We start from the raw sequence: 71477 nt of genomic DNA, 5'->3' as shown, positions 1-71477 counted from the left end.
CATGCTTTGGTTTAGGTTTGAAGGCAGTGCTGCTCAGTGACAGTTGTAAAGGTGGTGCGCACAACACATTGAAAGTGTGTGTTGTATGCGTTTGTCTCGGTACTGCGGCATTTCATGGTGTAGGCTATAATTTCCATCTTTCTTAATGTGGTTGAATTTGGTCCACTGCCAGAACAGAAGCATGTACTTTTTTGTGCTTGTTTATACCCTTTTTCCTTAGATCAAACTTACTGATGTTGCACCTGCAGGATAAACGTGATCACAGACCTGTTGCAAGCTCACTTTATGTATTTCTGAAGTGGAGTGGCAAGAAATGGTAACCTAGATATTTTGAGTCTGTGTGCCCAATGTCAGCTTTCTTTAACCTCATCTGGTCCCCACAGTTCAAACTCTGTTCCTATAAAAGTGCAACCTCAGATTCTCTGTCTTCCCCATGGCTTTCTTTGTCTCAGGCTGAGCCTTTCTTTTCTCTGTGAACTATCTGTAAGTTCTTACTGTACCAAATTTGTCCTGTTTTCTGTTTTTTTTCCAACGCCGTGAGAAGTTGTTCAGTGGAATTAGCTTCCTGGCTTCAGCGACCACTTGAAGGCATCAACATCCCCAAGGTGCTGAATGAAGTTCATCAGGTTTCATGTCCTTCCATTGCTTTGGGGCTGTAAAGCACAGCTTGCAAAATATTGGAGTGTTTCCACAAAATAGCAAGTCAGTTTGCAAGTTGCATGTAGACAGATGTCTCATTTCGTCCTCAAGAATTCCACACTTTAAATACCTCTAAGTTTGGATGACCTGTACCATTTTCTACTTTGACTTTTAACAAAAAGGCTAATGAAGTGCTTTAGTGAATAAGCAAGGATATAGCAGGTAACGGCAGACAGCAAGGTGTGCATTGTGAGAGTGGGATTGGTTTGGGTATGGAATATATGAATATATTTTTCATATGAATATATGAAAAAAAGAACCCACCAAACAACCTGAAAATTTGTGGTACTTGCATCTCCAAAAATGATCTGAGGATGAGAGAAAATGCCTTGTTTTGAAAAACATTAAGTTTGTCCTGGTTACGGAAAGGTATTTAAAGCAGTGGAGTTGTGACTTGATTTTTTTGCAGTGAAAAATGTAGAATAGAAACCAAAGTGTGGAAGTTGAGCTCTGACAAGCCAGAAATAGACATGTTTCTGACTGCTCAGGTGACTACTGATGTGCGCTAAATTCCAGGTTTTCCCCACCTAGTCTGAGATGGAATATTTTTATGGATGTAAACTTTAATCAGATAAGAGTTGTTGGGCTCAGTGTGAGTGAAAATGAGGGACATTTTATTGTCCTCTGGTACGCAGAATGGTCAGACTGCTTAGTGGGTCAGCCCCACTGCCTCTTCTTGACATACAGCAGAACTCCCTGTCTCAGCAATTTCTGTTGTGGAACATGCATGGCCTTCATGAGATAGCAGCAGAGTGGGCTGTCATTTGCTCCATGATGTACTCCTGCAGAGAGGGCTTCAGAAAGCAAGTGAAAAGGATTGGATGTGGCCAGATGGTGGACAAACAGACACTTGTCTGTGTCTGACTTGTGAGCTGGAGGATAGCTGCCCCTGAGTTAATTGATAGTGAGGTGGTTTTGGTCTCTAAAAATGTTACACTGACTAATAGCACCTCTCTCATTTAAAGCCACATGCTTGTAAGGGATTAGAAATATTAATTTATGTCTCTGTTTCAGAAATAATCTTTGCTACAGACAGCTTTTTGTTGTTTTACTGTGAGGTTTACAGTCACAAAAGCATTAGCCTTTCATCTTGAAGCTGAAGGAATTGGTAGAAGTTCATGGGTATGTATCTAAGTCCAGCTGAAGGACTAACATCCCAAAATATGTGCCTTTTGAGTTAAGGTGTGAACTGTCATCTTAAAGCAACATGTCTGTCAGACTTTATTAGTGCCTTAGACTTAGGCCCTGAATATAAAACTAAAGAAAATTACAATAAGCAAGATTTCTTAAAAATACATATTTATAAAACATGAAAACTCAAAGTTATTTGTCTTTAAGCCCATTTAATATCTGTAGGTAGGTGATTAATAAAGTTATTTATCACTTTTCTGTTTTGCCTTATGTGCACTGTGATGTTTTTCACTCTTCTGTTTTACAGAGGCTTATTATAAAAATTTTTAGTCTTTGTGTCACTTTTAATTTTAGCTGTTTCTAAGAACATTTTTGCTTTAAAGGCCAAAATTTTGCTTTAAAGGCCAAAAGATATCTCGTGCTTTCCATTTCTTTTAGAATTAGGTCATTAATATATTATCCATGCAGTATATGTCGAAGAGAAGTTATGTAATGAGCAATTATTAAACTTGAAAAAATAAATCTGTTACGTAAAAAAGGAACTGTTGCTACATAGAAAGCTGTAGTCTCGATAAATGTGTGAATATAAACAGTTCGGTTAATGGAAGTCATGTTTCAGTGTAGTGTTTGTATAGAACCTACTAATAGTATTGACATGTCTAAATTGTGTATGTGGAGGATTGGCCTTTGGGTTCAAGTCCTTAAGAGACCTAGGATACCACAAACAGTGAAAAATGAGAACAAGCTAATTATCGTGGATAAAATAATGAACTCGGGATCTGTGTTAAGAGAATTTTTTAACAGAGTGCTTCCAGATAGAAGGCCTTGACCAGGTGCAGATAGGTGCATTTGATGATGTGAACCAGTCCTTCATGTCTGTCAGGTCGCCATAGGGCCAACTTTTTTACTTCTGCAGAACTACCATTAAGGACAAATTATTGATGAAGGCAAGGAGTGGTCCATAGAAAATCTACTGGCTCTGTATGGAGTAGCAGTTTGTCTTAGGTGCCTGCTTTCTGGCTTGTGTTGTATAATACAGGAGAAAAAATCAGGATTATTTAGGCTTAATATATGCACTCAGAAATCTTGTTCTGTGGAGTCTGTATTTTCCTTCATACTTATGTGCGCCTGGGGAAGTGGGACAGATCATGGCATATATTAATTGCCAGTGTGAAACTTTTGCTGGGTTTGTGATCCGATGAATAAGGATTTTTGGTATGCCTGAATACTAATAGCCATTTTCTTCTAGATTCGTGCACGTACCATCCAGGTGTGCCAGTCTTTCATGATGCTCTCAAGGTAAGTATGCAACTAGCTTTTTAAGTCTTATCTTTTTTTTTCCTGTATATGTAAAACAGTATGCTTGTTTTCTTTTTTAATTCTAGATCTTTCAGTTGTAGAAGCAGATGTCCAGCCTGTCATATTTGAGCAACCCCATAAACTTAGAAAAGCACACTTACTAAAACCTGAAGAAGAAATTAAATACTGTACTCATACGGTCTAAATGCCATGCAAGTCTGTATAACGCGTTTCCTATCAATTCACTTTAGGTGTCTCAATGATTTAATTAGGTCCCCTGAATAGGTCTTCGGAGGCATTGAGACGTGTCATACTCTTTCTGTTAATTAACCTGCTTGGAGTTCAGAACAGCTGCTTGTGGTCTTACGTGGCTAGTGAACTAACACATATGTGACATTTGCCTACTAAAAAAAATAATTGTGTTCTGTTAATCTGACAAATGATTATGTTGATTAAGTTGGGACTGGCCACCCATGCATCTGCAGCTGTGCAGGATTCCTGGGCTACAGCTTCACCACAGTGAATTAAGTGTACTTGTGACTGGTCTCCAGTGCTTGGGCCAACTGCATAGCCCGTATTCATTATATTAAACTGTTTTCCTACATCCGGAGATACTGGATGCATCCAGAGTGCCTACAGGGACATAATTATCTGAGACATAACTGCCAAAACAGTACTGGAGATCGTTCTAACAATTTAATTTAATAGTGTATGGCCAGAAATCTGGTGTCCAGAAATGGAGCCTGGCACTGTTTACTATATGAATACAGATGTAGCCTAAGTGACCTTTCTTAGGACACCAAACTGCTATTTAACTGAGCTTTGGGGGAAGCATTTTTTTCTTGGTATTTAGGAACTGCTTCTACTGGCAGTGCATCTCATCCCTGTCCCATAATGTGGTGTCTTTTGGGCTCATGGAAGCTTGTGTGTATGTGCTGGGGAGTGTGTTTTCTGTGAGCTGTTGCTCATATTGCAGTACATGACTCTGGAATCGAATCGGCCACAATGTGCCGCTCACAAATTAGGACGGACGCTGCTAGGTCAAATACGATACAGCTACTTAGGCTATGGCAGTTCATTTTGTACAAAATTATAGTTGCACTCATAACAGTACCTAAAACTTCTACCTAATTATAAAGGCAGAAAGTATACAGTTACCTCAAAAGATTGTGTTTGCTCCTTCTTTCACTGTCGTGGTTTAGCCGGCAGCTCAGCCCCACACAGCCGCTCGCTCACTCCCCCACCGGTAGATGGGGGAGAGAATCAGAAGGGTAACGCTCATGGGTTGGGATAGAACAGTTTAATAATTAAAATTAAAAGAAACAACAATAGAAATGCAATGTAAAGGAGAACGAGAGGCGCAAAGCCCTGGGGGAGGGGGGAAGGGAGGGGAGGGGGGGAACGAACTGCCGAAACAAACCGCACGCGCCGCAGCCGCCCACCGCCCCGACGCCGCTCCCGAGCCGCAACCTGCCCCCCCCTTAATGTACTGGTCACGGTGTCACATGGTATGGAATGAACCTGGCATTGGCCAGTCGGGGTCAGCCGCCCCCACCATGGCCCTGCCCCTCCCAGCCCCCCCCGCCACGCGGCAGAGCGCGGGAAGCTGGAAAGGGAGCCGACCCCCACAGTGAGGAGAATTAACCCCTTCTCAGCCAAAACCAGCACATTCTCCACCCCTTATTCCATACCATTTACACCATGCCCAGGTCCCATATGATGCAATACAACCGTACCAACCACCACCCCTCCCCTTCCCATCCTTTAACATAATACACAGACATCATTCCCTTAGTTCATGGACCTTCCCTGTAAAATGTCCATTAAAATGTCCATTGAGTTCACCCAGTCCATGACTCTGGGCTCCATCTGTTGTATCAGTCTTTCTGGGTGGGAGAGATGGTGTGTGGCGTTGGGTTGCTGCATACCGAGTCAGTCGTCATTCCATCACTGCTGCACTTTGCTTGTTTCACAGTTTATCTTCCATGGGTTGGGAGGCTCGTACTCTGATATCATTGATACAACACGGAGGTGACACACAATATTATATAGCAGTTCACATTGTGCCATTCAGTTCATTGGCTGTTTTCACGCAAAATCAAATCCCCTCGAGGCACACATCGAGTTTCTCCATCCTCCCGCATCACCCACCAAGTGCACCCAGGTCCTCCAGCAAAAGCAATCCCACGAATGGGTTTGCCTTTGCCGGAGGCAGGAAGAACCCAGACTGTTTTGCCCAGCATACTTTTTGCGTGCACTACAGGGACTCTATCCCCTTCCACAGTATGTAGGATTTCTGACTGGGCAGGGCCAGCTCGGTTGGCAGATCCCCTCGTGTTGACTAACCACGTGGCTTTTGCTAAATGTGCATCCCAGTCCTTGAATGTCCCACCCGCCATTGCTCTCAGCGTAGTTTTTAACAGTCCATTGTACCGTTCAATTTTCCCAGAGGCTGGTGCGTGATAGGGGATGTGATACACCCACTCAATGCCGTGCTCTTTGGCCCAGGTGTCTGTGAGGCTATTTCGGAAATGGGTCCCATTGTCTGACTCAATTCTCTCTGGGGTGCCATGTCACCACAGGACTTGTTTCTCAAGACCCAGGATAGTGTTCCGGGCAGTGGCGTGGGGGACAGGATATGTTTCCAGCCAGCCAGTTGTTGTTTCTACCATTGTAAGCACATGGCGCTTGCCTTGACGGGTTTGTGGGAGTGTGATATAGTCAATTTGCCAGGCCTCCCCATATTTATATTTCAGCCATCGTCCCCCATACCACAGAGGCTTTACCCGCTTCGCTTGCTTGATTGCAGCACATGTTTCACACTCATGGATAGCCTGTGCCATAGCATCCATGGTCAAGTCCACCCCTCGATCACGAGCCCACCTGTGTGTCGCATCTCTCCCTTGATGGCCTGAGGTGTCATGGGCCCACCGAGGTAGAAATAGTTCACCCTTATGTTGCCAGTCCAGATCCACCTGAGCCATTTCACTCTTAGCAGCCTGATCTACCTGCTGGTTGTTCCGATGTTCTTCAGTGGCCCAACTCTTGGGGACGTGAGCATCCACATGACGTACCTTTACAACCAGGTTCTCTACCCGGGCAGCAATATCTTCCCACAATGTGATGGCCCAGATGGGTTTGCCTCTGCGCTGCCAGTTGCTTTGCTTCCATTGCTGCAGCCAGCCCCACAGGGCATTTGCCACCATCCAGGAGTCAGTATAGAGGTAGAGCACTGGCCACTTTTCCCGTTCAGCGATATCTAAGGCCAGCTGGATGGCCTTTACCTCTGCAAACTGGCTTGATTCACCTTCTCCTTCAGCAGTTTCTGCTACTTGTCGTGTAGGACTCCATACAGCAGCCTTCCATCTCTGATGCTTTCCCACAAGGCGACAGGACCCATCAGTGAACAGGGCATACTGCTTTTCATCTTCTGACAGTTTGTTGTACAGTGGGGCTTCTTCAGCACGTGTCACCTCCTCCTCTGGTGATAATCCAAAATCTTTGCCTTCTGGCCAGTCCATAATCACTTCCAAGATTCCTGGGCGACTGGGGTTTCCTACCCGAGCCCGCTGGGTGATTGGTGCAACCCATTTACTCCACGTAGCATCAGTTGCATGGTGTGTAGAGGGGATGTTTCCTTTGAACATCCAACCCAGCACTGGCAGTCGGGGTGCCGGGAGCAACTGTGCTTCAGTACCAACCACTTCTGAAGCAGCTCGAACCCCTTCATATGCTGCCAATATCTCTTTTTCAGTTGGAGTATAGCGGGCTTCGGACCCTCTGTATCCCCGACTCCAAAACCCTAGGGGTCGACCCCGGGTCTCCCCTGGTGCTTTCTGCCAGAGGCTCCAGGTAGGGCCGTTCTCCCCGGCTGCAGTGTAGAGCACATTCTGGCCCGGACTGGCCCAAGAGCTACTGCATGGACTATTTCTCGTTTAATCTGTTCAAAGGCTTGTCGTTGCTCAGGGCCCCATTTGAGGTCATTCTTTTTCCGGGCCACTTGATAGAGAGGGCTTACGATCAGACTGTAATTTGGAATATGCATTCTCCAAAAACCCACAACGCCCAAGAAAGCTTGTGTTTCCTTTTTGCTAGTTGGTGGAGACATGGCTGCTATTTTGTTGCTCACATCCGTTGGGATCTGACGACGTCCATCTTGCCATTTGCTTCCTACGAACTGGATATCTTGTGCGGGTCCCTTCACCTTACTTTGTTTTATGGCAAAACCAGCTTTCAGAAGGATTTGGACTATTTTCTCACCTTTCTTAAAAACTTCTTCCGCTGTGTTGCCCCACACAATGATGTCATCAATGTATTGAAGGTGTTCTAGAGCTTCTCCCTGTTCCAGTACAGTCTGAATCAGTCCATGGCAAATGGTAGGACTGTGTTTCCACCCCTGGGGCAGTCGATTCCAGGTGTACTGGACCCACCTCCATGTGAAAGCAAACTGTGGCCTGCACTCTGCTGCCAGAGGGATTGAGAAGAATGCATTAGCGATATCAGTTGTGGCATACCACTTGGCCGCCTTTGACTCCAGTTCGTATTGAAGTTCTAGCATGTCTGGCACAGTAGCACTCAACGGTGGAGTGACTTCATTCAGGCCACTCTCCATTAGACTTCCGGACTGGCCATATGGGACTGTTAAAGGGTGAGCAGGTCTTACTGATGACTCCTTGGCTCCTCAGTTGGTGAATGAGTTTATGGATGGGGATCAGAGAGTCTCTGTTGGTGCGATATTGCCACCGGGGCACTGTTGTGGTGGCGATTGGCACCTGTTGTTCTTTGACCTTCAGCAACCCCACCACAGAAGGGTCCTTTGAGAGACCGGGCAAGGTAGACAGCTGTTCAGTTTCCTCCGTCTCCAAGGCAGCTACACCAAAAGCCCACTTGTAACCTTTTGGGTCCTTGAAATACCCTCTCCTGAGGTAGTCTATGCCAAGGATGCACGGAGCCTCTGGGCCAGTCACAATGGGGTGCTTCTGCCACTCATTGCCAGTTAGGCTCACTTCGGCCTCCAATGCAGTTAGCTCTTGAGATCCCCCTGTCACTCCAGCAATGCTGATGGGTTCTGCCCCTATATAGTTTGATGGCATTAAGGTGCACTGTGCGCCGGTGTCCACTAAAGCTTTATACTCCTCCTGTGGGTCGGACGTGCCAGGCCATCGGATCCACACAGTCCAGTAAGCCCGGTTATCCCTTTCCTCCACCTGGCTGGAGGCAGGGCCCCTCTAGTCCTGATCATGGCAGTCACAACTCACTTTCTCTAAATGTGAATCAAGGGTCTCCCTATTAATCTCAGAAATAAAATCAGCACTTCTACTCCTCTGTCTGGGGACTTGCTCGCTGGAAACTGGAGCAGCAGCTTTCCTGGAAGAGCCTGCCTGAGTGACTGTTCTTCCTTGCAGTTCATGTACTCGTGCCTGTAGGGTCGAAGTAGGCTTGCCATCCCACCTCATCATGTCCTCTCCGTGGTCACGCAGGTAGAACCATAGGGTGGCCCGTGGTGTGTATCCCCTTCTTTGAGCCAAAGGACGCTTATTCCTAACAGCTGAGACACTGCTCTGTCGAGGTGGGGAGTAGGACAGATCTTCTTTGAGTTGCTGGACCTCTTGGGATAGTGTCTCCACAGCAGAGACGAGCGAGGAACAGAGATTTGTGTCGTAATCCCGGAATCTATCAATCACCTCCGCCACCGTTGGTGGCTCGTCACCTCTCCAGGGCATCACTGCCAATGAGTTTGCATGCGAAGATGGTGCGCTCCGTACAAACTTCCGCCACATGGGTCGTGTGTACTCGTCTTCATCTGGATCTTCGGATGACCATTGATCGTCCAGGTCACCGTAAATCACCTCAAACACAGCTAATTCCCTTAGATACTGGATGCCTTTCTCCATAGTTGTCCATTTTCCTGGGCGATATGTAACATCTTCTTTAAAGGGGTACCTTTCCTTCACTCCAGACAGGAGTCGCCTCCAGAGGCTGAGGGCTTGTGGTTTTTTCCCAGTTGCTTTGTCAACGCCCCCTTCCCCAGAAAGGGATCCCAGTTGTTTGGTTTCTTTTCCCTCTAATTCCAGGCTACTGTCCCCATTATCCCAGCATCGGAGCAGCCAGGTGACAATGTGCTCACCTGAACGACGACGGCTATAATCTTTTCGCATATCTCGCGACTCGCTCAAGGACAGGGATCGGGTGGTCTCTATTTCATTTATTACTTCTCCCTCCTCTCCCCGTGACAGCCCTGCTTTTTCATCATCCCATTCTAAATGAGTTGACATCGCTTCCAATATTTCGTCTTGTGTATGGGGGCAACTGATACTGGTACGGGTTTATTTTCTGAGCCAGCTCCAGTACTTGTTGTGGGGGTTTGAGTGGCTGCAGTGCCAGTCACTTTGCATTTCAATCCAGAGACCTTCTCTTGCCCCTGGGGGCACTGAATACTATTGAGCAGGGCTCGGTATGCATGGGCCAGACCCCAGCATGTTGCAGTTATCTGTGTCTCTCTGGAGTTCCCAGCGTAACAACATACTTTCTCCAAATATTCTACTAGTTTTTCAGGATTCTGCATATGTTCAGGGGTGAAGCCCCAAAACACTGGGGGTGCCCACTGCCCTAGGTATTTGCCCATGCTATCCCACATGCTCTGCCACTCGTAACTGTCAAGCCTCGGGGCAGATTTCTGGGTGATATTCTTAAGTTGCTTAGTCAAAACCAAAGCAACATGCCCAAAAACTAACAATAAGTGCACCTTAACCACTCAAGGATGTTCAAGATACAAAAACGTTGTTGTAACAAAGGCACAGACATCATAGAACAAAGTTGCAAAGGTACTATTCTGTATTTCCTCCATATAAAATCTCTCAGAGGAGGAGGTATAATTGCTAATCGCCTCAACAAGGTGGTATCCGAAGTACAGTAACGGTTTCAGCAAAAACCCCAAATACCAGATAAAGCTGAAAATGAGTGTTTGTATAAGAAATCTCGTAGGCAAAATGTTACTAATCACAGCAGAACACAGAAGACTAAACAAACCAACACCGATTTTTAACACCAACTGCAAAAAGGACAACATGGTGCTGTGACCAGCAGCTGTTGTTATCTCCAACCCTCGAGCCCCACGTTGGGCGCCAAAAAGACTGTTGTGGTTTAGCGGCAGCTCAGCCCCACACAGCCGCTCGCTCACTCCCCCACCGGTAGATGGGGGAGAGAATCAGAAGGGTAACGCTCGTGGGTTGGGATAGAACAGTTTAATAATGAAAATTAAAAGAAACAACAACAGAAATGCAATGTGAAGGAGAACAACGAGAGGCGCAAAGCCCCGGGGGAGAGAGGGGAGAAGGGGAGCGAACCTTAACCTACCCCCCTTAATGTACTGGTCACGGTGTCACATGGTACGGAATGAACCTGCCATTGGCCAGTCGGGGTCAGCCGCCCCCACCATGGCCCTGCCCCTCCCAGCGGGAAGCTGGAAAGGTAGCCGACACCCCACAGTGAGGAGAATTAACCCCATCTCAGCCAAACCAGCACATTCTGTTATACATGGACAGTTTTAAAAGAAGTACTTCTTTCCTTCCTCTTCATATCCTATCCCTTGACCTAATTAAAAATTTATCATAATTTTGCATGGGCAGTTTTCTTCCTGCTATAAATTCTAGATAATTGAAGTGGGCAGGGTAGACCTTTTGTCTCTTTGACTGTGGAAATAGTTAATATTTTGAGGATATTTTTGAACGACCTACCTAAAACCCATTTTCTGACACAGCTTAAGCTCTCAAAGCACTGGTGCATTTATTAGTCAAACTGTTGCCTTTAATAAAGGTTCGTTGAGTTCTAAGATACATTATTCACAGTGGCAAGATAATTTTCTCTAAAATCAGATTTCTGGTTTATATAATATAAAGTGGTCATGATTGATGTAGTTGGATAGATGGCTATGCAAGGCAGAGCTCCCCCTGTGTAGTGGGAAATAAGCAGTTGAAAGACTTGACTAGTGCTCAACAAAAGAAAAAAACCTCATCATTTTAGGAAAGGGGCCTGTACATTATGCCACAGGTGAGCCTAGTCTCATGTATAGTATTTGTTTGTCTTGTTTACATGTTACTTTGTGAGATAAAGTAACATTACTGTTTTCTGTTGTACTGAGTTGGCATCTAACTTGTCATGGGAATATTGCCTCACGTTTACCGAACTATCTGATTAATGCAGCCTGAGTAAACTAGAAGTGGCAGCTGTAACAGGTTTCTCTAGCTTTTAAAAATCCACATGATGACAATATTGTCCAAAGAAAGGAAGAAAATAATCTCTAACCATGATGTGCCGCATCTTGTAAAAGAATATAATTAGTCTTTTGCTTTTTATAAGCTGTTGCCAAGTAAGGTAGTCACACTTGTTTTGTTTTTATTCCAAAATGTTTATAGGGGTGGTCATGTTGTAAGAGAAGAACAACAGACTTTTCTGACTTCTTAAGCATTGTGGTACGTACTCACGATCTTATACTTGTCAAATGACAGTGATAAATATTAAACTGTACATGTGCTTACATGTTTAAAATTTGCGTACTTTTGTTAAAACTATCTTAATCTTGCATGCACTATTTTTCTTGATATAATATAGAAGTCAAGTCTCATTTTCAAACTTTAACGGTTAGAATTAGTTCTATCAAAACATTTAGATGCTTGTTAAGGATGAAGGAATGACAGGTTTTTTTTTGTTACTTTGCTTGGTTACGGAAAGCGTGGATTTTTCGTTAATGTACATTCAAATGAAGATATTTTCCACTTCAGTTGTAGGATTTCCTTTGCAGCCAATGTTTTAGAGTGGGTTTTAATGAGAAGGTGGGGCTGGAGAAATAAATCAAGAAAACTTGTTGCAATTTTTGATAATTTTTAATTGTGCACACAAACTACACTACATATACATAAACGTATGCTTTCCATAACAGGGCTGTACAAAGGGTTTCCATAACAGTGAGAAACCTCCTGAGCCTGTTAAACCAGAAGTCAAAACTACCTCTGAACGAAAGGAGCTAGCTGAACTGAAACCCAGATTTCAAGAACACATAATTCAGGCACCAAAACCGTTGGAAACAATTAAAAGGCCAAGGTACAGTATATGAAACTTAAGTTTTTCCCGACTTGCGGCCAGTTGGCCAAGTTAAAGCTCATTTGGTTTTTCAGTGTTACACATCTCGTATGGTGTAAAGATTCCCAGATTAATTTTAAAAAAGCATTTGGTAGCAGTGATGATGTTATCTTAAGCTTGAAAATGAGATAAAAGAATTCCGGTTAGGTGAAGGTAGTACTGGATCTCTCAGTGTTTAGCTTCACAGGAGGCAAAAACCTGCATTCTAAAGCCTTGTAGTGTAGCGTGCCACTAGCAGTTGTGTTTAGTGTTTTAAGCAGTCATAAAAAATAATTTTAGGGTGCTTGTATTTAGATTCCTTAATCTCTCTGATTTATTTTTATTGTAGTAGAGTATTTAGGTTTTCCTATTGAAGTCCAAGACTGCCTTCTGAATTTCTAGTCTGCTTTTCCATAAACAGTAAGACTTGGCATTTACAAATCTAGTTTGTTTGTTTTTATAAGGGGCGTTGAAAAGGAAGAGCCTTATAGCAAGATTAAAAGTTACTACTTTGTTGTCTTTGGTAAATTATTTTTCATGAAGCTGACATGAATACATGGACTTTTTTTTAGCCCAGATGAGCCAATGACAAATTTGCAGCTGAAAGTGTCAGCTTCCTTAAAGCAAGCACTAGATAAACTGAAACTGTCATCAGAAAACGAAGAGAAAAAAGGTAAGGGTATGGGGAGGTTAAGTAGGTGTATGACACTAATTGTCACACAAATAAATGAAATGTTGGGGGGGGTTGTTGTTGTTTCTGAAGTAATTATTTAATGTAATTATGTTCTTGTTCTTAATAATATGGGAAGTATCTTCCAGTCTAGGGAATGATAATCAGAGTTTAAATGTGAACAGTGTGGAGACTTGGCTGTTAGGAGCATTATGTTCCCTTTAAAATTATTTGAACTACGTAATTGTGAGATTTCCTGGTTAGAATGGATGTGATGGGAATGTCAGTTTCTGAATATATGACCAAAAGAGTTTCCCAAGCGATGAACTCTACTCCTGTGTTACTGCAAACATGATGTCATATGAAGCCTTTCACAAACTGATGAAATTTCTCTGAACTCTAGTTGTTTCTCCCTTGTCTGTTTTTCCTCTTGTTTTCTGTCCACAGTTTATTTGGAAATTGGTTCCAGAACTACACTGCTCCTTAAGAAACATGTTCTAATTTCAACCTACATTTGTGGCTATTTTATGATCTTTTGTTCTTGTGCCAAAACGGTTGTTTAGCTATTCTTTCAGCTTGGGATCCAAATTTTTCCTTGTCTGTATCTACAGACGGGAGTTGGAGCCTTTTACATTCTTAGTTTTACAAAACCAAACAAGATGACTGATTGTTCTCTTCCCCTATGATTGTAATAAACCTCTTCATCAAATTTTTTTTTTTTTCCCCTGCTTAAAACTGTGTAGAGATGTAGAATCTAGAATCTGGTGCATAGGTGATACAGCTTTTGGAATGTTTGCATAGTTTCTGTTTCTTTGTACCTTTCTGGCAGCCTTAAGTGCCAGACAGAAAATAAACAGCTTGAGAGGCTTTTTTTCCCTAATCTACTCCTTAGCTCATTTTAATTCTGATTAAAAGCAAAATATTTAGTATGTTGTACAATTCAGTTGCTATTTTCTATACTATGATTCTGTTTACAGAGGAAGACAGTGATGAAATCAAGATTGGGACGGCGTGTAAAAATGCGGGCTGTTCGAAAGTAAGCAGTTCAGTTCCACTCTTAAACCCAGCTGCTAAACTATTAACTGCGCAGTTTTGTTTTCCTTTCTTGGGTGCTTTTTTTTTCCTGTGTGCTACGAATTGATTTGGAAATGGCACAAAGTCCATCAGGCCGAATGAATGCACATTTGATAACACACTCTAGTATGGACAAATGTGGGCTGTTTTGTACTGTGGATGCCGTAAGTCTAAGATTACTTCTAATTTAAGCCTGTCCTGAACTCATAATTAGTAAACTTGCCAAACCCATGATACTGATGTGTGGCTTCCTGATAACACTTGAATTGCTCTTGATACTCTGGGTATAGGTCAGAAGCACCTGCAGATCATATCAATTAATGTTTCCTGCCAGAGGAATCCACAAAGAAAATGTTTTAACCCTTCTAGCACCAAAATTAGTCTTTATATTACATGGTCATTTAAAGTGAATTTTTTCATTTGTGTACAACACAAATGTAAAACGTTTTTTACATTTGTATACTTGCATTGTACAGAATTTAAATAGGTATTTCACTGGACATCTGACAGATTTTGCATTTTCCACTGAAACTGGTGGGAAAAGAATTTATAGCAGTCTCTTGTGTTAGAAAGAACTGATGATATTCAGTGGCAGAGTTGTGTATTGTTTAACTTGCTTCCTTTTGAGAATGCATGGGTTTTATGAATGACAAATGTAATTTATTTTCTAGTTAAGTACTTGTTTTAATAGAATCATAGAATCATTAAGGTTAGAAAAGACCTCTAGGATCATCAAATCCAACCATCAACCCAATACCCCAAGGTCTCCTAAACCATGCCCTGAAGTACCACATCTACATGTTTTTTGAACACCCCCAGGGATGGAGACTCCCCCACCTCCCTGGGCAGCCTCTTCCAATGCCTGATGATACTTTCAGTGAAGAAATTTTTCCTAATATCCAGTCTAAACCTCCCCTGATGCAGCTTGAGGCCATTTCCTCTTGTCCTATCACTAGTAACTTGGGAGGAGAGACCAACACCCACCTCACTACAGCCTCCGTTCAGGTAGTTGTAGAGAGCGATATGGTCTCTCCTCAGCCTCCTCTTCTCCAGGCTAAACAACCCCAGTTCCCTCATCTGCCCCTCATAAGACTTGTTCTCCAGACCCTTCACCACCTTCACTGCCCTTCTCTGGACACGCTCCAGCACCTCAATGTCCCTCTTTTACTGAGGGGTCCAAACCTGAAGACAATATTTAAGGAGTGGCCTCTGAACATTCAGAGTATTTTTAAAGATGGATATGTCTGAGGATGTAAAGCAACCTTTATTAACACAGATGATGTCACCCTTGATGTACTCTGTTGAACTAATAGGAAGTATAGCTTGTCAGGAGGAGTGCCGGGGAACGTTTTGTGAATGAAGGTGGAATGGTTATTTTGAAAAGCTAGGGCAAGCCATTAAATTTAGAATATGTATTCAAAAGCTTTGTAGTACTTTGTTCAGTGTTTCTCCTGTGGGTTCTGGTTTGTTTTGTTCTGTTTTTTTCTTTTCTGGTCCACATCCTGTAACAGTAACACACTTTAAACGCTTTGTTTTACTAGACGTACCAAGGACCACAAAGCACTGAAGAAGTATGTATATACCATTCTGGTGTACCTATATTCCATGAAGGGTTAGTATTCAGTTAACTTCAACTTTTTTAATTAGTCATTATGTGTTCCTGCTTTCTTTGTCGATGTTGCCTTGTCTTCATTCTGTATTTCTTCTTCAGTCAAAAATGGCAATGCTTGGAGAGGATATACTAAATTAACAGTAATATTGCATAAAGGAAAAATCTTAAGTACTCGTAGTAAATAGTGTCCTAAATATTGTTTGTTTATTGCTTTACAAACTTTCAAGGATGAAGTATTGGAGCTGTTGTAAAAGAAAAACATCTGACTTCAATACATTTTTAGCTCAAGAAGGCTGCACAACAGGAACACACGTATGGACTAAAAAGGATGCGGTAAGTAGCATTAATGTTGCATTCTGTAGCTGGCCATTCTGAATTTTGAATGCTCAAATGTAGTTAGTAGCTTGACTGAGTCATTACTGTAGTCGAGCTGTTACAGATCACTACCTCTGAAATAACATGGAGGACATTATGCACAGCATGACAACAGAGAAATGGAGTTTGAAGTAATCTGTGGTAGGAGCACGCTTGCAATAGAGTACAACCTTTCTTTTTAGTGATACATAGAGTATTACTGTTTTATAGTAAAAGTGGTTTGGCAAAATCAGAAGAAAAAAATGGCAGTCTCTTCTTCTTGGTTAGTTTAGAAAGTCTGTCATATTCCTTTAAAATAAGATTATTAGAAGTCTTTCCTCCCCCAAAGACCACGAAGAGAGCAGCCTACATGTTCTGTAATAAAATAACTGTATTTCCAGTTTCATTCAGAGTGGCCGAGTTGTGTATGTAGGAATGGCAGAGCAGATGAGGTCGGTGAGACTCGATGAGTGGGGATGGAAAGGTCTCTTTCTGTCCAGCTTGGATTCTGTGTTTTGGTTTCGGTACAAGTGTAACAGATACAGAGAGCGCGTCTGTTTAGTTTGTAGGTTTCCTTGCAATGTTGGGAACAAACTGCAAAATTAGAAGGTGAAAAATATTTCCATTCAAGGTTTAAAAAGGTTCTTAGGGAATATTACAGAACGTAATAGTGGACTGAACACTCACTTCAAAAACATTAGCTGCGCGCCTGTTGATTCAGGTGAACACAATACTTGTTTGGAATATATTGCCTATTGCTGAGGCAAAATGGGTTTGATACTGCCAACATCAGTAATATTTTGCTGGAAAAGCAACAGTGAGCCGTTCACGATCTGGAAGGTTCCTGAAGAGCATCGAGGATAACTTTTTGATGCGGGTGGTGGAGGAGTCAACGGGGCAAGATGTGCTGCTCAACCTTATCCTAACAAACAAGGAGGGGTTGGTTGAGGATGTGAGAGCTGGGGGTAGTCTTAGCTGCAGTGACCATGAGACAGTCGAGTTTAGGATACTGCGAGGTAGAAGCAGGGCTGTGAGTCAGGTTACAACCTTGGACTTCAAGAGGGCCAGCTTGGCCTCTTCAGAGACCTGCTAGGAGGAATCCCAAGGGCTAGGGCTGTGGAAGGCAGTGGGGTCCAAGAGAGCTGGGCAGTATTCAAGACCACTTCCTCCAAGCTTAAAATCAGTGCATCCCCAGGAGAAAGAATTCAGGCAGAGGAGCCAGGAGAACCTCATGGATGAGCAAAGAGCTTCTAGAGAAACTCAAATGGAAGAGGGAGGTTCACAGTATGTGGAAAAAGGGACTGGCCACTTGGGAGGAATATAGGAATGTTGTCAGGGTGTGCAGAGACGTGACAAGGAAGGCGAAGGCCCACTTGGAATTCAGTCTGGCAAGGGATGTCAAAGGTAACAAGAAGGGCTTCTTTAAACACATGAGCAGTACAAGGAAGACTGGGGATACAGTGGGCCCACTGCTGAACAAGGAAGGGGCCCTGGTGACACAGGACACAGAGAAGGTGGAGCTACTGAATGCCTTCTTTGCCTCGGTCTTTACTGCTATGGCTGGCCCTCAGGCATCTCAGCCCCCAGAGGAGAGAGGACAAATTGGGACAAAGGAGGAATCACCATCAGTTGAGAAGGATTGGTTCAGAGACCACCTATACAAACTGGATCCTCACAAATCCTATGGGATACACCCACGAGTGCTGAGGGAGCTGGCGGATGTTCTTGCTAAGCCACTCTCCATCATCTTTGAAAGGTCGAGGAGGACAGGAGAAGTGCCGGAAGACTGGAGTGCAGCAAACATGACTCCAATCTTCAAAAAGGGGAAGAAGGAGGACCTGGGGAAGTATAGTCCAGTCAGCCTCACCTCTATCCCCAGAAAGGTGATGGAGCCTGGAGGTCATCTCCAGGCATGTAGAGGACAAGAAGGTTATCAGAAGTAGTCAGCATGGATTCACCAAGGGAGATCGAGCTTGACCAACCTGATAGCCTTCTACAATGGTGTGACTAGCTGGGTTGATGAAGGGAGAGCAGTGGATGTTGTCTATCTTGACTTCAGTAAGGCTTTTGACACCATCTCCCATAACATCCTCATAGACAAGCTTAGGAAGTGTGGGTTAGATGAGTGGACAGTGAGGTGGACTGAGAACTGGCTGAATGGCAGAGCTCAGAGGGTCACGACCAATGGGGCAGAATCTGGCTGGAGGCCTGTCACTAGTGGTGTTCCCCAGGGGTCTGTGCTGGGTCCAGTCCTGTTCAATACATTCATCAATGACCTGGACGATGGGACAGACAGGACGCTCAGCAAGTTCACTGGTGACACCAAGCTGGGAGGAGTGGCTGATACACCAGAAGGCTGTGCTGCCATCCAGCAAGACCTGGACAGGCTGGAGAGCTGGGCCGAGGGGAACCTGTTGAAATTCAACAAGGGCAAGTGCAAGGTCCTGCCCCTGGGGAGGAACAACCCCAGGCACCAGTACAGGCTGGGAGCTGACCTGCTAGAAAGCGGCTCTGTTGTGAAGGACCTTGGAGCGCTGGGGGACAACAAGTGTACCCTGAGCCAGCACTGGGCCCTTGTGGCCAAGAAGGCCAACAGTGTCCTGGGGTGCATTAAAAGGATTGTGGCCAGCAGGTCAAGGGAGGTTATCCTCCCCCTCTGCTCTGCCCTAGTGAGACCACATTTGGAGTGCTGTGTCCAGTTTTGGGCTCCCCAGTTCAAGAAGGACAGGGAACTGCTTGAGCAAGTCCAGCTCAGAGCTACCAGGATGATCAGGGGACTGGAGCATCTCCCTTATGAGGAAAGGCTGAGAGACCTGGGTTTGTTCAGCCTGGAGAAGAGAAGACTGCAGGGTGATTTCATCAATACCTATAAAGATCTAAAGGGTGGGTGTCAGGACAATGGGACTAGGCTCTTTTCTCTAGTGCCCCATGACAGGCCAAGGGGCAACGGGCACAAGTTGGAACACAGGAAGTTCCTCCTCAATATGAGGAAAAACTCCTTTGCTGTGCGGGTGCCAGAGCAGGGGCACAGGCTGCCCAGGGAGGCTGTGGGGTCCCTTCCCTGGAGACATTCACACCCCACCTGGACACGTTCCTGTGCCCCCTGCTCTGGGTGTGCCTGCTCAAGCAGGGGTTGGACAAGATGATCTCCAGAGGTCCCTTCCAACCCCTGCCATTCTGTGATTCTGTGATTTAACAGAAGGAAATAAATGTACATTATAAGAAGTGTAGTTCTGTTACCTCGTTCTGTAACCATTACTTCTAAGTTTAAAAATCTGTATAATAAATAAAATAATAATTTCTAACAATTAGTTAATTATTAAAATTAAATTATTAAAAAGATTCATTACTATTATTAATAGAAATAAACCATTTAAAAGTCCTTTATTTCCTTTAAGTCATGAAATTGCAAATTGCTTTGAAGATTCATTTTAATGTTTAAGAAGTATTTTCAAATACAGAAAGGAGGGATTAAAAAAAATGCTGAAGTTATGAGCCTAAAGCAGGAGAGTATTGTAAAGAATTTACCTGGATGTTAAACTCTGTATGTATTAATTGTGTCTGTACTGACATAATGGGTTTCTAGCCAACAGGGGGGTTTTGACTTCACGCTTTCATTGTTGTTTTGGGTTTTTTTACTGTTTATTTTTCCTTCATCAACAAACAGAGGGTAATAGTCAATAATTTTTTGCAGTAATATGAAAGTTTCTTGGAGCTATGGCTTTCTTTTTCTTTGATTCCATTGTACTACGTGCTGAATAACTGTAATCTTGGAAAGGAAGTTAATCTAATAAGAAACTCTTCTTTTGGTTATTTGGTTTGTGTTTTGGTTTTTTTTGGGGGTGGGGGGTGTCCTATCACAATGTCAGTTTCTTGTTGTAGTCTCTGTCATAAGCATTGGTTTTCTCACTTCTAATGTTTATTGGGGACCAGTAGCTGAAATTTTTAGTAAAAAACAATATAAGTGGAGTCTTGCAGTCTCCTGCGAACACGCAAATAGTTCTTTCTTAGCTATGCTTGTTGGCTATTAAAATAGTCCTGGGTTTCTATCCTGGCTAATCTTGCAAAGATACTCCTGAATTCAATTTTAAGTAATTTTTTCTTTTTTTTGTAATTTTTTCCTTATATAGGGAAAGAAAGTAGTTCCATGCAGGCACGATTGGCACCAGACTGGAGGAGAAGTGACTATTTCTGTATATGCTAAAAACTCTGTTCCTGATCTGAGCTACGTAGAAGCAAATAGCACAATGGTGAGTATCTGCCTTAAGGTGTACTTTTAAAAAAAAAAAATCTTGCAGTAGCTTGAAGTTCGGTAAATCCTGCTTCTGCTTTATTTATAAGGCAGAGATAGAGTCATTATACGGCATAGGAATCTTTTTTGAGTAACGGCTTGTTCTTGGCATTTGTGTTTGTTCAAGTATGTATAGTGGGTTTTTTGTCATCTGTTTGGACATCTGTGCTTTAATGTTTTGTTTTGGGGTTTTTTTGTGGGTTGGTTTTATTTTAAAGCTGCCATATAATATGCCAAATCTTTGACTTCCACAGTTAAAACCTGAGTGTGATGGATTTGCATCACCATATGTGTAAATAATTATAGGTTCATAATTTCATTGTATTTGGCTTAATGTAATTTAATATAGTTCTTCACGGTATGCAGTTTCACAGTTACTAATATTAAACAAGTGTTAAAATGCTTCTCCATCTTAATCACGCACTGGGAGAAAGTGATACAGCTTCCAGGACATCTGTGTGGCCACTGTTGACTATGATACTGCATCAGAATCTGTTAGAACAGAGTTTGACCTCCATGTCTGAGGGACAATTTGATCACTTTTCTTATTGTAGAATCTGAGTCCTAATGTGACATATTTTGCTTAAACATACTTGTGCATGTTTTATTAGCCTGACAAAATGTTCTGTTGTTTTTCCTGTTAAGTTAAATATCCATATTGTATTTGAAGGAGAAAAGGAATTTCATCGCAGTGTGAAGTTATGGGGAGTAAGTATAAGAACAATTTTTCTATTTTAAAAGAACAAAACACAAACCCTCAGCTTCCTCTCTTTCAAAACAGTTTGTTTTTCCTTGTTACTCTGCTTATTGAAATTCAGGTGCGTGTCATTCAGTGATCTACATTTAAAACTGAATCTAATACCTCAAGTGATCAGATATGATATCATAGTTGATGCTGCTTTGAGCAGAAGGTGACCTCCTGAGGTCCTTTTAGTCCTTTTTGTCCTTTGCCCAATTTGTCCCAGGATTCCAACACCACAATAGCAGTGTTGGAGAAACCCTTGACATTAGGTAATTGCATGCTTATGTATGTGTTAGACCAATGTATATGTTACATATGCACAGGCATATGTTTATGGCTTGGGAATGGGAGAGGGTTGACCTTTCCTGATAACAGAGGGAACTCCATCTGCCTAAACATCTACTGAACTTTAGTGATAAGGTACTCTTCCTAACTTAATTCCCAAATATCTAACAGTCTGTTTCTTAAAATGAAGTGCAAAATATATTTTCCTTTCTAGGTAATTGATGTAAAGAGGAGTTACGTTAACATGACGGCTACAAAGATTGAGCTTACTATGAGAAAAGCAGAGCCCCTATTATGGGCAAGTCTTGAATTACCGGTATCCAACACACAACAAAAAAAAGAGGATTCAGATCAATAATGATCCCAAGAGACAAGTTATATCCCATTATGAAGTGGTGACTTGCTACTGTAATCAAATATTTAACGTTTATATAGGGTTTTTTAATGCTAGACCATATGTTCCATTCTCCAAAGAAATTTGATGCACATTAAATGGGGGTGTAAACTTGAAGGGTAATAGCTATTTCTGCACTTGCTCCCAGGAGAATATTTATTCTAGCTGGAGCGTCTCCATGGGGATTTAGAGTAAAAAAGCTACTGCCCTTCACTTACAGCCTTACCTACCATGCAGTGACTGTCCAAATAGATGTGTTCTCGGTCCGCTGTGCATGTTAATTCTTCAAGTGTTTGGTTTAGACTGGATCTACTGGGTGGCACATGTTAAATTCAGCACTGTTCCTTGTGAAGCATACAGTAATACAGATACAAAAATCTGAGTTTATGAAGCGATTAACATGCAATTCTAGATCTGGAATAAAAAGGTATATAAGCATAAATACGAAAGAGCACTTGTAGACTTGCGTTTTTGTCTTCCGAAACTAAGGTTTGTTTCAATACCTGCTGGCCATGGAGGAGTGGAATAAGAGGTACTTTGGTAAGGATTTCAGTACTTGCTGACTCCTTTCCTGTCCTTCATGTAAAAAAGCAGATCAGATTAAAACGAAAATGAAGCTGGCAAGAGGGGACTTTTTTTCTTTAACTCCTGTACATCTGGTATTTGAATTGTTAAATATAAAAGTGAATGGACAGTGAAATGACTGAATAACTTAGCATCGCAGCTGTGGAGAATATACAAACAGCAGACTATTGTAGAATTACCAAGGTGCTGTATCTATTTGACAGTCTTTAGAATGTAGATTCTGTCCTATTCTACAACATTCAAAATTATGAATCTTTTTTTTCAAAGTAGGTGGGTATGTGTAGTCAGAGACACCAGCACGCGCTGTAGGTGTCTCAAGAAAATGATTTCCATCTAGATATGCATAGCTCTTGTTTCTGAGGATGGTAATCTAAGAACTAAATTTATCTACAGGACAAATCTTAGGAGAAACAAACAACAAGCTTTAAAATCTGTCTCACATCATAATTGTACTTTTGAATTAAAATGTTTTTAAATTATTATTTCTTCTGAACAGCATAACCAAAACACTGTAATTAGAAGTCAGGACCTTATTTTCTTCAGTTCTCCATCAGTAATGATTTGTGGCTGAAAACAGGATGTCTTTAAAGATGAGACTTTTATCCAAGCGGCAACAAATGCAGTAATGTCGCATTCTCTCTCTGCTTGAAATAGTTTCTTAATTTTGAGTGGCAGCTGAAAGAAAAACGTTTTCGTAAGTCATGCAAAATGTACACCGTTATTTATTATGCCAAAACTTGTATATGTAAAAAAGCAGTCCTGTGGGCTGTTGAAATGTGTATATGCTCACCTGCCTACCTTGGCAGACCTGGAATAACGCCAAGAGAAACAGAACACAGTAAAAGCATTCTGAAGTTAAATATGGATTTCTAATAGTCTTGCTGTTTCCCAGCAGCTATAATTTGACTTGAGCTCAGAGTTCTGTCTCTGGCAGTACTTGAAATCCTCTTCATGCTCTAAAGTAGTAGGAAATACATCACCAAAGAAACCATCGCCAAACACCAAGAAAGTAACACCAGTGCTGTATATGTGAACTTTGTTTTGGTGCTTCTTTACCTTCATTTCAAGATCCTCTTTCCTCACTGACTTGGAGAGAGCGCGGTTTTTTACTCCCTTGGGCCCCTATTAAAAGTTCCAGCTCCAAGTTCTGCCTAAAAGATTCCATTAACCTCTAATAATGCTTTTTTTTCTTTTTTAAATAAATTTGAAAATGTTCGGTGCTGTGAAATGATGGCGTACAAGCCTATAAAAATGTATAACTGCAAATGGTCCTTTAAAAATGGAACAGCTGTTCCCCGATGTGTTCCGAACCAACAAGTGGTGCTCTTAATGCTGCAGGCTTCGGGCCCCCGTAACTATTCGTTGCGCTCTTTCAGACTACGCTCTGCCGGTAGCTGAGTCAACTTGGCCATAAGCAAAAGAAAGCTGCTGTAAACATGATTCTCAGCCTTGCTTTTGCTCTTTATTCATTCCTCCTACCCTTTTCCTGTTGTTCATGCTTTCAGCACAAAATTAAAGATAGTTCAGGAGTTCCAAAATGACTTTCCCCATCAGTGACAACAAAACCACTTTTAAAATTCACCTGTTTGAAAATGCAAGCAAACAAACCCCCCAGCTTTGATTGGGCAAGAAGGTTTAGGTTTTACAAATAATAGTCTAGTTTTCTATGGCCTGTGATGTTTTTCAAAATGAAAGGATAAATTTTGAGATGGTATAGACTGCTGTAAGTCTCTTGTTTAACTGCATTAATTCTTAGCAGTTCTTTGTAACCATATGTCTGCATCCATCCTCAAGCTGCAAACGCTGTGCCGCTTGCTGAATTTGCGTGTTTTGAGCAGTTGCTCAGAACAGGCTTCAACACACAAGTGGCTGATCCTGGTATTTCATGAAACGACACCTTGACATGGACAGTGGTAGCTGACACTCGGTGCAATATTGGTTCGGCTGTAACTTTTATTAGTAAAAGTGGAGAGAAGGCGAAAACAGTTGTACCAAACCTACCGCAATACTTTCTCAAAAGGAAGATTTGAAAATTAAGCCAAGTGATTTTTGGTCACGGAGGCTTTCTAATAATAGTGAAACTAAATTGCAGACAAGTATGTGCTTGCTGTTAAATTCACCCTTTTTTCATCTTCTCAGAAGCGCTGTATTGAACAAGTTGGCTAACTTGATAACAGCCCAGCTGTATTTTTAAATTAATGAGTCTTTAAAAACTGTGGCATGTTTCAGTGTGGGTCTACATGTTACACATGTAGACGGCGTATTGCATGTCTCGGAACCGACCGTCCAGGTGCATATAAAACTTCTCTTTCACAGTCCCTTTTCAACATGAAGAATTGTGTGGGTGTACAAGTTTGTGACAGAAATCTTCATCTTTTTCCTCATGTATAAGCCCATTTTCCTACCCAGCATTACTTATTATATCTGTAACAACGTTTCTCGTAGAAGTTTGAATTTATTTTTAACGTTAATATACGGTTAAGCACTGGGCCGTGCAACTGCTCTGGCTTACGGTACTGATGATGTAACTCGGCGAAAAAATCTTGCATTGGATGATGGTGTGGAACGTGTACATTATCAAGTCACCATTTCAGTAGTTTAGGGACTAGTTTTACTAGGAATTTTGCCTTGAAAAGAAAATCTACTTATTCTACAGAACGATGCATTTTTTGCTTGCATTCTTTGAACACAGCATGAGTACTGGTTAAATACTGTACCTGTTAATCATTGGTCTTTCCCTATCGCTACTAAAATTTTTTTATCTCTGTTCAGGAACGAGATCCTTTTTAAAGTAATGAGTTACGTGTCTGGAACACTGTTTTAAAGGTGGTAATAATTTTGCCATTATAAGAGTCTTGAATTACAGTTGAAGGGGGAAGATGCCTTTTTGCATGGTTGTTTGATTCTGCACATTCATAAAACTTATATGCAGAAATTAATCTCATGTCTTCATGCTCTAGTTTTTTTCTAAATGTATTGAATAAAATTCTTATTACATGCTGGTTGCATTTGGGTTTGGTTTTTTTTAACATTTGTTATGAGAGAGAACTTCCCTTTGGATTTGCAACACAGTTGTCGAAATAAAATCAAAGTGGACCTTTTCCACAGGTCAGTCTCTGTATGGGGGACACTATGTGGCAAAGGTTTTTTTCCCCGCCCCTTGGTTTCTTTCTTTACCAGTCAAAATATGTAAGTTTTGCAGCAATTTGAATACATGTGGCTACTCTGGTGGGGCCTGTCTCATGCACGGAAGTTGTTGTAAGAATTTTGAGCTGTCACAGACTTACTGGAACTGGCATAATTCCAAATACAATGTTTGGGCTGTTTCTGAGAATGCTGAAGATGTTATAGCTCTGCCGCTTTTTTTCTATTTTCTTGGTAAAAGGAAAAAGATACCTGTCAAAACCCCTGGCATTGCCACAATGGAGAGAAAAAGGATTCGCTTCTTGGGGCCTGAAATTTTCTGTGGTAATAAAAACTTTGTGTTTTCTCACAGTTTGGGTAGGTGTTTTAACCAAAGATAACCAAGACACTGTCACAGAGATTATAACCTAACGCACAGTTCCTGTGCCAAACGATTGTTAGCCAAGCACACTCGGTTTCTCCGAGTTTGTCCACAAAACGAAGGGTGGGTGTCAGGGAGGCGGGCTGGTGGCAGTAAAGAGGATGGCCGGGCAAAGAGCACAGTCTGTAAGGCTTCTCTGTAGGCAGCACAGATTTCAACCCGCGCTCATACAGTCAACATTTTTCTGTTCAACTTCCGAAAGTTTTGTGTCCCTGACACAATGTTGGTGTGGATGAGAAGAGAGGACTGTACGTGACCGTGGCCAGCCATGCGTGTGTCGTCAGTCCTGAGAGCCTGGAAGGAGAGGGGCTGTAGGAGCAGGTACCTGGAATCTGGAGGTACGTGAAGTGCGTCAGTGTGTTCTTTCGCTTAATTGATCAACCTCTGATGACGGATTCTGGCTATCCAGAAAGTGCGGGTTTTTTGTAGCCAGTGCGCTTCTGTGTGAGAAGGAAGGAAGCTTCCTCCTGAGTGGAGTATGTCTGTTACCTACTGGAAACAAGTATTTTAAAAATTAGTTCCTTGCTAATAAATGCTGCATTGCAACAGATGTCATTTAACGCTAGCTGGAGGCAGAGCTGCTACCTTACATCCATCTATGAACTATTTTTAGTCCAGCAGCCTTGTTCCCTGAAATGTTTTGGGAGAAAACTGACCTAATGCGCTTCTGGCCTAACCTGCTTAACCAAATTTGTTCTTTCTGTATTGAAAATGAGGCAGAGTTGATACTGTGCGCTTCTAGACTCTGAGGGAGTTATTTTGTTTTGAGGGAATGCCTCATAATAAAGTTATATTGTATACAGAAACATTAACCTGAACGGCAAATGCTCTGCCTTCATCTGTGGAAGCAGTTAACGTTTGGAGTTTCTACTCGTGAACGAAACATACAACAAAAGCTTTTGGTTAAGAATTATTCTTTAACTGTAGCTCTGCCAATCGGAAGGCTGTCGGCACCTCTCTTAAAAACTTTACTTCGGTGGATTTCTGACTTAAATGGGATACTTGTGCTTTCCAGGAGCAGTCAGCAGCTGTAAAGATAAAGCTGGTAAAATGAATGGAGTATATGAAAATGTAGTTGAAGATAAATTTTTAAGGGAAAGGTTTTCACATGATTACAGAAAAGTTAAGTAGTTCACAGAAAGCACGCTAAGGCTGGAGGTTCACACAGAGCATCAACTCCAACTGTGAATGAACCAAAGCACTGAAACTTTTCAAATCAGAGTGTTTTGTAATCTTTTCCCATGTCTTTATAAAAAGGTTCACCTTGTCGCTGCGGGAGCACAGTGGCATTGTTCAGCATTTCTTCTGCTGCTGTTATTTCTCAAAAATATTTTACTTTAGAGTGCAGACAGTTAAGTTTATCGCCTGTGTTCCTGAACCGTTATATTGATGAACATTGCCTGAAGAGTGCAGCGTGGTTGGGACACGTACACTGAAAGGTGGCCAAAAACTTGAACATGGTGGAGTGGCAGTACCAAAATGTTGAGCGCGCAATCCTTAAGCTAAAGTATGTGTCATTTTAACGAGTTTTTGCGTTTCACAGTTGTACTCTATAATGCACATATGGTTTACCTTAAACTGGCCCATAGGGGTGCTTCAGGAAACGTAGCTTTTCAAGGGTATAGCGCAATCTGAAGTGTTGAACATCCTCATTTTCCCTCCATATATTGTAGATATTCTTCACTGAAATTGTAAGTGTAGTTGTCTGCAGAACATGCAGTAGCCAGGAGGGAGCCATTAGATTTTGCCAGAGCTTCTCCATATTCTGGTAATTATGTTTTAGTACAAGGCAGAGTATAATACCGCCTGAGAGGCAAGTGCCGAGTGCTGCAGTTACACTCTGAATCCTGTATAAATGTCTAATCATCAGGCAGGTTATCATTTATCAGACTGCAGACGACAAGAAATTTGCAAAACCTGAGTCCAATCAGGCTGAATTATGCGAACTGGGATGGTCTGAAAATGTAGAAAGAAGAGCTAGGTCCATTTCAGGCGTTTCTCAGATTTGCCAAGTCTGGATACCAAGTATGTATACAACTTACACATACTTTCCAGTCCAGTCCCTTCCAGGAGTTGGGCTCGATGATCCTTGTGGGTCCCTTCGAACTCAGGACCTTCTATGATTCTATGATTCTAACTGTGTATAAGTAGCTGTCCTTAACAATAGTTCTTTCAAAACTTTGAATCTCCCCCAAGCAGCCCCTGAGTGCTGGTCTCTGCTGACAGCTCAGTAAATATAGTATTGCCACGGGTAGTAGCGGGGCACAAGCTTTGTTCCAGCTGTGCAGGGTCGCAGGGCTTGCCAGGCTTGCATCGTCTGAACTTCTCTTCACCTGCCTGGAGCTTTGTTTTAGCTTCTTTGCCTGTTACAAGTTTCCTTGTGAGCAGGTGGCTTTTGCTTTATTTGTTTTACCTTTGTTCCTCCTTTTATTGTTGTATGGTATAACCATATTGTTTATACAGAGACTAGTAACAAGCAGTTTTTCTGTGTAGAACAACGTATTTATGATCCTAGCATCACATTGCAAAGGAATACAAGCTTGATACAAGCAGGGGCCTTGAAAACTGGGGCATTGGATGTGGTGTAGAGGACCGTGGGCGTGGGACGATTCGAGAAGGGGCACAGGATGACACTGGAGACCCCGGGAAGATAAACAGCTCATAATCCTCTGCTTTGTTATTGAAGGGTTTGTCTGTAATAGTAGTCTGCTTTTTTTTTTTACTGTAATAAATACAGACAAAATATTGTTTGATCACACAGTTAAGATTTCAGGTATACTAAACGAACTTGCCTTTACTTCTAAAGCAGGATGCTTGTGTTTAACTCCTCTGCCGTGGCAACGGGTGACGCCTCGCAAGTGCCCCCGCTTCTGCAAGGCTTGGATGAAGATGGTGTTTTAGTGTAGGTGGGAGGTGCCAGGGCATGCAGGGCTCAGGTGGAAAGGGTATGGAAACACGGCCTGGGAGACAGAGAGAGCTGAGGAAGCAATAGCAGCGTTTCAGGAGGGGCATGTAGGTTCCAGGAATGTCTGAAGGGACAAGGGCTCTCAGAGGGAGCTAAGCCTTTCAGTGCTCGGTGCTCGCAGCTGACCATGTTTCCCCAGCCTGATGTCCTACGGCTTATGGTGTGTTGTCACAACAGTCGCTGTGTCCAGCAACTGTGGCTTGAGTTTCCTTCTAAATATACAGCCAAATTTGGAGGTAATGTGGATGGCAGCATCAGGAATGCGTCAGCAGCTTACTGTCAGCAAGCTAGCAAAGCACATCTGGGAAGGTACTATGGAAACATAGCAAGTCTATTCTTATCTGATACCCTCCTATGACATGCGTTTCTCATTATCGCCTCTCCTGTTCTTTCCCTTTATGGAAGGTCATAACGTCTTTGCAGTTTACTTGAACCAGGTCCAGCCCCTCCTGCGTGAGGTGCCTAACAAACCAGTCCTCCTCCTCCTCCTCTATCTGTGCTCCCCAAGCTCATCCAGAAAATGGATGCGCCTTACATATTGGGTTGAAGAATAGCTCATAGGTTTTCTTGCATGAAGAAGAAAATGTCCAAAGATGTAGGATCCATCAGGACAAATACTGTGTTGACACTGACAGGAGCTGCCTTGGCTGGTAGAAATAGGATCAGCTCCTACTGGTTTCTCTAGGGATAATCTCTGTGTAGCAGGTGTTGCTCCATGAGGAACACAGTGCTTTGGTTCGGCTCAGAAGAGAACAGCGTAGCAGAAGTAGGATTTCTCTATTTCATTTAATTAGTGTTATCTCCACTGCTTTGCCATAGGGAAGTCCATGATGTTCACCACCATTCAGCTCTCTTAATGGCACTCTTAACTGTACGTTAAAATCTCGTGAATGAAAATGGAGGCATTTGGAGTAAGAGGGAGAAAAAACAGGCTGTGCTGAGATTATGCTATTTCTATGAGCTGCAGAGAGGAAGTCCCCAGCTGCTTTTGATGCTGTATCTCCTGGAGATTCCAGCTCTGCCTCCTTGAATGTTTTTACAGAATTGCCAGGGAGGTGCAGAAAGTCCTCAGTGACTGTCAGACCCAGTCAGGATCTTCCAGAATCTCACCCTGCTGCTCTTTTCCTTAGGAATAATGCAGGGGTCACTTCAGTAGCTCTTCTCTGCAGATGCTGCATATCATCCCTTACCCTCTGCATGACACTGCCACAGGATAAACTATTTCTGCTTTCAAGCAATTTTATTTTTTTTAAAAGACCCATTATTGACATATTTAATCATTGTCTTGGTTTAAAGAGGAGAACAAGCAACCTTTTAAAGATACAGGAGTGTGTGGAAGATGGCTTCCTGACACAGTTGGTAGGTGAGCCTACCAGGGGAGGTGCCTCCCTTGACCTCCTGTTCACAAACAGAGAAGGACTGGTGGGAGATGTGGCAGTCGGAGGCCGTCTTGGGCTTAGCGACCATGAAATGACAGAGTTCTAGATTCTTGGTGAAGCAAGGAGTGGGGTCAGCAGAGCCACTACCATGGACTTCCACAGGGCAGGCTTTGGCCTGTTCAGGGCACTGGCTGGGAGAGTCCCTTGGAGGCAGTCCTGAAGGGCAAAGGGGTCCAGGAAGGCTGGGCTTTCTTCAAGAAGAAAGTCTTGCAGGCGCAGAATTGGGCTGTCCCCAGGTGCTGCAAGACGAACCAGTGGGGAAAATGACTGGCCTGGCTGAACAGGGAGCTTTTGCTGGGACTCAGGAAAAAAGGGAGAGTTTACCACTTTTGGAAGAAGGGGCAGGCAACTCAGGAAGAGTACAGGGATCTTACTAGGTCATGCAGAGACAAAATTAGACAGGCAAAAGCCCAGCTAGAATTCAACCTGGCCACTGCTGTAAGGGATAACAAAAAATGTTTTTACAAATATATTAACAGCAAAAAGCCAAGGAGAATCTCCATCCTGTATTAGATGCGGAGGGGAACATTGCCACCAAGGATAAGGAAAAGCCTGAGGTACGTAATGCCTTCTTTGCCTCAGTCTTTAACAGTCAGACCCGTTATCCCGAGGGTATTCAGTCCCCTGAGCAGGAAGGCAGGGTCGGATCGCAGAATAAACCCCCATAATCCAGGAAGACACAGTTTACGACCTGCTGCTCCACCTGGACACTTAAAAGTCTATGGGGCCGGATGGGATCCACCTGAGAGTACTGAGGGAGCTGATGGAGGAGCTCGCGAAGCCACTCTCCATCATTTATCAGCAGTCCTGGTTAACAGGAGGTCCCAGATGACTGGAGGCTTGCCGATGTGACCCCCATCTACAAGAAGGGCTGGAAGGAGGATCCGGGAACTACAGGCCTGTCAGACTGACCTCAGTACCGGGGAAGGTTATGCAGCAGTTCATCTTGAGTGAGCTCACCAGGCATGTGCAGGACAACCAGGGGATCAGGCCCAGCCAGCATGGCTTCATGACAGGCAGGTCCTGCCCGACCAACCTCATCTTCTATGACAGGGTGACCTGCCTAGTGGATGAAGGAAAGGCTGTGGATGATGTCTGCCTGGACTTTAGCAAAGCCTTTGACACTGTCTCCCACAGCACCCTCCTAGAGAAGCTGGCGGCTCATGGCTTGGACGGGTGTGCTTTTTGCTGGGTAGAAAACTGACTGTATGGCCGAGCCCAGAGGGTTGTGGTGAACGGAGCTAAATCCAGTTGGTGGCTGGTCACGAGCGGGATTCGCCAGGGCTCAGTGTTGGGGCCAGTCTTGTTTAATATCTTTGTCAATGATCTTGATGAGGGACTTGAGTGCACCCTCAGTAAGGTCACAATAACCCCATGCAATACTACAGGCTTGGGGAAGAGTGGGTGGAAAGCTGTCTGGCGGAGAGGGACCTGAGGGTTCTGGCTGACAGCCAGCTGAACGTGAGCCAGCAGTGTGCCCAGGCGGCCAAGAAGGCCAATGGCATCCTGGCTTGTATCAGGAATAGTGTGGCCAGCAGGAGCAGGGCAGTGATTGTGCCCCTGTACTGGGCACTGGTGAGGCCGCACCTTGAATATTGTGTTTGTGTTTGGGCCCCTCAGTACAAGAGGAACATTGAGGTGCTGAAGTGAGTCTAGAGAAGGGCAACAAAGCTGGTGAAGGGTCTGGAGAACAAGTCTTATGAGGAGTGGTTGAGGGAAGTGGGGTTGTTTAGCCTGGAGAAGAGGAGGCTGAGGGGAGACCTTATCGCTCTCTACAACTACCTGAAAGGAGGCTGTAGTGAGGTGGGGGTTGGTCTCTTCTCCCAGGTCACTAGTGATAGAATGAGGAGAAATGGCCTCAAGCTGCGTCAGAGGAGGTTTATGTTGGATATTAGGAAAAACATCTTTACTGAAAGAGTGGTCAGGCACAGGAACAGGTTGCCCAGGGAGGTGGTGGAGTCTCCATCCCTGGAGGTGTTCAAAACACGTGTAGACATGGCACTTCAGGGCATGGTTTAGGAGACCTTGGGGTGTTGGGTTGATGGTTGGATTTGATGATCCTAGAGGTCTTTTCCAACCTTTATGATTCTAGGAATTTTCATGGGTTTCAGTCAAGAGCCCACAAAGAGAGGACCACCAGCAGCACCTAAGGGGCTGTCTAGTCAGTGGAAAGCATTACAATGAGAGAGTGCAAAGCATGGTCTTTTCCAGTAATCTCTCCATGGCAAATGCTTGAAGCAAGGTACGAAGCAGTTACGTTTTAATCCCTTCATGCATATGGATGCTTTAATTCCCAAGTGCTTTAGGGCCTTCTGAATTAAAGATTGCATCTGAATCTTGAGGCATGAGCACTTCTTGCATGCATCTGATCCTTTTTTAAACCTTTTCACCTTTCACAAGCTCCTGTAGCAATGAGCTTCACCATATAATCACATGTAGTGTAAGTAATCCCTCTGTTTAAAACTTGCTGCCCAATATTTTTTAGGCAGGATGGACAGGAACAGCAATAGTTCCTCCGCACAAGGAAAGGGTTTCAGGTCACTGAGGGCTGCTGGCCAGGTGTTCAGGTCCTCTTCTGTTGCAAAGTACTATGCAGTCCACAGAGTTCACATTATCTTGGCCCTTACGAATATGCAGAGATTATTTTATAGGATATCTATAGAAGAATGACAGAATAATAGAAATCGAGTCTGTGGAAAAGTCAGCATACAGCACTGGTACTGATTGTGATCATCTGCTTAACGGGCTGACTGACTGCTCTAGGACCTTTCTCTTGCAATGTCTTTTTCTTAATAGATACACTGAGTTACACAGCGTGTTTTATTTTTATGACTGTTGTAAAAGAATGCAATTTTAGATCAGCTGAAGCAATTTAGAAGTTTCACCTGGACTTGACAAATTGCTTTGGCTGAACCAAAAAACTGGACAAGTCCAAATGCCCTGTTCTAACACCCGAACTGCATAGTTATGGAAAAGATTTATGAAATGCCTTCAGTTGGTGTACTTGTACTTCAGTCATCAGGATACTGGGATAGAGAAATTTTCATTTCATTGCTCCACAAAGGCCATCTCTTAATGCATGAGTCAACTTTGGGAAGGGTTGCTAAATGACAGGGTGTTGAGGGAAGCACTGGCATCACTTAATCCCAAACAGTTAGTCTTCAAAGGTTCTGAATTGGTTTTAGTTTTTATTAAGCTTAAGATCTGCAGGGCATTTTTAGGTGGTTCTATTTCTATTTATTGATTGACTGAAAAACACAGCAGAATAACTATTTTAAATTACTACCAATTTTGTTTCAAATGAATGAGTATTGTAACTGGATTGTGTTTCTCACTCACTCAGTGGAGAGCGGAGCATGTAGGGTATCCCTACTTTCCAGCCATCACTAAGTTGACCAAGTGTTAACAGCTTCCTATCCAAAGGCAAACCAAAGGTATTTCAACTATAAGAGAATCTCAAATAAACGTCCTGATACTATCCCTTTGAAACTGATTTTCTAAAGAGGCGATTGGAAACCCAAACATCCAAGTGATATTTTCTTCCTCCAAGTTTAATTTTGCCAAATTGCTTGGCAGCCCCAGACTAGGCTGAAGGGTCTGTTTCACCAGTATGGTTCAGAGATTGCTTCAGCCAGGTTGAGGGAACGAACTGTGCAAATGGAATTAAGGAAGGACAGAGCAGGTGATCCAGTGTTATCTGTTTGTAAGGAGAGCCTGAAAAATCCCCTCGCACTTTGAAATTATGGGGAGGCAGAGCCACACAAATGCAGCAGCTTTTGGGCTGGGAGACAGCAGCAGTTGCGTGGTTGCCCATCTATAGAACAGGAGATAGTACTGACTGAAGCAGGGAAGGCAATCTCAGCCCTAACTGATCCTTTCAGTACCAAGAATATGGAACTTTATGGAAATCAATTAGTATAAGCCATTTATAAGTGGTTTGGCTTCCTTATTTATAAGGGATTGGGTATCACTGTCCCTCAGTAGAACTGTATAGAGTGGAATGGAAATAGATTTAAGCTATTTTGTATACCTCACAGGATGTAGCGGGTCATGATGAATCGTACGTTCATACAGAGTTATCAGTTAAGTTGAGAAGAGGAACAAGGCAATCGATGCCAGCTGTGCATTCAGCCTGATGTGAGCTGTAATTTATTCTTACAGCTTCAAACTGCACAGGGAAACAAGAAGAAATAACACGTTCTTTTGTAGCAGCAAGGCAATGGCACAGAACTTCAGAGGCTGAAAAAGCATGTTTACTGGTGAAGCATTTGTTCACTGGTTTATACTGTTACAAAGATTTCTGTAAATGAAGGAGGAAGCATGCTTCGTCAGATATTTCCTTTTTATGTGGAAATTCCTTGTCCTCTGATGATCCTACAGCAGTGACCACTGACAGATCGACAGACAGCTGGCTGCTGTTCACAAGGAAGAGGCACTAGTGGCTTTCTTCCGCCATCGAGATGTCCTAACCCTTCCTTGGGGGCACATTCAGTTACTGCTCATTGCAGTTAACATAAAGCTATGATGGTGCAGGAAGAGTGGGCGATTCAGGAAAAGGGAAGAAAAACCAGTGCAGTTAGCACCGGTCACATTCGCAGGGTATCACATCCTTCAGCAGCACCTTAAGCTACAGATGTGGAGATGAGCAACTTTGTAACTGTGAGTAGCCCCAGTGAGGCAGAATTAGAGAGAGTCACTGTTCTGGTGTCCTCAGCACTGACTACTCATGTCTCTCATGGGCATGCTGACAAGGTCAGTTAAGCACTACTTTTTCCAACAGAGGAGGTAAAGCATGGGCTGTGGAAGTGTAATTTCCTCCTCATGTGCCTAAGGCTTGATTTGTGAAAAGCAATGCAACAGTAAATTACGAGCACAGCATCCATAGGTACACGGTCTTTCATCATTCAGAGAGGATTTTTGGAAGTCATTCCAATGGAAGCCTCCTTTCTTGGTGGCATATACCCCCAAAACAACTTCCCAAAGGACTGAACTATAGTAATTGCTGGTTCCCTTGTCTGAATTCAAGGCATCTGAGATGAGAACAACCCCTTCTGTAGCCTAAAAATTGTCCTGTTTCTCTAACTCTGTCTTTTTTAGCACATCTGTTCTATTCCCCATAAAACAAAAAGGATTTTATTCCCCCAACATGGTGCAATTTATGGTTGTGAGAAAAGCTGTAGTATATTTTCCATAAGAGAAAAAATTGGTTATTATCAGCTCTCACAAACTGGAATGTGATTTAATAAAATTCTATCAGTTTTATTAGTTGTAAAGCATGTAGATGAGAAGTACATTTAAAGGGCAAATGAAGCAAGAATCAATTTTTTTACAAATTAAACAGCTCTGTACAATCACCCTTTTCATGCATTTCAGTTTCTCTTTGAATATAAATGCAGCTCCTGATGGGAAACTTTCTTCCTGCCTTATGTGACGACAGAGTAACTTCAAGCCCCATGCCAACAGTGACAATGTCCTTCATCTCCCTCAGCTGGAAGAAGACACCTGCATGAAAGAGATCTCTCAGGAAAAAATAGGAACAGAAGCTGCCGTGGGTTTGGGACTAGTGAAAGTGCCAAAAGGAGCGGGTCAGCTTTTGGTTATCCACCACAATCTCCATATTCCAAAGTGCAAATACAGGAGGGAGATGCACAGTTTCTGTCAGAGAGATGGACACTCACTCCCTGAGAAAATGCTTTTGGATTTCTGCACCTAAGCGGCTGTTTTCTCTGATTATCAAGAATGGCTCGGAAGGTAGCAATCGGCAGGAGGGCCAGTGTTGTATTTTTTCTAGAAAAGAAAGCGAATCAGCATAATGAGCACTCACCAGTCCTGCAGAATAGATTCTAATATACAGATGCCTTTGGTGTCTTATATTATAAAAGTAATTATCAGAACAAGAAAAAAGCACATGCTGAGGGGTGGGGTTTTTTTTCTTGCAATGTGTGCTGGTGATCGCTGCTATGGCCAAGATTTACAGGTATCTTGGCAAATGACTGGGTTTGTAATTCCACATCCAAAATAACAGGTCCTCAAAATTGGCAGATCTTTCAGAAAACTCTGATTGGGAACTGATTCTTCCTTCTCTCCACCCCCAAATTTGCTTCCATCTAGGGTTGTTCTTAAAGCTACAGTTTTGTCAGTATCAGAGAAGCAGTAATTTCTAGCTCAGGAGTTCTTTGATACACAGAGCTCCTGCTCACCCTACCAGTACACTTGCATGCATTCAGAAGGTTGGACACTCGTATAGGTAGGCAGTCAGGAGAGACTGGGTCGCTGTAGGAGTCTCACTACAGTGCATTTCAGACTTTGCTATTTGACCTTTCGAAGCCATCATCCTACGCTACTTCCTTCAGTGTTTCTGCTGCGGCCTGCACCGTGAAGGCTGCAATGGAAATCTGCCTCTTGACTTCTTCCCAGGCTCCACGCTGATCTGCTTTGTTTTCAATATCAAACATGGCATCATAGATCCCTGGGAAGGACTCTCCAGCGTACTTGTTGTGACTGCTTGGAGCAAAGATGACATGTCTGTGGGGAAAGAAGGAAAAAATGTAGGTATACTGAATAAAATAACCATTAACAGTGTGCATGTTCATTGTAGGGGACTGTATATGTATACATAAAGTAACCATGAATCCTGTGAAGATCAGAACTAACTAAATACAGAGGAAATCTAGCTGCAACTGTCTTTAAAAGGATAGGAGGAAGCAGCCCCAAGGGCAAAACCTATGGGTAAAGGCACAGATTTAGGACAGGTAGCCTTACTTTTGGAAGGAGATGATGCATTTGTCTAATTAGGAATGAAACCATGTTAAATTTTTGAAAATGGGAGCTCAACAAACCTGTTAACTAATATGGTCGTCCAGAACAGGGAATAAAACTATTTATGGGTGTACAATAGGAAGTGGAACAGAAACCTCAAAAAGAACTAAGCAGTTGAATGATGGTCAGCAGATCTGGGAAAGGAATGTGAAAAGAGGGGCAGAGGGGAAGTCTGCGGGAGAATTCTTGAGAAGAGCATGACTTCTTCAGAGAAGAAATTATTATATTGGAACAGAACCAGGCAAAAGCATCACTTAATTTTATTTGTTATTTGGTTTTGTTGGGTTTTTTTTTATAACGAATACTTGCAGATCTGCTTTGAAATGGATGGGTTTTGTGTGAAGTATCAAACACATTAGTGAAAGAGGATGTGAAAAAGCCGCCCCCAATCAGAATAAACACTAAAACTACATTAATAAATGCAAGCAAGTAAAAAAAAAATCTAGACAGCTGTAAGTGATACCTAACACCTGACAAGAAGAACTGCAGAAAAGAACCATTTCATTCTTCCAAAAGCATAAATGACAGTTCATCCTAGGAGGATGGAAGCGTGACTGTCAATTCTACCTGCCTGAGGGACTTCTGGCTTGGTGTGAAAGCCATCAATCAGTGAGTCAGTTATAACCAGTCATTAAAAATAGGGGGATACCGAGAGTAAAGTGAGGTAGTCACAGACCTGACACTGGAAGCTGCCTTCTTGTCAAGTGTTACTAATAAATGCACTGGGTTTCTATGAAGGGCATTGTGGTGCACCGAACGTTGTCTTTTCTCCAGGCCCATGTGCTTGCAGAGAGGAAACTTCAAGAATAACTAGTTAATGATTTAAGCTAATAGGAGCATCTATAGAAGCAGTCAAAGCTGGGACAGATGGGACTTTGTAGCACAGCTCATGGGCCTTTATATATCTTGTGCTCAAATGTCACTCTCTCCAAGCTCTCTTCTGGACTCCTCTCTTCACCTGGCCCTCACTACACATCTGTCCTCATCCTCTTCTGCCTTTTACTCTACCCGCATTTCTGCTTTCTTTCCATACAGTTGATTCTCCACTGAAACCTCACTTTTTACAGGTTTAAAAGAGCAAGTGGTAACAGAAGTAGTACTGCACATCTGCAAATAAAAGTCAGAGAGTATGATGGCTAATAAAACAGAGTGCCAACTCCACGAAGAGGGATTAGGCATCACAAGACTGGTGCAACCAAGGAGTTCTCCTTAGGGGCTATAAACAAAGTCTGCTACTAACTGGATTGTACCTAAAACAGAATCTGTTGAGCTGTAATTCCTATATGCAGTGGTTCAATTGACCAGTCAGTTTGTGTGGGGCTGACTTGCAAAAGCACAGTGCTTTAGACAGCTGGTCAAGAAACTTGTTGTCTCACCTGTAAAACTTCCTTCCTGGTAAGCCAAGAGGATCAGTGAAAGCTCTTTCTATAAACATCAGCTGATCATTCATGATTCGCACTGCAACTGGACTGCAGAAAATGGAGACAGAGACGCTTCACACAAGAAGGAAACATAACTTCCCAGTTTCATTTAAACACTTCCTCTTCTTTGTACAGAAAAAAAATAATTGTGGAGATGGTCTACAGTTCGCAAAAAAGTTGAAGTTTTTGCAAATGGAGGTATTCAATACATGTTACATTAACACATTAGGATTTCTGTGTTAGAAAACTCAACTACAAGATTTCACTCTATGCAAAAAATAAAATGGGAGACTTTCTGAGAGTGTCAGATACTTGCTTAGTATTAAATGGCACTAGAAAGATCCCACCTAACAGAGGGGACAGGAGGGCTGAGATTTAGGTCAAGAAAACGATACCTAGATTTTGGTGTCCACCCATAAACCAAGTGTCCCAACTCCTACTCTAATCTATACAGTAACATAGTAAGTACGGGATTCAGTTGGCTATACATGACTATCTGGTACCCTGCTAGGTGCCTAGGAGCACCTGGCCTCCAGCCAGCGCACTCAGAGGGATGGGAGTTCCATGGGGCCCTTGGGTTTGCCAACATTATATTGGTCATACGGGACTGGCGCTGTTCTAACAACTTCGTTGGCAACATGGACAGTGGGATTGAGCACACCCTCCGCAAGCTTGCTGACAACTCCAAGCTTTGTGGTGCAGTCATCATGCTGGAGGGAGGGGATGCCATCCAGAGGGACCTTCACAGGCTTGAGAGGTGGGACCGTATGAAACTCATGAAGTTCAACAAGGCCAAGTGCACACAGTTGCACACAGGTCGGGGTAATTGGGGTAATCCCAAGCACAAATATAGGCTGGGCAGAGAATGGACTGACAGCAGCCCTGAGGAGAAGGACTTGGGGGTGTTGGTTGATGAGAAGCTTGACATGAGCCGGCAGTGTGCACTTGCAGCCCAGAAAGCCAATGTATCCTGGCTGCACCTAAAGCAGCGTGGCCAGCAGCTTGAGGGAGGTGATTCTCCCCCTCTACTCCACTCTGGTGAGACCCCACCTGGAGTGCTGCGTCCGGCTCTGGGCCGTCCCAACACAAGAAGGAAATGGACCTGTTGGAGCAGGTCCAGAGGGCCACAAAGATGATCAGAGGGCTGGAGCACCTCTTCTGTGAAGACAGGCTGAGAGACTTGGGGTTGTTGAGCCTGGAGAAGGGAAGGCTGCAGGGAGACCTTACAGCAGCCTTCTGGTACCTGAAGGGAGCCTATAAGAAAGCTGGAAAGTGACTTTTTACAAGGTCATGTAGTGATAGGACAAGGGGTAATGGCTTTAAACTGAAAGACGGTAGGTTTAGCTGAGCTATAAGGAAGAAATTCTTCACTATAGGGGTGGTGAGACACTGGACCAGGTTGCCCAGAGAAGTTGTGGATGCCCCATCCCTGGAGACATTCAAGGCCAGGTTGGATGGGGCTCTGGTCTAGTTGAAAATGTCCCTGCCCATGGCAGGGGTGTTGGACTTAGATGATCTTTAAGGTCCGTTCCAACCCAAGCCATTCTATGATTCTATTACTCTCAAGCATCACCCTGTCTCCTTGAGGTGTTGCTGAAAGTACAAATTCTGGCACTACCTATAACAGTCAAGTGTAGGTGTCTAAACACAGAGCTCAGGCCAACTTTAACTTTTACTGCTACCTGCCTTTCCATATATTACAATAATTTTAATGATGAGCCGATAGTAGTAATAAGCTCTACAGTTGATACTATTCATCACGGGAAGCAGAATTCATCTCAGCAGATACTGCCTGTCTCAGTGTTCCTTTCTACACTAATCAGAGATGCCTTGTGCAGTCACTGGAAGGAAAGAGCTGTCACCCTGGGTACCTAAGGCAGATATGCATATATATATATATATATATATATATATATATATATATATACACACACACAGATATACATCATTTTTGTTTTTCACTTACTCTTTCTTGTCCACTTGTTCAAGTCTCTTGTGAAATTCAGCAGCAGCCTTTGAGAAGTCCACCACAGCAGAAAAAAGAGGATCTAGACGAAGAAGGGCTTTGTGAACAACTTCACAGTATCTGCTGGGCCCAATATACCTTTCAGTTGCTCAGCTGTGGAGAAACTACATTCATTTTGCTGATATAATAGCAATAATTTTGTTGGTTTTCCATAATTTGTTTCCCTCATGCAAGCTTTGAAGACCCACACTACTAGCAGTAATAGAAAAAGACCTTGTGCGATGAGGGCAACAATAAGGCAGAACGCTTGATAAAGCTTTCACAAGTATACATCTTCCCTCTGCCTGGCAAGGAAATGACTGGCTGGCATTGCAAGCAGAGAACTCTGCAGTTTCATTTTTAACAAAGGGATGCACTGCAGTGTTTAGGTATAAAAAGCCTGACATATCAAAAATACAGCTCTTCCAGCAGGCTGTGGAAGGACAGCAGGATTTCCCTCCTGGAACATTATGTCCTATTCATATCATAACAGAAGAATGAGATATCTATATTGAATGTTATTAGATGAGGCATAAAAGGCACAACTGTCATGGAGCACAGTGATAGACAAGGTAGGTCAAAGCAGCCAAGTCCCGTGCTTGCTCCACACGTGCGCTAGAGTTACATCATACGAGGTGTCTCTGTCACAGCCCCGTGCACCATCCCACAGTGCTGCTGCTCAGACTCCAGGATTTTGCATGTTATACCTGACTCTGTGCATTTGTGCTGGCTGGTAAGTCAGTTGATTTTTCTGCTCTGTCCGTGGCAGAACATCCAAGCTATGTGGAAAAACTTAGCCAAGGAAGCAGTAGGTTTTTCTTTTAATGACAATATCAGCTGTGATGATTTTCTTGTGGAAGGGTCTATTTAATACAGACCTGGGGAAAGTATCAATTTATACAACTAATTTTTGTAGAATAAGTAAAAGGTGGATTTCATAAGAAGAACTTCTGGACTTACCAAAATTCAACTCAATTACAAAGAAGGATGATTTACAACTTGAATGTTTTTCCCAGAAGTTTCAGAAGACTTTAGATAAACCAGAGTACCCTCTCTTTGGTCGTACAGGAATATGGGGCGTAAGATTAGGTCATCTCCTAAATCCAGTCCTCCTCTGGCAACTATGGCCCTTCACTGTTTATAAATTTATCACGCTATCTAGTGTGATAGGCTTTCTGTTCCCAGGACTCCTATTGAAAGCTGTTCTGCAGTCTCATTTGCTCTTCTATTTCTAGCAAACTCATTTATTCATCACCAGCCTACACTGGCTTGTTCTTGTATTAATATTTTTGTTTAGTTTGCACAATTAGAGGCACAGATTTTATGTAAGCAATCTCTTTACGGACTGCAGTATAGGCAGACCCATCATCACCATGTGAGGGTGAGAACTTACACTTGTCCGCAACTGTGGCAATATCTCTAAGTCTGCCTGAGGACAGAGTTCTGCCCGCTGACATCGTGGTTATATCATGGCAACAGGTTATATTTCAGAAGTAGTAGGATGGGACTTAAGAGAAAAAAAGAAAGGTCATCTGAAAATATGTACGAGAATTTGTGCTCATGTTCACCAACTATTTGGTGCTTTCAGTGTTGGTTATTTTAGAAAACATCACAACATTTTTTTTCCCTCCTGCAAACCTTAGTTCCTGACAGCGTATGACTGCAAGTGCGTTATTTCAGGAATAAAGGTTTCTGGCTTTCATTGTTGCAGAGGAGCAGCTGAAATCTGAAACCAAAGGCAAATAAAAACCTTCATCTATTACTTTGAAGGACAATTTTGTGACTTATTCAGGCTTAATTAACAATTTTCTGATATTCAGTGTTGTCAATAGGCAATTTTATGAAAATGCTGAGAGAAATGAACTTTAATTTTCACAGTATTGTAAAAACTGCCTATATATGTTAGTGCACTCTGGCACAATAGAATAAACAAAATTTTAAAATTATAGTTTTATTCAAGAATTAACTTAAAACTGATCAGGCATCAGAGAAGAGCCATGAAAATAATGAAAAGACTGAAAAACATGGCTTGTAAAACACTGGTCAACGTGACACACCTATAAATCTATTAAGGAGATGGTTAAGTGATATTTGGAGGGAAAAAAGCTAAAAAAAAGAGTTTGTTTTAGGAATCTAGGAACAAAAACAGATGCATTGGTCAGAAGGTATTTGGGCAACTTCTAATCTGAAATAAGAAAGAAACTCAAACAGTGAAAATAAATTATTTAACAGAAATTTTGGTAGAAGTTCTGCTGCTGCAAAAAGAAATGCCAGATTTGATGTTTCCTTACAAGATATGCTGCAGTAAACACAAGAACATATTGAAATAAATCCTTGTGTTACGCAAAATCTCAGACCAGATGATCCATCACGCAAGGTCTCCTCTGTCTCGGGTGGCCTTTTTACAAAAAAGGGTGTCTTTTCAAAGTCATCAAGAATTTTTCACCTAAGTCATTACATGAGGTTTTAAATGTCATTTTTAATTTTCCCAAAAAAAGGATTTGATCTGAATTACTTCTAATGTTTCACACAACCCAAAAGAGTACTGCATCTCCAAAAAGCTTGTTCATGTCTCTAAACCATGGGTCCATCAGACCCCGAGTTATTTAGGACTGACTGAAAATTCTCCTTGGGACAGAAACACAAGGGGTGAATGAGGCAAGAAGAAAGAAAGAAAGAAGAGAGAGAGGGAGAGAAAGAAAATTACTGAGGAAGCAGCCCTAGCCTAGGATCCAGAGCACTCTGCTGCTTCCAACCTGTTTTCTATGCTTCAGTGCAGTGTGCTCAAGTGCTCAGCAAATGTATATATTTATGAAGATGAGTTAAAGAAGTGCTTCTGTTGCCTAAAAGTGGTATCCAGGCACTGAGACAGATGGTAAGCTAGTTTCCCAAGGTCAGATGAAGTCTTTGGCTGAGGAGGAACAGACCCCTGTGTCTCCCAAGTTCCAGGCAGTTGCCATAAATGTTTAACTTGTCTCCTTTTTTAAGCAAGAAAGTGGAAGTGGGCTGATACTGTCTCTTTGTTCTGCTTTTGATTGTGATCCATGACTGCTCATGAGCACTGTAATAATGCCCAAAATCAGTATTATGCATGAAAATTATTATAACCCTCTCACCTATAACCTTCACATCTGTAATGTGTTAAACATGTTATGTTTAGAAAAGAAGAAGGAGGCTCTTTACCATGATGGCAGAATTGAAACAGGAAAGTAAGGAATTCAATTTCAGAGCTGTAAGAGGTATATTGTGTCCTTGCACAATTCTAATTAATGCACTTAAATACTGTTGTGGCTATTACTCACCAAATGATATTTTGTAAGTTTTCAGCTGCTCTTCATGTTTCTTGGCCAATTTATAAATTCTGTTGCTATATCCTTTTAGGGCTTCTCCATAATCTCTACAGTCAAATGGAATGACCTGGGAATCTGCAAGTTCATAAACCAGCTTGCCTCGTAACTGGGCAATTGTCAGCTGTTTCTTGAAGGTGGGGTCATAAAATTTTTCCACTAACTCAAAGGTCTCGTACACAGTGTGATAAACAGGATAATTGCTGAATTTGTCTGCTTTCTGAAAAAGAGCAAGCAAATTTGTCAGTGCCCTCTATTCTAACCAGTTAATTCTAATTCTAACCCAGCTAAGGGATGTATTGATCACTTAATGACTATGATGTTTTGCAGTTTCCAAATCAAAAAAGCTATTTGCTACAAAACACAATTTACTATCCTTCCATTTTTGTGTGTTCATCTTAAGAAACTAAAACAACCTGAATCCATGGACTGTTGCACACGATTAAGTGAGCAGCTTCCTTCTCCCTGTCTGCACAGTCCTGTCTTCAGTTCCATTCTACCGAGATTGCCTTCACTACAAGCGAAAACAGTTTGGAGGTTTTGATAGCAGAAGCCCTCGGTCATGGCCCCTTTTTATCTTGTTGAACACAGTCAAGGAATATTTGCATATTACGGGGCCTACTAATAGTATGGTGGAATTAGATATACACCTCCAATCAGATTCTATAAATACCTCTCTGTGAACTTGACAGCCTATAGAATTATACACATCACCATACCATGTTTTAAGTCTCCAAATGTTTAGGTTTCTTGCTCAATTAAGAAATGAAACTGATATACAAACCAGTCAAAGATTCTTTGAATTCCTTTATTAATCATCAGTAAATGCTCAGCACTGTCAAACTTCTTCAAGTAATCTGGAAGACTTACCTTATTCTTGGTATAACGGACTCTGCCTGATGCAATACCCAGTCGCTGAAAGTAAGCTTCAAAATCACTGCCTGATCCCAGTTTGTTTATTCTGCATGTAGAAAAGACAACATCTTAGAGAGAGCACCTACTTTATAGTACGGTAGTAATTTCTGCAGAATGCAGACTTTTAAAAGAAATGGAGGCCAGTTCTTCTGGAGGGCACATCAGGGACACTGGTAAGATCAGAGAATAGATGAGTGGCAAGCCTAATTACTCTAACTGATTTTATTTCACCACACTAATTCAGCATCCAATATTACTAGGAAGGTCTTTTAATGGTAGCAATCCCTCTTCTGACACTGACCACATCTAAAAAAAATGTACACATTATGCACAAGAGCCATAAAATCGTATCAGACACGTCTCTGCAATCTTAAAGCATTAATCATCTGTTTCCAAACTGATATGAATTGGGCAGCAATATATGTAAAGACAGATGTGTTTATATACTTAGCATATTCCACAGTAGAATCAAAGACGGATAAATAATTTCTACTGCAGAAGACACAATTGGTTTTTGTTACTTACAGGTGAATATTGCCATCTGCTGGTAGGTGTGGCAAGACAGAGAAAAAGAAAATAATAAAGACAGATCATAGAATCATAGAATCGTTAAGGTTGGAAAAGACCCTTAAGATCATCGAGTGTAATATTATAAGTATTTTCAAATATTTATTTAAGTTTTATATGAAGTTTCAGGTTTATATGTCCAGCCTGGTGAACAATTGGTGTTTCTCAGCTAAAAAAGAACAATAACCCAGTTGAAGTTCTTCTGTTAGTATAAATTTCTGCAAGGAGCCATTCGTATCAAATGAGAAAGGTCAGATCTGGTAGCTTTTTCAAAAGGAAGAAACATCAGGGAGTGTAATGACTCTAGAAAATCATCTTGTCAAGGCCTGAAAGACAGGGTAATACACGGAGAACATTTTGGTCAAATCACACAAAGGGGCAGTTCTGTTTACCCTGAGTGAGTGATGCCGCATTGTGAATAAAAGTCACAGGCTCAAACAGTGTTTTGGAGTTTTAATACCTTCAGATATAGATTTGTAATGTATTACAGTTACATCAATTGTATAAACAAAGACTAAGTATCCTGAGATCTTTTTAATTACCCCTCTAGGCAGTTTCTTTCAACTGAGCATTTGCTTATCCTAACAATTTTGATATTATCTCATCTAGTAGGGTGACAAAATTATATTTTGACCTCTTTCCCCACCCTGGTCTTTTTTGATCGCTTTCCAAATCACTTTCCTACTAATGAAAAGCCTTTGAAAAAGTGTGGGGTTTCATTTTACAGCAGGCATAAATGTCACCATCATTTTAAAAAAAAGTCATAAAATTTTATTTTATTTCACTTTAAAAGATACTGCTAGAGAGTCACCTTGTACTAAAAGGTTTTGTATCGCTGTCATCAATAGCACATCTTGAACAATTCTGGAGAGTAGCCATGCTATGATATGATGAAAATACTGGGAAAGGAAAAAGAGATTAACAACTTACCTGGGATAGCTATTATTTTCAGTTGCAGGATCTTTCTCAAGCCAACTCTCATAAAGAGACTTATTTTCATAACCCTCATCAGGGCTTAAAATCTGGAAAGGAAAAGATTATAATCTCATTGAAAGTACCTCCAACTCAATCCAGTATCAAGGGAGACCTTTACAGCTATCTGCATGATTGTTAATCAACAGCGTTGCTGCCTGCAAGGAAGCGTAGGTACACTATTTACATTTGTTACATATATTTATGGATCCCAACCATGAAAAGTATCTCAGGAACCAACGACAGTGGGGAAAAGCAGGGTAAAATCTCAAGGGCACTAGCTGGAGCTCACCCACTTCTGGGGGAAGTGGATCCTGGGGATTTCTAGGACTTCTTGCCACCTTATTATAGCACTGGGTATGAACACACACAATAGCATACATTAGCACTGTGGAGCTCTTCCAGCAGCCAGGATGCTCCAGCTGCTTTCCTTTCAGCAGGCAAGGGGAGGCAACAGCCCTAACCCTGTGGAGGTTTGCCCTGCACAGCAGCAATATTCCCTCAATGGGCTGAGCCTGAAATTTGACTGCTACTTGCTATAGGAAGGGTACAAAAGAACTGTGCTAGAAGGAAGGGACAAAACCAGTCACTAACTGTATTACGGCATTGCCAAGGGGATGCCAAGACTGGAGCACCATTGTGCAAGACACTGTATGTACAAATGTAGGTCTCACCCTCACCTTAAAAAAACTGAAAAGCTATGTAGCAGGATGGAAATGGTAAGTATTAGCAAAGCCATCATACAGCTGGGAAAACTCTGAAAGAGTATAAAATTAGTTGACCAAAGCTCTTAGAAAATCTGTGGCAGAGCTAAAAATAAATCAAGCCTCTGACCCTGGTCTCCATCTACATTTAAACAACCTTTAACAGACATGGTTCTTTAAATATAAGATTAGTTATGATGTGCAGAGGATCGGGATTTTTATTATTTTTTCCAAAACACAAAGCATAAATGTTCGTTGCTAGATACATGCTCCCACAGTATTGTCGAGACTTAATTCTGCATTGAAAAATACACAGACTCCAAATTGAAAATCCAAGGAGTTCTGACCTCTGAGATTATGTCAGCAGCTAGCAGAAAAATAACAACTTTGTGAAGTAACTGCTTGGCTGCTGTCATTTTCAGGGCACTTTGTTCAAGTTCTAGGGCTAAATTGAAAATGGCACATTAATAAGAGCAAGCTGAACTCTGACATATGGGAGTCAAAGTACTCCGTGCTCTGGCAGAGATGTTATTCTGACAGCTCTGGTTTTGTAAAACCCATTGGCCAGCTTTTTTGTACAATGCTGAGAGCCTAGCAAAAATTGTTCACTCTGCCTTAATCCTTCTAGCCTTTATGAAAATTATGGGTTTTTTTAGATTAGTGAAAAAGATGCAACTGATTAGCAAAGGCACAGCTTGTAGTCTTTGGTTATCTTTATAAGAGGCTACCTAAATGCAAGTGAAGGAAAAAGAACAAAGAAAATTAAGCAGATCCCTCTGCAAAACAGAGCTTCGCTGCTTTAGTTTCTCTCCCTCTTTTGCTAATCCGATTCACTGGAATTTTTAGAGACCTGGAGAATAAAGATGTTTGAACCTTTAAATGAATTTTATTCTGCAATGCTAGAATCAGTGAGACAACTGAAAGATGTGCCACATTTCTAAAGGGTCTGTCAGACATCTATGTACATCTTTCTATGCACATCTTTCTATGCCAACAAAAATGGTGTCCTATTTAGAAGTGGTCCTTCAGCAAACACCCTTTGTTATCCCTGACTTCTCTCCAAGAGTCCATCAAAACACTTTTTTCCTTGGAAGATTCCAACAATCTCTATGAATGAATTTACACATAAGTTCAAAAAAGTCTAAGTTCTAGGGAAAGGTTTTACAGCCCGTGATTTATGGATCGCTGAAGGTCATTGGTGGCACATCAACACCGGTAAATTAAATATGGTTTGGAAATGAAAACTACAGTGTTGAATCACTGTAAAAATTGAACCATGAATTTATTTTTCAAAAAGATGAGGGGCAGTCCCGGGTTTGGCAGTAAAAAAAGAGGGAAACACTCCTCTGGAGAAACGTGGCAAGGAGCGTCTCAAATTTATTTAGCAAGACAGAAAAAAAAATCACCAAAACAAATGAGTAAAAAGACAAAAAGGATTGCATATGAGATTCTTTGGACAGAGACTATATGATAAAAGAAATCTGGGGAAAGTGCTCCTCAACTGTGTACAGAAAACAGAGAACAGCAGAGAATCAGAATGTTATTGCAGAATCGTGCTCTGTGGAATAACAGAAAAGAAAAAGTAGTTGTGGGTTTTGTCTATAACAAGCTAACAAGAAAAAAAAATCTGAGTTGTACCAACAGTAGCTTTAAGGAGCTCAGGGAATAGTCAGGCTTTTCACTGACAGCTCCCTACCATAAAATAATCCCCTTTACAAATAAAGCTATGACAAATATGGATGAATATAATGTACTTCTAGGAGCTCTTCAGCAAGGAAACAGCATGGAATTATGGAATAGTTGTCATGCTCTCTATTGTTTATATTATGCTTCTACTGTTAAAAGATTAAATAACACTGAATAGGAAAATTTTCAAAAAAGCCAGTCTCAAGTACTTAATTTGCTACTTTAATGTAAGTTTTCTACTCAAATCCAGCAATAGTTGAAAAGCTGACTTAAGATCAAGGGCGAGGTACTATTTTTAGCCCAGAGCATTGTTTTACTTTGTTTATTTTTTGCAAAAAAAGAATTCCTGGGTAAGTGGCTTGCTGCAGAGGGAAAGTAAATTGTTTTATCCAGGGCCCTGCAGTACTAGGGACACAGAAATTTGTATAGGCAAAACAGAATGCCCTTCAGTGTGTGAAGTGTCACAGCTAACGTTTGAACAAGTACAGCTTCTTCCCCTGCAAGGAAGAAAGAGTAAGATAGAAAGAGTTGATAAGAAAATAAAATGTAGAAAAGCAAAGATAAATACGGGAATAGCATAGGTCACACACCCCTCCCAGGTTCAAACCATGGCATTTCCAGTGTCAAAGAACATGTACTGCATTTGAAAATAACTGAGGATGAATGCATCTAATGGGATGGGAGTCTAATAGCTGGAGTCATCCTACCAAGTGCAGTTACAGTGCAGATTTTTACACTGGACCAGATCATGTGGCATCCCTTCACATGAGGGATAAAAGTAGTTTGAGAGTTCTGTACATACAAGAGCAGACAACCACCTTTGGCCAAATAGATCTCATCCTAAAGGTACCTGCTTCTACCCATTGCTTTTAAAGGGACCCTATGTTGCTTAAGTCAGAGAGAGATGTCTTCTGTTAGTCGAGATGGATCCAGATCTGAGGTTAGTGGCAACGGCTCATGCTAGGTCCCCAGTCTGGTTAACTCCTCATATGGCCAATGAAGGTTCACAGTTTAGCTGACCACAATCTTTCAGCATTACGATAATTCATCCTGAGAGGTGCAAGCAACAAGACATTATTAGACCACTTTTAATCATGCAAATCCACACCTCTGGCCTGTTACAAAACCTGCCCAGTCCTTCAATATTTATCACAGTATTTCAGGGGCTCAGTGAGATAAGAAGGAGATTGACAGGGAACAGACAGAGAGGAAGTGGTAGCTAGCCAATGTGAAAATGAATAGGTTCTCTTTTGCACATGAAATGGAAATTTAAAATACAATTTATTTCCTTGAATGCTTATCACTTTAGAAAATTGATCTTGCTCAAGTGTTTTATTATCTTGCTTTTATTATTATTTTTTTACTATATATTGCAAATAATATTCCACATATCAGTAACACATCTGAACCTTTCTAAGAATACTGGGGAACCGTGTACCATTGATGGGATGTCTTCCTATTGATTTTGGCAGAATCAAGATTTTTCCATCACAGCAATAAGATAAATCCAATATTATTCAATAACCCAATTTTATCCAATAAACCTGCAGATTTACATTCTTAGAATATCACAAATAATAGACACTCTGATTCTGTACCTCTTTTGTCAGATTATACACCAGTTTGTAGAGAAGAGGGGTGCAGTCAACTCTTAATGTGTAGTTGCCTGAAAATGGAAAAAGACATGGAAATTTTCCCTCATGTACCAATGGCATTATCTTCTTATTCGAATAAACCCTGCAGTTCTTTCTTAGACAAAATTTAGACAGAATTTAGATCTTGCCTCAGAATATATTCAGAAATAGACTGCTTGGTCACATTGTATAAGATACTGCTACTACACAACAATGATGCATTGGTTATAGTACATACACAGTAATTGAATTAAGCTTTGCATAGTTCTAAAATATGCCCAACTATCTCTCATTAGCTACAAGCCCTTCCTTGTCACTCATACTCCCCCCAAAGTCTGTGTTAAACAGAAGGCAATGGTAACATCCTATTTTTTGTAGGATGTTAAAAATAAAGTTGGTGCATTCAGGAACAGTACAGGAGGAAAGACATATTCCCTGCAAGAATTTCTAAGAAGTCTTTCAATGCAGCTGCTGCTTCTCTTATCATAAAGAGGACTTTTCAGCTTTTTTCCAGACTATATCTGAAAGTCACATCATCTTCCAAGTTAAAGACTTGCAAGACATTTGGCATTTTGTATTTAAGAACTAAGTGTCACCCAAATGGGCAACAAAGATGCAGAGTAATGTTTTCATCTACTGTCTCCTAAACCTCCCCTTTTACCACCACGCTGTGGTGTCTACACTTTACACCCACGAGGCTTCCCCACTGCCTGCGGGCTATGTTGAGCTAGGTAAGTATCTCGTACTGAAGCTGTCAGTTACAGCAGCAACAGCCCCATGGGAAAGGAACTATGACCACTTTTGAGGCAGGCAGGAGTGTAAAGCAGCCTCCTCTACAGACTACAGCCACCAGACAGCACTGGCCACACACCTCTGCCCTCAGATATGGACAATAACAAAGAGGGGAAGACGGGTGAGAAGGCTTTGATGTAATAAAACATGAGCTTTCAGATAACACAGTTGTTAGGTTTCGGTATGGCTTTAGACATTTGGGTCATCCTTTGCACAGTGTGTGATCACAAGAAGACTAGACTGACATCTGCAGAAAACCCCATGAAGATGGAAAAATACTAGATAATTTTAATAATGTTTCCAAGGAGAGTCTATATTTGAGAACTGGAAATTAAAGTCACAAAAATGCTCAAAAGGATGATCCACTATTCTTCTTTTCATTGCTAAAGGACAATGAATAGAAACAATTTGCTGTCCAGAACATGGCATAAGAAGTGCTGTGAAGACTGTATGATGATAAACAAAATAATCAGCAGAGTACATGGATGCTATGGCTCTACAGGGGATTTTAATGCTGTCAGGTGAGAAATGTCCAAGATACTTAAAACAGTATGCTGAATATGGTGTTCTATTCCTTATTACAGATTTCTTTTCCAGTGGTTTTACTTTCACATTTTCTTTAATGCATAAAGCAAGAGACATGTGTGAATAATCAACATTTAGAAGAAAATTGTTAAGGCAGCAGCATGTTGGCTGCAAACCAACTGAAAAATATGTGTTACAATCCATGCTGAGAATATGAAGCAGTTGTAAAGCTATTATTTCATTCGTGAGATCTTCTAGGCGTGAAATTTTGCTCTACTTTTTACACAGCATGTAGGCTGCATAATCGAAGGAGCAGCTCTAACCCTCCCTATTCCCCAACTCCAACTGAGCGTTTAGAAACTGGGTTTGGCTTTTCTTTCTTTCCAATCCTTTTGTGACAGACAAAATTTTCAGCTAACAGGAATAAAAAGAGTTCTTAAATATGCCTGTGAATATCCATTTTACTCACATACAGTAAGCCCAGATAAGCTGGGTTTAACATGGGAAGAGCAATGCCCTAAATAACTGAGGTTATGATGCAGGACAGCTTCACAAGGCTCTACTGACTATTATTTCAGTACAGACAACAATAAATGAAGTCCTTCTGTAATAAAGCTCAGTATAATTTAAGAAGGATTTTGTGATTTAGCTCATAGTGTTGGGCCCAAATTTCAAAGTCCAGTTTCTAAGCAGCATTCCTGTATGGGAGATTCTTCTCATAATCTGAAACACTCTTCAGCGCTTATTTTTCTAGAAAGGCTCTGCCATACAACATATGTAACTCCCTGCATATTCTCCCTGCTCATAGCAATGAACAAAGGTGACCACACTGGCCCAAAAGACCAAAATGGGTGCCCCCCCCCCCCCCCAAATGTAAGCCTAAGGTCTTGACACAAATTGTCTTAAGATCGTAATAAATTATTGTCCCAAAATATTATAATTCCACAGGGAAAGGAACTGGAGCTGCAAGCAGCACAAGGAGCAAGAAGCCTGTCAGATATTAAAGCTGTAATTGTAAATTAAAGCTAATGCAGAAAGCTTAACCTTCAGACTGCTCAGTTCATTAGCACAGAATACTAAACTCCAGAGAAGACATTCTGGACTTCAGACATGTTGGCTGCAGCTCATGGCTGGCGCTATTTGCAACAATAAAGCAACATGAGAATTTAAATTGTTCTCTCTCCACCTAATTCTGTATTTGCTACACTTATTCTGAACATTATATTATCTTTCTTATGTTTGCCTGCTCTGAATGCAATAAATAATACACAGTAAACTACTAAAATTGACATCTGTAAAGTAAAGTGAGTTTAAAAATAAAAGACACACCTTCTATAGAAGAATCTGTGTTGATGTAAGCAACTGCCCGTTCCTGGAGGACTCTGGCATTTTCCTGGGGTTGTAAAAGTGTAATTATTACTTTCAATTAGTGACATTTAGTCAAGAGCATGTTAAGCACACTGGTTTTTACAGCATTACCTTTAAAACCCAGTCAGGATAAGCAGCACTATGTACCTTACTAATTATATTAATGTTTGAGGATGGGTCAATGATCTGGGCATATGACATTCACTCCTGCTTTTTGGGAATTAACTTGTTGTGAAAAACATTCATAAAATGTAGGTGGTGCCTGCTGCATCACACAGGAGTGAGATGGAACAGGAAAGTTACTGAACAGCATTGTAACAGCAGAAATTAAGGTTATACATGTGTTTAACTCTGCACTCACAGTGCTTTTTGAACATGCAACGTGACTGCGAGGTCAGCCAGAATTCCTCCGTGCTTTTAATCTCTACTAGTTCATGTGAGCTCCCAGCAGTGAACTCAGTTTTAACGCTGATAAACCGAGTATTGCTGTCATTTCTACGTTCTTCCATTTCAAAAGGTATGAATCAAAGCACTGACATTTCCAGTTAAAATGAATTTGACTAGCTGTTTTGAGTCAGCCAAGCATTGCTTTCATGTTAAATATATACACACACTTCTTTAATTTTTTGCAACCTGCCAATCATGTTTGAAATTGATATTATAATCAGTAAGTGGTACTGGCTTTTTGATAGATACTTGATTAGGTTAGTAATTGTTACTTGATTCATTAAATTGATAACCCAGCTAATCATTTGTGAGTCATGTGAACTAAAAATTTAATTGGTAATTGACAACTTCATAATGAAACTAATATCTTTAAAACAAACAGTAGAGAAGATTCTGCAAATGAATATGAAGGGAGGGAGCAAGCCTGTATATGCATACATGTGGCCTTGCATACATGCACAAACTTTCAAGTTTTGCTTTCTTTACACTATTTTTTGTTTACCTCAGCCCATTCTGTGGAACCCAACAATCCAAATTCTTCTGCATCCCAGCTAGCAAAAATAATAGTTCGCTTAGGTCTCCAACCTGCAATCAGATAGTTAAACTTGAAAATTCAACTTAAAGTTAGAAAGTCTAGTGAAGGATCACTACAGTTAATTGAAATCACTTTAACAAAATAGCACTGAGCTGATATAGAACTAAAAAAAAAAATCCTCTCTAAGCACCTTAGAAGAACATATTATTGCAGAGGCATTTCTTCTTAACATAATATTTCCATTCCACATAACTAAGAGGGTACTAGGGTACTATTACACTGATGAGAGACATGAAGGAATAAATTCAGCCAACCAAGATGCAATGCTACTTATACATCTCTTCAATTAATTTGCATCTTTCATAATGAGAAAGACAACTTTCTGTAGAGGTGAAAAATTAAATCAACACAACTGCTTCTGGGAACATTCAACACAGTTCCTCAAAGCTGCTGTTTTCCATATCCACCATTTTTTGTCTGTAGTAAGTAAGTTACCTTCCATCTTCATTTTACCAAAACTCCGTACAACCTCTTGCAGAACAGCTGCACCCGTAGTTGGATCAATACCACCAAATACCCAAGAATCTCTATGACCTCCTAAAATAATATATCTGTCTGGAAACAAACAGACAATATCAGTCCTTAATTAAAAATGCATTTAGGTTACCTCTATTTCCTTTGATTGCATCCCTACTTGTGCTAAAAAAAATTATGAAGTTTAATACCAGTGCTACAGATTTATTTTTAAGGCAATCAGCAGTCATTCACTTATTCTACTGAAATACATAAATGAAGATAAGAAATATCTTCTACATATTTTTCCACTTACAAGTCTTTCATGTACATGGCCTGCTACTAAGTATCAACAATAGTATGTTGAGGTCCCAAATCATCACTAGTTTTCTGTACATTGCACTGTGTTAATTTTTGCAAAGAAAAAAATGTATGAATGGTGAAAGGGGAAACCTACTGTAAAATGATAGGCATTATATTAAAAAAAAAAATCTATTACATCTATCATCTAGCATTCCCATTCAAATATATTATTGGGAATGCCAATGAAAAACAATGCAATGGGAGGAACAGGACAACTATTAAGCGTTTCCCAGATTCCATATTATCTGGCTATCTAAAAGCTTGAAGTTTCTTGCAACATGAGAACAGTTTCACCAAACACAAAATAAAGAAGGAATTAAAATCCTCAAGCACCCAGTGCTCACCTGGTTCCACAGCTCCTCTGAGGATGCCAATGACATTGTAAATTCGTGTTATTTTATTGTTTGTATGAACGTGCATTCTGACTTTCCTGAAATGAAAAGCAGTATGGAGTAACCATTTCTGACCGAAAAGGCAAAAAAGTGCCAATGTAATAGCTTGTAAGCCAGGAAGTTTGTGCTTCTGTTCTGCTTTTTGTGGTCAGCACTGATCTGACCTGTCATGCTCTATCAGTGTCCCATGTTTTATTTCAGGTTAACCTGCTGACAGAAAGATGCCTTAGAAACACCCTACGAAGTGGGCCAGTCTACAAACTTTCAAACATTTACAGAATTTATTGAACTGTTATTTAAGGGAGACAATTGGATAATTGTGTGTTAGAGGAGTAAACTGGAAAACATACACAGTAATTAAAAATATGTTTACATTTTGGCTGAAATGATAATTGTGGGTATACACATTTTTATAAAAATACAATTTGGTTTTGTCACACAATTCCGTGTAGAGAACTTGGAGAGAAGGTTATTAGAAATATTCATCCAGTAATAAACTGAAATCTCTGTTTAGGACAGCAGATCTAAGTAATCAAGATTTGTCAATGCTCCATCCCTCCCCCCAGTAAAATCCACTTGTGAAATTTTATAAAAGGGAAGGAAATTCAGGTATTAGGAGACATAAAAATAATATTGTATTCATCCCCTCTTAACCTTTAGAAGAAACAAAGTATCAAACAATCCTTTTTTTGTGTCTGGCAGAACCCCAAGAGTTTCACATTTGAAGTTATCTTTTCAGCAGCAAATCTGCACAGCTGTCAAAACCAAAACCTACTTCAGGACAGCTACTGGATCTTTGCCCAGAAAATAACTGACACCAGTGTCTTGAGCACGCATATACTTGCACGCTTTCCATGTGAAAGTGACTTTCTAACTAGACTCAGAATATTCATTTTGATATGGAGCTATTCTGAGAAACAAGTATATGAAGGGTTAGTCCGTATTTACAAATACTGTTAGCCTACCAAGTACGAAGATGTTAAAAAGTGCATTCAAAGATATTTCCGATGTGTATGTGTTGTGAATGAATCATATTGTTTCTTTTTTTCCTGTTGGTCTTCAAGACATTCCAAACAGCACCTCAATTATGCCAAATAATTGAGAACCAAAAGGTTCCTGCAGAGCTTCGAGGATAACTTTCTGATGCAAGTGAAGGAGGAGCCAACGGGGCAAGGTGTGCTGCTCAACCTTATCCTAACAAACAAGGAGGGGTTGGTTGAGGGTGTGAGAGTTGGGGGTAGTCTTGGCTGCAGTGACCATGAGATGGTCGATTTTAGGACACTGCGAGGTAGAAGCAGGGCTGTGAGTCAGGTTACAACCTTGGACTTCAAGAGGGCCAGCTTGGCCTCTTCAGAGACCTGCTAGGAGGAATCCCAAGGGCTAGGGCTGTGGAAGGCAGTGGGGTCCAAGAGAGCTGGGCAGTATTCAAGACCACTTCCTCCAAGCTTAAAATCATTGCATCCCCAGGAGAAAGAATTCAGGCAGAGGAGCCAGGAGACCCCCATGGATGACCAAAATGCTTCTAGAGAAACTCAAATGGAAGAGGGAGGTTCACAGTATGTGGAAAAAGGGACTGGCCACTTGGGAGGAATATAGGAATGTTGTCAGGGTGTGCAGAGACGCGACAAGGAAGGCCAAGGCCCACTTGGAATTCAGTCTGGCAAGGGATGTCAAAGGTAACAAGAAGGGCTTCTTTAAACACATGAGCAGTACAAGGAAGACTGGGGATACCGTGGGCCCACTGCTGAACAAGGAAGGGGCCCTGGTGACACAGGACACAGAGAAGGTGGAGTTACTGAATGCCTTCTTTGCCTCAGTCTTTACTGCTACGGCTGGCCCTCAGGCATCTCAGCCCCCAGAGGAGAGAGGAGAAATCTGGAGAAAGGAAGACTTACCATCAGTTGAGAAAGACCGGGTGAGAGACCACCTATACAAACTGGATCCTCACAAATCCATGGGCCCCTATGGGATACACCCACGAGTGCTGAGGGAGCTGGCGGATGTTCTTGCTAAGCCACTCTCCATCATCTTTGAAAGGTCGAGGAGGTCAGGAGAGGTGCCCGAGGACTGGAGTACTGCCAACATGACTCCGATCTTCAAAAAGGGCAAGAAGGAGGACCTGGGGAAGTGCAGTCCAGTCAGCCTCACCTCTATCCCCAGAAAGGTGATGGAGCAGTTCATCCTGGAGGTCATCTCCAGGCATGTAGAGGACAAGAAGGTTATCAGAAGTAGTCAGCATGGATTCACCAAGGGAAGATCATGCTTGACCAACCTGATAGCCTTCTACAATGGTGTGACTAGCTGGGTTGATGAAGGGAGAGCAGTGGATGTTGTCTATCTTGACTTCAGTAAGGCTTTTGACACCATCTCCCATAACATCCTCGTAGACAAGCTTAGGAAGTGTGGGTTAGATGAGTGGACAGTGAGGTGGACTGAGAACTGGCTGAACGGCAGAGCTCAGAGGGTTGTGATCAACAGGGCAGAGTCTGGATGGAGTTGCATCAAAAAGGGCATTGCCAGCAGAGAGAAAGAAGTCATTATCTCACTCTACTCAGCACTTGTCAGTCCACACCTGGAGTACTGTGTACAGTTCTGGTCCCCGCTTTACATAAAGGATGTGGACAGGCTGGAAGGGATCCAGAGAAGGGCCACCAGGATGATCAAAGGACTGGGAAGCTGCCATGTAAGGATAGGCTGACAGTACTGGGTTTGTTCAGCCTTGAGAAAAGGAGGCTCAGAGGGGTTCTCATCACCATGTACCAGTACTTCAGGGGTAGCTACAAAGAAGATGGAGGTTCCCTTTTTACAAGGAGTCCCATGGAGAGGACAAGGGGGAATGGACACAAGTTGCTCTTGGGGAGATTCTGACTGGACACGAGAGAGAAATTTTTCACAGTGAGAACAGTCACCCATTGGAATAATCTCCCCAGGGAAGTGGTTGACTCGGCCACATTGGACACCTTCAAGAGTCGTCTGGACAGGGTCCTGGGCCATCTTGTCTAGACTGTGCTCTTCCTAGAAAGGTTGGACTAGATGATCCCTGAGGTCCCTTCCAACCTGGGATTCTGTGATTCTGTGATGATACCAGGGTGGGAGGAGTGGCTGATACACCAGAAGGTTGTGCTGCCATCCAGCGAGACCTGGACAGGCTGGAGAGCTGGGCCAAGGGGAACCTGTTGAAATTCAGCAAGAGCAAGTGCAAGGTCCGGGCCCTGGGGAGGAACAACCCCACGCACCAGTACAGGCTGGGGGCTGAACTACTGGAAAGCGGCTCTGTTGAGAAGGACCTGGGAGTGCTGGGGGACAGCAAGGTGACCCTGAGCCAGCACTGGGCCCTTGTGGCCAAGAAGGCCAACGGTGTCCTGGGGTGCATTGAAAGGAGTGTGGCCAGCAGGTCAAGGGAAGTTATCCTCCCCCTCTGCTCTGCCCTAGTGAGGCCACATTTGGAGTTCTGTGTCCAGTTCTGGGCTCCCCAGCTTAAGAAGGATGTGGAACTGCTTGAGCAAGTCCAGCAGAGAGCTACCAAGATGATCAGGGGACTGGAGCATCTCCCTTATGAGGAAAGGCTGAGAGACCTGGGTTTGTTTAGCCTGGGCAAGAGAAGACTGCAGGGTGATTTCATCCATACCTATAAATATCTAAAGGGTGGGTGTCAGTATGACAGGTGGGCTGAATCACAACAGAAATCTTTATAAAATTATATATTCAGACATGCTTTTCTTTCGCAGGAGTTGGAGCAGTGATAATGATACATGTATTTTAGACACTTCATTGTGGTCTGCTGCCAGTCCTTACAGAATAATAGGTCCTATAAATGGAATGATTTTTTATGTGAAAAAGTGAAAGAAAAGTGATATTTATCTATTGCAGATTATCAATTACAAAAAGAAAGAATTCTATCACTGTCCCTAACAACCAGTGAAATCCCTGATGGCCAAATGCAATTGTTACATGGCTTAGTCTGCTAGAGAGCAAGGTAGTTAGTACTGGACACCTGGACAGTTGTATTTCTCTGTTAGAGCTGAAAAAATGTAAACCACAATCATAGCATTTCTAATCCAACTGGTCAAAGTCCAGCTCCTCCCCCCCAAAAATTAGTAAGATACATGTGCTTTGGGCTCTTCTGTCCTGTTGTTGTTCAGGGCTTTCAACTGTGGGGCTACCAGCTTTGGGGAACAGCTGATGGACTCCCAGATCATTGCCACAGTTCACAGCTCTACATTCACAGAAACCCTGGGAGGCTTCCAGTGGACAAGGGAAACATATGTAGAAGAGAACTACTGAATTGGCAGTCCTTCACCATTGGACTGGTACAAGCTGGGTGTCCTATTGTCCCCTTGGTCATGAGAAACAGAAAAGAAAGAGGAGGAAGTTTAGGTCTAATTCAGGAGTATTAAAAAATGTCCACTTACTGTTATATAGCCATTTTTAAAAGGACCAGTGAAGCAAAGTCTGAAACTTAAAGTAAGGATTAAAGGTGGAATGACAGGGCTGGGCCTATACCCTCTGAATCTGTCTATCTATCGACGCTGGCAACACTGAACAAATCCAGAGTTTTGACAATTTATTTTCAAATTCTAATAATTATCACCAAGTGTTGCCCACTCAGAAGGAATATCTCTAGATGCATTGTTTCACAGTCTTTCTCTTGTTGAGGTTTTTTTTTTTTTGCAATATTTTCTAAATACGCAAGTATTAAAACAGACCTTGTAGAAGAGTTGTCTGCAAATCCTGGCCCTATGTTGTAAGACACATTGAGAGTTCCCTTCCAGCTGGTGTCTGGAGCTGCAGGTCCTCCCATTGCACTGTTAAGTGAAAACCATGACAAATGTGGTTGACCAGTAGGCTAAAATGTTCAATTCCTTTGATGATTACTGTATCTAAAACAAGGTGAGTTTACAAAATTCTGAAAAACATTTTGCCAGAAACAGCTTGCTTTGAATTTTCCACATGTTCTGAGGCACACACTACTATGAAAGATCAATAAATACAAGTAACAGCATAGATTTTATCATCTTAGTATAAAAAAATTTGCTGCACATTTGTGAATACTGACTTCTGGTGAGGAGGACTGATGTATACTCACCGTAATAATACTTCTGCATCATGATATCCAATGGGATGAACTGGGATTTTGGGAATCCCTACACCTTCATTAACTTTATACCTGAAAGTGTACTCTGAGAAACCAGAACAAAATGTCAAGTTTATAGTGCTCTTAGGTATAGTTTAGTTCCATCAAACTGGAACTACTTTTGAACAGTGCAGTGATACAGTAGCCACAAGCATGCATCAATTTTTTAATTGTTACACAATTTCTTTGATATTGCTTCTAGGAACCAAAATGTAATGACAGGACCACAAACCCAATACTGCATCTGCCCAGCTGTGTTAAAGAAACCCCCACATTTGATGCAAGGTTAGGTTTGCTGTCCATCCGTATTATTACATATCCTCAAAGCTGACTGTGGGATAAACAAGCTGGTGTGTGAGGTGAAGACAGCCCCCGTGCAGCCTGTTGACAAGCTGCAGAAGTCAGCCACAGATGCGTTTGCCTATGGTGAAGACAATGTGTCTCTGAACCTGGTGGGCCAGACACACACCATCTATCCTGTTTTTTCTGTATGATGTTGTCTTATGCACCCAACAATGGTCACACAAGCCAGTGAGCTTTCCAGAAGCACCCCTGTGTTCCCTTGACAGGACTGGTAGGCACCTTAGTTCAGACTGAGTTCAGGATGCCTACAAGGACAAGGCAAGCACATGGTGCCAAGTTTCAAAAGGCTCCAGGCTTTGATTATTTTTAATACAGAAATCTTTCTCCCTTTAAAAAGGATGTTAAACTGGTTTTCTGTTTGGAATTTAGGAACAGCAAGAAAACATACCTCCAAGCAAAACTATTACTCCCCTTTGATGGTAGACTATAATCTCTTTTAAACCGGTCCTCTTGAGAAATGTGGATTTTTTTAAAATGGCTATAAATTCTCAGCCATTTTCTACTGCTTCACAGTCTGTAAACCTACATGGCCTGCTTCTCTAAGAGTTACAAGGCTGGGATCATACAAAGAGACTTTCCTAAAAATGTACTTGCCTTGCCTAACTCAAAAGCAACCACATGAAATGACATATAGGTAGAATGTAGTCTGCAATAGGAAAATTAACTCCTGCTAAAAATAATCTTAAGCAGATTTTTTTCTTTGTATCTACACTGAAAATAGATTAATTTCTAGTGCCACAATAACTTTCAGCACCAGTTTATGAAGTACTTAATGGCCCAGGGTACAGATATTTCACTCACCTTTTGCAGGATAACCTGGTGTTAGAGGATCCCCAGCTCCATTCAGGTTTAACACATTCCCACGCTGGGCTCCTCCGCCTGGAAGGTTCCAGCCATCTGGATAAACACCTACTCCTGGGGCACAGTAGTCAGCAGGGTCTGAATAAAGTATGATCCCTTGGGCTCCTGCTAATATGGCATTTTTAACCTGTGAAATGATTTGTTCTTAAGAAATGCCTTTTGTATGTTTTTTAAATGCAGTAATAAATCTGAATGTTGCAATTTACTTCCATGGGGACATAGCTTTAGAAGTTGCATATGTGGACGAATGAAAATGACCATGGACTCAGCAGAACAAAGCAAAGTGAAACACAGTATGTTCATTATTTGTGTCACATATTTAGTCGTAGCTCAAGGCTATGAAATAAAGCACAGGACATAAAATTGAGGCACAAAAACTGACCACTATCTCCACTGCCCCACCACCACCAATTTCGTCAGAACTGTTGTCTAAAGTCAGAAGAGTTCGTTATTCAATCTCTGTGCATCAGAGTTCTTGTCAAATGCTTACTTCTTCAAAATACTGCAGTTCTATGCATGAAAAGTATTAAAAGCCTTGGCTCTACAGACTACTCCGTTCCTTAAACTAATCTCTTGCAAGAACTGCCTAAGGAGTTTGCAGTCATCTCAGTCTCAGGAGATCAATACATCCATCTGTTTTTATTGTTTTGGAAGTTATTCTTAGAATGCGGTCACAAAGGATACATTGCAGGCTTCCTTCTGCTCATATGTTCCAACTTACAGCCCCCAACAACTGCCGCCGGCTCTACCGTGAGCAGTGTCTGACCTACAGAGAGAAAAATAAAACACAACCCTTACTTTGTTTCCTCTGAAGATCTTCCCATATCTGGCAATGACAATCTTTCCTGTACAGTTTATTCCCAGTTCACGCTCCAGTTTAAAATAATCTTCAGTGCGGCCATAATTCACATATACGACATCTGCCTGCACAGAAAAGAAAAGCAGTTTCATGGCAACTGGTCATCCAACAAACAAAATATCTGTTTTCAGAAATACACAGTTTTATGCAGTATGTATGATATAGTTGCTTCTTTACATTTCTGCAAATGAGTACCAGTGCCCATAAAAACAACAATAAACAATTTCCGTAATATTCTATAGGAAGCCTTGGCTCAAACTGCTGACCTTTCTATATTATCCTGCACTGAACAGCAGCTCTATAAACTGAGGTTGGAAACTAAACCAATGTACTTTGCTAAACCAACAAAATTCTGTGGCCATGAAAAAATAGTAGTATTCCTTGCATACACAAACACTCACTATATTTCATTCATCTATGCAATGCAATGTTGTCCCTGACTTGTTCCTCCATGATGAATTAACAGATTAAGTGAGGGGCTTTTGTAGCCTTTGAAGACATTCATTTAATCCAAAATGTCTTCCAAATTGATTTATATATTGCTATTTCTACTTAAGACTTATGCAAGTCCTCTCCAGGTGATTCGGTAATGTGGTGAGTCTGAGGTGTATCCAACATTTTCCATTAAGGCAAAAGGTTTTCAGTTTTATGTGATTCAGATTTCTAGCAATTTGAGAATATTTTTTTTTCTAATAGGAGACATCTAACCTTTGCATAATATGTGGCCTAACTGTCCTTACCTTACCTGTTCCCTTAAACTAATGGTTAATTAACACTACAACAAGAAATATTTTGAGAAATTGGAGCAATCCATCCCATCAAGTGTTTTGCAAAATATGACTTCAGCTAATAATACTCTTTTTTTTTCTTACCTCTGGCACTCCTTGTGCTGAAAAAGCATTATATGGTGGCAGGATACCAGTAACATTTTCGTACCCCTGTGGACGTGGTTCAAACAATGATGTATTGAAAATCTATGAATAAATAACAGAAGTCTGGTCAAACCCTCTACCTCCAGGCATGAGTTTGTACACTAAGCTTGCTTATTGAAAATGATATGCTAGTTTCCATAAATTGCTAGCAAAAAATGCAATTCTAACTATCATGTATAAGTTCAAACAAAAAACCAGCTAGGGATACACAGTTGAATATTTATAACAGAATGCAGACCACTTGTCAGAAGATGCTCATAATTTACTGCCTGAGCCTAAGCAAAGTAGCTGAAAATTGCCAGGAGGTGGTGACAATAAAAAGACACCTCATTCATCTGCACCATCACAAGTATTTTTTGTGATCACTCCCACATGTAATACTACTCCTCCCTTCACCTCTTTGCTAGCTGTGCTCCAGTTAAACACATTGCCTTTCATCACTGTCTATTGTAACACTCATGTTGCTTCAATGTTCACATCTACTCTTTGTCACCATGTGCGATGATAGCTGAGAGACTGTGTTAGGGATTTTCTGGAAAAATTTCTCAATTCTTCCACCTCTAAGCTCATGTCATCCCCAAGCACATATTCCTCAGTTTCTACCAGGGCTCTTCATCCAGGCCTATGTGCTATGATGCCTCTCTAGCAGTCCCATCTCCTCTCCTCACTCAGGCTGCTTGTCAGATTGTACATCTACTTCTTTAATTCCCCTGGGTGTACAAAACGGAGAAGGTGTCCGTAGACCAGCAGTTCATTACTACTTCCAGCACTAATTTAGGAGACACTGCAGGAATCCAGAAGGATCACAGCAAATGAAACAAGGCAGTACTTCATACAATGAATAGTATCTGTGTGGGATTCCTTAGCTCAGCATGTTGTGGAAGCAACAAGTGTATAGATGTTCAGGTAGCATTTGGATAGGTACTTGGAGGAGAGATCTAACAAGGGTTACTAACTGGATAAATACTTGGAAAAGAGGCCTAATGAGAATTCTTTAAGAGACTAATTGTGTCACATTCAGAGAAGCCCTGAGCTGAAAACAGCTAAACACCGGAAGAATTGCACACCCAAATACATATCTTTGTTCTTAAACTCCCCTGTGCATCCACTTAAGGCTGTTTATGGAAACAGGATCTTGGCCTAGATGTATCCATAATCTGAACCAGTATGGACATTCTTATACCTTATGGTCTACTGGTGTTAATCACAGCCTCCCCACACATCCTCTAAGTATGAGGCACTGAGATTTCAGCTGCTCTGCTCTGTTCCGCTGCGTAGTCTGGAAAACCCTTTATAAATATGAGTTCCCTTTGCAATGGATTTTTTATCATATTGTAAACTGTACGCTGGGATGAGTGGGTGGGAACACAGAGTAAGACACTATTTCTTTAAAGAAGTCTTACATAAATATAGTTTGATCACCTCATTCCCCTGATCATCAATTACTGAGATGTAGTTTGGCTGCTTTTCATTTGGGTACGAAAGCAGCACATCATAATGAACAAGTTCTGCTGAATCCAGTCCAAATTCCTTCCACTGGCCTTGAATTTGTTTGGCAAGAAGAAGATTCTGTTCAGTTCCTGCGAGGTGAGGCAACTTGGTAAATGAGCTAGAATAAAACAGAAAATTGCTAGTAAGCAGCTAATGCAGAGAAGCACAATAATGAACTCGAATCAGTGTGTATAAAGCATATCTTCAAGCGACATGCATGGAAAGTAAGGTCCTATACTTAAGGTCTCAGCTGTATAACATGGTTGTTTATCAGTTTGTAACAGCATAAGCAGAAAATGTATTCAGAGCAGAGGATTTTTCCTGCGGCCTTAAGATAACTCAGCTGAACCTTTCTCTTTGCATAACAGAAATAGCCACAACTACAGACAAGCAATGAAAACAGTATCAAAGACATGCAGCAAAATAATATGAACAGTATGCAAGGAGCAGAAATAACTACACGTTCAGAAAGGAGCCCTCCAAATAATTCTGGTATCTGATGATGGTTTTGCACATTGTTGGCATAACACATACTATTAAGTTTAACTTGAAAACCATTATGTCAAACTATCTGCACAGATTTGTTCTTTTGTTCTTAATCAAATCCCTGAATAATAAAAGCCTTCTTAACAACATTTGCATCCAGATCACACATAGCACATAACAGTCACAAACAATATCTATCCTTTCTGGGCTACCCTACACGATTTTGTTTGGCCCACTGAATAAACGAGTTACGGTGAACGCTGATGAGTCAGCTCAGTACCAAGCACCAGCTTCAGATTCCCAACAGGCTACTTGCTAATGGCTGCCCAGCGGCTGTCAGATGCCATTATTTAGTGATACCAAGTACCATGATTAGTATCACTTCAACCTGTCCATTCGGTTCAGCCTATTTTCAACCCAGGTAACAGTTCTTCAGTATGCACTTCCTCAGCTTCCAAATGAGAATGCTGTGGGAGAGGATGTCCAAAGCCTTGTTAAAGTAACATCTCCACTGATACCAGTGGAGCCAGTCACTTCCTTAGAGAAGACAGTCACCCTGACCAGTAGTGGTTTTTTTATATATTTACAAGCAGTAAATAAATGCTGACTGTTCCTAACTGTCTTCGCATCCTTCATGTGTTTGGAAAGAGAATCCAGAAGGATGTTTGGTCACCCTTCCAGGGACTGAAGTGAAGCTAACCAGCCCACAGTCCTCCCAGGTTGTCCTTCTTGCCTTAAAGATGGGCACAACGTCAGCCTTTCCCAGCCACCAGGGATCTCCTTCAATCACCACAACTTCTCATAGACAGCAGCCTTGCAACCATAACATCCAGGTCTTTCACGTGAACCCCACCAGGGCCCCTGGGTTTGGATATATCTAGGTTCCTTATGTAGACCACAACCTTCTGCTCTCTGCTGTTGTTTTCCCTTTCTTTAAACTGCGTGGGTACACAGCGAGGTCCGGAAGCAATCTTTGCCAAAGCTTGTTTCCTGTTTTCTTCTTGCATTTTAATTCTCTAAGAACTGTTTTAAGTACTCCAGTTTAAATACTACATATGCCATTAGGAAAAATATACTGAACAGCACACGATGCCTTTTTTCAGGTTTACACTTCCAAACAGTTTCATCCTTTCCAGAGCTATGATTCAATGCTAAGGTCAAGGTGCCTGCATTTTCTGAGACTCACAGTTTGTTTTCTCCACTTGATAAAAGCAGAGTTAGTAGTTTAAAAAACTAAGAACATGGATCAAAATTCTCAAGTTCACATTTTTTATGCTTTCAACAAACTTTTTGTATAGTGTATTAATATAATTTTTCTGCAGTTACTGCTTTTTATTTGAATTTAGGAAAAAACCACAGTATGAAGCATCTGGCCCATTATCAAAGCAAGCCAACAAGCTGGACACCATTAATACCCTACGGCCAAGAAACTTTTGTGTAATTGCAGAGGTATTTCATGCTGTCACCAATCTCACAGTTGCCTAGACTCTCACTCAAATGTAAACCTCAGGAACTCTCCAATCTACAGAGATCACAAATGCAAATTAAGATAAGGCCTATAAAGTTAAAAAGCCAATTGATGTTAGAAACGAAACCTTTTGGTTTTCAAATAAATATACAGAAATCAAATTTGTCAGCAACCCTTTGATGTTTATGATGCAGCTGCTGACACATGCTGAATACCAATGTGTAACTAACCAGAGGTTATATTTGTTTACCTTTTGTGTGAATATATTTGTTGCTCTGTAGAAGATATAAATGTGCACAAGAATGATTATTTTTTTAATTTCCAGTGAAACAGACAGCAAAACAAGAGGATATTTCTACATCCATAACATTGTAGATGTTCTGAAAGAACAGCATGTATGCACTAGGATGCAAAACAGTATATTTAACGTCAATTACACCATGCAAGACTTAAGCAGCTATACACCCAGACTGCACGTGGACAGGGCCCTTCACCTTCTGAAACAGAAGACAGGGTATAATGGGATCTCAAGCACCCAATTAGCAGCACAATATCCAATACAGCCACACTAAAGGGATTATCAGTTGTCACTATACATGCAGCTCAGTGCCCTGCAAACTTGGTAGCATTTTTAATGCTACATTTTAAATACATTCATTTTCTACTTATACTAGCTGTTCAAACAGAAAGTTTAAGGAGTTACTGGACAGATTATCAATCAACTATAATTAATAGTAGTGTATCCCAAATACAGTAAAATCATCTCAGTGTGAGGCAAAGAAAATTAATCCAATGTTAGATTTTCAGACACTTGTAAGGAAAAACCAGACAGTTGTATTGCATTAAATCAAGACTATGGAAAACTAAAATAAAAAAGCATGGTAAGCACTGGTATTGCCCTCAAGTAATGCAGCTTGAGGGAAGTATATTTAACAGTACCACCACTCCAAAAAGTAACTTAAAAACGGGGAGGGGGGAACAGAAGGGTTGTGGCTCTCTCCCTTCTCCTTCCTCCAGATATTCTGTACAAACCAAATACTTCCAAAGCATCTTAACAGCTCTGCTTTCAGAGGCTGTTCCTTGGAGCTGATGTTATCACTTTCTGTCTTTTGTGACGGATAAAATTATTCAAAAACCGAGATGCACAGGGCTTACCGAAGGAATTGCCTGATGTTTTCTGCTTTCATTTCAGCCACAAGTTTGTGTCTCACATTTTGATAGACATCTGAAGGGTTGGGGTTTTTTTCTGTCGGTTTTGTAAACCATCCTGAAACACATTTGAAAAGCTTCCTACTTAGCAAGCACACCAGTCCGCACATGTGTGAGCCCATGTGCAACCTGAAGTACTGAACAGCATCATTAAAAGTGTGAGGATGAACAGGGCTTAGAGCACCCTCTGTCAGTGTTTGCTGGGTCAAACATAGAAGTGAAACAGAAAAGTAAAATATACTTCATTGACTGAATTGCCAAAAAAGTGACATAATTAGAAGAGCACAGCCTAAATCTCTGGTAAATACTGTCATGGTTTTGGCTGGGATAGAGTTAATTTTCTTTCTAGTAGCTGGTACAGTGCTGTGTTTTGGACTTAGTATGAAAATAATGTTGATAACACACTGATGTTGTAGTTGTTGCTCGGTAGTGCTTGTACTAGTCAAGGACTTTTCCAGCTCCCCATGCTCTGCCAGGGGCACAAGAAGCTGGGAGAGGACACAGCCAGGACAGCTGATCCAAACTGGCCAAAGGGATATTCCATACCATACAACATCCTGCTCAGTATATTAACTGGGGGGAGTTGGCCGGGGGAAGCAGCAATCATGACTCAGGGACCAGCGATGCTGGTCAGCGCGTGGTGAGTGGTTGCATCACTTGTGGTTTGGGTTTTTCCCCCCTCCTGAGGTTTCATTTCTCTCTCTTGTTACTTTCCTTTTCATTATATTATTATTGTTGTTGTTGTTATCATTACTATTATTTTTTTTAATTTATTTTAATTATTAAATTGTTCTTATCTCAAGCCACGTGTTTCCTTATTTTGGCTCTTCCAATTCTCTCCCCCATCCCACTGGTGTGGGGTGAGTAAGCGAGCAGCTGCGTGGTGCTTAGTTGCTGACTGGGGCTAAACCATGACAATACAGTCTCCTTTTTAAGGTAGATTCAGCTCTCATTAATTTTAAACTAGAGTTTAAATTCTCAATCAACTATTTGCTGTGGGAGGATTGAACTCCTGATACTCATGGTGAACTTCTGTTATTTGATTTATACATGTATTTAAAAATATGTGCATAAGCATATTTAAAGTGAAGGTCTAGGATTCAACAGCCACCCTGCCAGCATTAGAATAGCTACAGATTTGGGGAAGGGTGGGGTTTTATTTAATAATTAAAGGAATAAAATTAACTGTGACCCTAGTCAGTTTTAAAAAGTTAAATATTTTTCAGTTGCCATAAATCTGAAAGGAGAGAGTATATCAACTATATGAATCTGCCTTTAAAAAACAAAAAACAAAAAACAAATCCTTTTACTATTACAGCTAGAAAATCCCAAGCTGGGAAATTTTAATAATAAAGCCAAGTATATATGCTGAACATACACAATACATACGCCCTGTTAGATTTAAATGCAATTGTAGTAACACTCTGGACAACAGTGTTACTGGATCAGACCAAAGGTCCATCTTTCCCAGTATCCTGTTTTGGAGCGTGGCCAAAAGATGATGCTCAGGGAGATGTGTAAGAATAGCACAAGCAGCAGAAATTTGCAGCTCAGGGATCTCCTAAATCAGACTAATGTTTCTTATATTCAATAGCCCTCATGGATTTTTCTTTCATGCTTTAGCCTTAGGTGTGTTCTACAACACAAGTTTAAAAAGGGCAGATGCAGACATGCAATTTTAGTTTTAAAATCAAATGCTGCAAGTGACTGCAGAGAAGAACCTAATATTCTAGTGAAGTTCATTGTACATGATGGAAAATTCAGCAACTCCACTCTTGGCTGTCAGTCAAAACTCCTCCTCCTGTACATTCTGCCCTTAATTTCTAAAATAGCAACTGAATAGGAGCATTTAAATAGATCTTCAGTAAAAATCAGTAAATAAAAATTAAAATTTTAAAAAAACAATCCTGGAGGTTTTGCAATCACAGGATTCTCAAACTCTTCTATTAACCTCTCCTCTTTGAACGTCTGACTGCTGTTACGGGAAGATGCCAATTTACCGGGGCTCATCTTGGGCTGAAGTATGCAGCCATTACATTCCCCACTCCCTGAAGACCAAAACTGCTAGAGAGAACAACCTCTTAGAAAAACAGTGGGACAAGTATTTTATAACATCCCTCAAAAGCAGTAAAAGCTCCCTGATGGCAAGTTAATCACAACAGGAGTCACACCTAAGTATCTGCAGAGGGCAAAGGCTGTGGGCTGAGCCCCGGTGGCTCTGTACTCACCTGCAAGAAAGCCCAGCAAGAAACAGCCCAGCAGCCCGGGGCAGCCTAGCCATGTGCAGAGGGTGGCTTTGCTCCTGGCCATACCAGCACTGGTGGCCGGCAGCTCTGCAGGCAGCGAGGAGGGCAGGCAAGCAGCTGTCTTCCTCCTGCTCCTCCTCCTCCTCCCTCTCCTCCTCCTTCCACCCTCAGCCCCAGGCCTGCCCTGGCTTCTGTGATTCTCAGCTCGCCTCCTGCCTAACCAGCCTTAATCCCTGAATGATGATGATATGATTTTCTGAGTGCAATAAAACACTTCCATTTCTTAGTCTCACCCCACAAGACAGCTTGTGTCTAGCTCCATGTGTATCTCTGTAACAAATATGCAGCTAGACTCTGCAGCAAGCAGTGTGTAACTACTATTTTAAAGGCTAATTTCTATTAATTATCAGGACTTTCTGGTTTTGAAAGTTCCTCTTTTAGGCTTAATCACAATCAGTTATTTGTTCCTGTGGAAGTGGCTAAGAGATGAAATGAAGGGAAAACTTGTTTTCTCTTTACCAAGGAAGTTCTGAATCGCTCCCCTTTGTAGCCTGTGGTTACGTTAATCCTTGGCAAGTGATGAATACTTAGGGCAGCTCAGACTACAATTTAGATTAGCCAATGGGGACACTTCCAGACATCATCCAATTTGCAACTGGGAAAACTTGCAAAATTATTTCCTCTCTTTTCTAGCTTTTTACATTTTGGCTTACAAGGTTATTAGGATCAAGTTTTCCTAGTCTAATTCAGCCAAATCCATCAGTATCTCATGGGAAAAGACAGAACTTCAGCCCAAGAAATACTCAAGATACTTTCATAGAATCAAAGAATCCTCATATTTTGTACAAACTTACCCTGGCCCTGCACATCGCTCCCTGCTGGTGAGCTCCTGCATGGCTGCACAGAAGCCAAGGCTGATTTTTCTGGAACTGAGGACCTGCCTATCTGAGACCAGTCAGCTGGCTGAAAGGAGGAAAGCTCCTCTGGGAGCCTGGACATGATCTGAGTTCTTACCACTCACTCCCAAAAAAGTCTAAAGTAGACAGATCTTGTGAAAGAAATGGCAGTGCTCCAAGTACCAAAACTTTCTTAAATAGACGAGGTTGAGCTGAAAATATTCAGGAACAGCCAAAAAGGCTGGTTAATGCCTAATTACTTCATTAAGGCTTTTCAGAGATTAGAGAACTACACCACTTGGGTT

The 71477-nt window shown here is 41.6% G+C and overlaps 2 protein-coding genes across 4 annotated transcripts in view; one reads left to right on the top strand and one right to left on the bottom strand.

Moving 5' to 3' along the window:
* Window positions 1–25255, top strand: part of CHORDC1 (cysteine and histidine rich domain containing 1) — a 28437-nt gene extending 3182 nt beyond the window's left edge. The window contains exons 2-11 of the mRNA XM_075081091.1: window positions 3080–3129; window positions 11544–11600; window positions 12068–12228; window positions 12819–12919; window positions 13894–13952; window positions 15532–15602; window positions 15830–15935; window positions 20087–20206; window positions 20893–20955; window positions 21489–25255. Of these exons, the coding sequence (XP_074937192.1) occupies window positions 3080–3129; window positions 11544–11600; window positions 12068–12228; window positions 12819–12919; window positions 13894–13952; window positions 15532–15602; window positions 15830–15935; window positions 20087–20206; window positions 20893–20955; window positions 21489–21632 (932 nt within the window). The 3' untranslated portion in view covers window positions 21633–25255. The remainder of the gene's footprint in view (window positions 1–3079; window positions 3130–11543; window positions 11601–12067; window positions 12229–12818; window positions 12920–13893; window positions 13953–15531; window positions 15603–15829; window positions 15936–20086; window positions 20207–20892; window positions 20956–21488) is intronic.
* A 10205-nt stretch (window positions 25256–35460) lies between these two features.
* On the bottom strand, window positions 35461–70394 carry LOC142051686 (N-acetylated-alpha-linked acidic dipeptidase 2-like). Of its 3 annotated transcripts, XM_075081060.1 has the most exons (19): window positions 70259–70394; window positions 67977–68088; window positions 64799–64985; window positions 63317–63418; window positions 62384–62509; window positions 61526–61712; window positions 60314–60407; window positions 59934–60032; window positions 55180–55265; window positions 54455–54574; window positions 53927–54009; window positions 52939–53002; window positions 50257–50324; window positions 46227–46318; window positions 44685–44775; window positions 43770–44034; window positions 40429–40510; window positions 38418–38510; window positions 35461–36747 (listed from the first exon to the last, which is right to left on the bottom strand). In XM_075081060.1, the coding sequence occupies exons 1-19, from the start codon at window positions 70338–70340 to the stop codon at window positions 36558–36560; spliced, it is 2223 nt and encodes a 740-aa protein (XP_074937161.1). In that variant the 5' UTR covers window positions 70341–70394; the 3' UTR covers window positions 35461–36557. The 3 variants fall into 3 exon arrangements, with proteins under 3 accessions (XP_074937161.1, XP_074937170.1, XP_074937181.1); XM_075081069.1 differs by lacking the exon at window positions 67977–68088; XM_075081080.1 differs by lacking the exons at window positions 60314–60407; window positions 62384–62509; window positions 63317–63418; ... (1 more) ...; window positions 67977–68088; window positions 70259–70394 and having other exon boundaries at window positions 61526–61592.
* Window positions 70395–71477: the final 1083 nt, after the last annotated feature.

This window comes from Phalacrocorax aristotelis, chromosome 1 (genome assembly GCF_949628215.1).
Source record: "Phalacrocorax aristotelis chromosome 1, bGulAri2.1, whole genome shotgun sequence".
Taxonomy (NCBI): Eukaryota; Metazoa; Chordata; class Aves; order Suliformes; family Phalacrocoracidae; genus Phalacrocorax; species Phalacrocorax aristotelis.
Note: the sequence above shows the minus strand (reverse complement) of the source record. Positions and strands in the feature narration are given on the sequence as shown.

Coding starts and splice junctions, on each gene's coding strand:
- LOC142051686 (XM_075081060.1), bottom strand. CDS start 70,340: ATGGCCAGGAGCAAAGCCACCCTCTGCACATGGCTAGGCTGCCCCGGG. Junction 60,033..60,313: donor GATGCAGAAGTATTATTACG/GTGAGTATACAT, acceptor TTCACTTAACAG/TGCAATGGGAGGACCTGCAG. Junction 46,319..50,256: donor TGTATAATCTGACAAAAGAG/GTACAGAATCAG, acceptor TTTCCTTTCCAG/ATTTTAAGCCCTGATGAGGG.